Below are 58,920 nucleotides of genomic sequence, written 5' to 3' on the forward strand. Positions count from 1 at the left end.
GCCATAGTTTAGGAGACAAGAAACACTTTAATCGAATTGAGGTTATCACTAAGGAGTTGAATAATCATAAAATTCAATTAACGACATTTGGAAAAGAGAATGAACCAGCACATGACTTCATGATAGGATCAGGTTTTACTTACTTCTGTAGACTTGATTTTTTACCGTTGCTGAAAATCATTGAAGATTAATTACAGCCCGAAAAAGCAAGAGTTCTTTCAAAAGATTAATATTATACACTTAGCGTTCCTTTGACTATTTATTTACATAAAAGCGGAAGTAGATGGTCTTATTGTCCCTTTCGGAGTAATGCATGATCAAGATGAGCAAATCTGTATCCTCGCCCACCAACGTTGTGGTGCTACGAGGGGATCGTTATACTGTATTTAAAAATTTGAACGTCTGCATCACCTAAAGACAGTACAACATAGCATCCCATTTTAGTCAGAGTTGTGCTGATGAGAGCAATCATACCGGCCGTGTTTCTGTCACGAGACAAAAAGTCGTCCTTTTCTACATGAGCATTCTGTTTCTTTGCTGAAACTCACAATATGATTCACGTTTCCGGTGCGTTTTGTCTTTGTTATAATCACCGTCTTCGTAGCCATCGAACCCCACTGTCGTTTGTCCGTAATGCCTTTCACTGAATCTACATAAGACTCGGCTATTGCGTTATATGAGTCGCCCTTCTCAATGGTTAACGTTGCAGGAAAGTGCCACCATGATGCATCTGTTTCATGAATACAGTTCATCAAAGCCTCACATGATGGGTCTACAGCATACAATCAAAATTCCTGAGCGATCTGAGGCATATCTGCTGTACAAAGTATGTTCTTGGCTTCAAAAAAGGCAGCAGAATGGGAGCTCGGTTCATAAGACAATACGACTGCAAAGGAAGGATCTCCATGTTTTGAAACCACCAGAAAACGTTGGAACAGAAGAGCAGGTTCAAAAGCACTGTCAGAAGCGATCTTAACAGCCACGCTATTCCAAAGAGACTTGGTTCTGTATTTTCTCGTGAATTCATGAGCTAAGACCGACTCTCCTATGATATCTCTTATGATCGTGTTCCCAACCGCCTCAATTGCATTAACATTCACATGTGACCCAGCCACTATCCCATTGACCATGTTTCTGAGAGTAGAGTCAGCTGTGTATGGTTTTCAGGTTATAATATGTGTCTGCATTTTATCTAGATCACAAGAATTCCCTTTGATCCACGCTTCAATTGAGTCTTTGTGTTGTGTACTTGTAGTATAGGTCAGGTCTGTGAAATCCTGCATCGCACTGTTGTGCTCGATGGTTTGCATTTCCTCAGTCATTCCACTGCCGCGAGTTAGACCACATGTGCTCTATAAAAACAGAATCAATGTTTGCTCAATAACAAGATTAAGTCCTAGCCCAGCCTAGCACTGATGGCTCCTACAAACAACGTGAAAACCAATACCGAACTTTCGAAAAACGTCCGGGTGCGTTTTCTCTAGGTTGCTTATTTTCTGAAGATATATGTAGAAATACGCAGATTGCAGGTATTGTATCAAGCAGCAGCAAATATGGATAGCAAATTGGACACTGTCTAATGCATCAACCAACACCCAGTACGATATGCTTTAATCAACACCTTTGAATTGTTAATCATCAGCTAATAATTCAGCCATACTATGCTTGTCTTTGAGGTCTGGGCAATTTCATGTTTCTACTTCTCTGTTGCCCTCTCGAGTTTGATCAAAATCGCATAACATATCATCTGCTAGCGTCGTTTTGCCCCTCAAAAGAAAAGAGTACACAACCTTGGCATAATCCAGCATCTGAATGTCTGGATCTTCCTGGGTCATTTTGGCTGAAAGCTGGCTGTGAATGCACTTTTCAACAAGAAGATGGTCCCGTGAAGCCCTCTGGAAAGATTTTCGTGTCACAATGTGCACAAATGCATTTCTCAAAAGACAGCTTCAAGTATGTTTTTGAGAGCGGTTTCTTCCATGAGGGATCATTTGCTCCCCCCCCCCGCAAGTCCATACGTTTATGAAACATCCCAAATTATGAACAACATTTTCAACTACTTTGTGGCGCATCAATGATGATTTCGGCAGCTTTCCAATACAAGGGTTGGTCAAACGTTACAATGGTATGAAGGTTGTGGCAAGGTTGCAAACTAAGACTTATGTTGACAGATTGCACGCTTTGTCCCCATCGTACATATTAATCATAGGCAAGAATTTGACTGACAACAGTCCAGGGTTCTGGCTTTGCTGATGCAAGATACGCATCATTCCCTGCTAACTCCAGAAATTGCGGCAGGTCCAAACTATGGCGTTTCACATAACAAGCATCACGTCAAAAGTAATGGACTTGCGGTCCTTGGTATTGTGTCATTGGACGCCATGTGAGATTTCTGTGTAACATAATAAACTTAAACTATGTCTGACAATCGAAATGTGTTCTTTACCCCTCGAAACCTCGGTATAGACAACAAAATCATCTATTATGAGTGGATAGTTACATAGTTATGATCATTAATAGGTTTTGGTTGCCATCTTGGCGGCCATTTTGGACGCCATGTTGGATTTGTGTGTAATATAGTAAACTTAAACAATGTCTGATAATATTAATGTGTTCTTTTTCCCTTGAAACCCATATATAGCCATCAAAATAATCAAATTTGAGTGAATATTTACATAGTTATGATAATTATAGGTTTTGGCGGCCATTTTGGACGCCATGTTGGATTTGTGAGTATTATTGCTTAAACAATGTCTGATGATCTTTATTTGTTCTTTGCCCTTGAAACTTTGGAATAGACACCAAATTCATCAAATGTGATTGCATAGTTACATAGTTGTGATCACTAATAGGTATTGGCGGCCATCTTGGCGGCCATCTTGAAAAAAAACTTTCCGGAGGTCCGATTGTGGTAAACTTTTGATATGTTTTAAAGAAGCTACTACCCTACCAGGTTCAGTTTAAATACCTTTTGTAGCAATTTTTGGTGGTTGAAGGTTTTTTTTCATATATTGACCCTACTATTTTGGAGGCTCGCTAGTTTTTAGGACCTGTTCTTGCAATCTCATTAATATTCATAGATATGCAAATGTACCAATATGCATATTTAACTGCAGATATACTAGGTAATAATCATAATCTTCATTTTAACACCAAACTTTTTTTCTAGAACCAATTTTGAAGAAATATTTGAGAATTATACTAGCTAAACTAGCTATTTAGTCAAAGCCTGACGGCTGCCATAGAAACAGCTCAATAATAACTTATAGCTGCCGAACTGAGATTGTTATCACACATTTTGTTTCTTTATATTGAGTATACAATCAAGAAAGATAGGCGTTGTTTTGCCCACCTGAGTGGTACACATCTGGCTGATAGACTATAAACATAATTGGAGCTCGTGTGAATCCTGTATAAAAATTATTAGAGATTGTCAATCAATGTCATTCACCTGCTTGATGTTTTTGCAAAAAAATCACCAATGTAGACAATTAAAAGCAAATTACGTTGTTGTTGTTTTTTTTTGCATTTTTTGTGGCCGTTCGATTGACCAACTTAAAAAAGTCGAACTTCATGTAAGAACTACTAAATTCATTCGAAGAGCGAACAACTGTAACACCTTTAGCGCTTTGATTTACAGGGTAGCAGGCTCTTTCGGCCCCAAGCTTTTTCGGCCCATTCCGAAATTTCAGGCTTTTTCGGCCCCAAGCTTATTCGGCCCCAAATCGACCAGGCTCATTCGGCCCCATATTTTATTACACCTATTAACTAGGGTGTATGATTGAATAAAGGTGTTCAAAATGATATATATTGAGTTGTCGGTTTGTTCCTTTGTATTGCTTTTGATTATTGATGATAAATTGAAAACCATTATTGTTTTACAAACTGTTACCAATGTCTGTAATTGTTTTAATTGTTAAATTGTGCCGGCTTTTAATTGCATCGATTGTCGGTTTGTTTGTTAAATATTGCGTTTGATTAAAGGTGTAAATGATGAGTATTTGTTTGGTATGTTCCATTGTTGTTGTTTTTTTGTCGGTTATTTAGCAATTCTTAACAAAATTATTGCAAAAACATATAAAAGTGCTATTATTGTGTTAATTGGTATCATAAGTCATTCTGCTGTCTATGTTATACTTTGGTTACTAGTTCTATAATTGTGCTGTGAAATTTGGTATGATATTGGATGTTACTTGTGTTAATCGTAAATAAATTAGTAAGTGTTAGTGTTTGTGATTGTGAATTTGTGATGGAGGAGGACAAGTGTTTAGTGTGTAAGAATGCCGTTCGCTCGCTGCAGCATGGCATCACATGTGACGTTTGCGACAAATGGCAGCATCGCACCTGCAATACAGGTAAGTGTTTATTCAAATACTAACAATAAAAGTTAAAATTCTCTCGCGAAACATTGTAAAAATGCTTTCAAATGAGAACTGAGACATTTAATGCAAACGTGAATTAATCTAATCGTCTTATTACAATTTGTTAATCTGGTTAGACACGTGTATTTTACAACCTGATAAAGGTCATAAAACCGGGCATAGGTGCGGGTGCTATTCAATGGCTTCACTCGATAATGAAAGACGGGGTCGCATTAATTAATGAATTATGATATGGATTTATTATTATAGTCTCATCCATATTTATATTTTTCATAATTTTGATTATATCAAACATTAAGATGATGATGCAATACAGGTAAGTGTCAATGCCAACTGACGAGCTAAGATTATCGACAAATAAATTATTTTCCTAAGTAAGACTGAACATGGGTCTAATTTGCAAAATGTTAAATCTATTTTATTGTCATGGTTATAATTTGCAATTTGTTTTAATTTATTTAATTGTCAGTTCAAAGTTTACTGATTTATCAACTTAAATCTACATTTTTTGTTACCTATTAACCCGAATACACACCACACATGTATTTAACAACCTGATAAAGATAATAAAACCGGGCATAGGTGCGAGTGTGCTAGACAATGGCTTCATTCGATAATGATTGACGGGGTCGGAGTAATTAAAGTAAACAACATCTGTTTAATGCATTAACGATGTGTGAACATCGTCAAGTTAGTTATTAATCAATTAGGTTATGTTGTAAATTTATGACGAATTTTGCAAACACTTTGTAGGCATGTTTCTTATGCTGATTATTATGATGATGCTAATTTTGATGATCATTATTATTATGCTGATGATTGTGACTCTTATAATAAATGATAATGATGATTAGTATTTATATGATGATAATTATGATGATGTAATTGCATTATTAATAAAATAAACAACTTGTGTGCAGTAAATTATGTAGTATGTAATTAGGTTAAATTTATGTATTGTGTTGTTAAAACGTATGTATTCCTTATTGTTATAACTTTAAAATTATGCAAATAAATGTAATATAAATTATTTTATAGTTTTTTTATTTTCAAAGCCGTCTCATATTCTTGTATCTATTCTTCTCATTTCGACGACGATATACCGGAAGCACGGAGTGTATATTGATCAATCAAGAATCCGTGCCGGAAGCAAAAGACAAAGAGAATCTTTTTTCAAATGCATTAATCCTCAATAAAGATAATATATTACTGTAATAAACAATATCCCATAGTTTTAAAGAGTTTCGACCAACATATTTGCAACGATTAATTCAAATAAAAACTGGGGCCGAAAAAGCCTGGTACCTGGGCCGAAAGAGCCTGAAATTGGGACCGAAAGAGCCTGAAAAACACGGGGCCGAAAGCATTCTATACATAGATGGTGACGTCACTACGTTAGTAAAGTAAAGTAACTTAAAGTAAAGTAAAGTCAGTAAAGACCGGTGTGACACAATGGGCCGAAAGAGCTTGGGGCCGAAAGAGCCGACAACCGATTTACAGTCGATTCAGTGCGGTGTAGGTTTGCTATATCGGAACTGTCACGGACGCTTGAATTATTCTTACACGTTTTTCGTGGTAATATTTTATGCCATGACAACATTGTTTCCATGATGTTATGCCATAGACTTGCTGAAGAATAATTCGTATGTAAAAAGTACTTCTATTCGTTGGCTTTAAATTGTAGTATTCTTACTTATGTAAGTTGGGTCCACCCATGCATATCATCAATGAATGAATAAATATTATCAATGATTGTAGCCTCTAAACCTAAAGTTAAAGCACCTTAAACTTCAAAGTCATATATTTCATGAAAAATCATTTGACAATAACTAAACTTGATATATACTTTATTATTTATCTTTTGTTTAACAAATAACGAGTGAAATATGTTGGTTGACAGACAATAATAATGGAGTTACGTACCTCTAAACATTCATCTATATCGTAGTCTGCGTCACACAGAATTACCCTATAAGATCGTGCACCGATTTTGATGACGTCACAGCGAGGCCCTGGGATGTGTTTATAATAACCGATATATGTTTTTGTGAATATGTGTTTATTTGTATTAAATATGTGTTGTTTTAGATGAATTTCGTGAATAAACTGTATTGAAAATAATGGTTGAAACAATACTGGTCTTCATAAAAACGAAATATGAACTGTGATAACTGTATTCAGAGGTCTAGATAAAGTGTATTTACTAACGGAAAATAGCTTAATGAAATTCTATTCACAATGGGGGCATAAAAGGCTGTCACTCCTTCTAATGGTAGTTCTGGCTTCCATAACTTTAAATGTCGCTTTTTATGATTTTTGACTGGCGCGACTTTATAGTTATGGACCAACCCCATTAGGAAAGTCAACCAGAAATTCCCAAAAAGTTGACAGTTAACAAAGACCGGTCCAAAACAGCTTTTAAATGCAGTTGTTGGCCCAAATCAACCACTTGATTGGAAAGATTGACATTTTTCACATTTAACTGATATATTCTTTCACAAAAAACTATCTTAAACATTTAAAATGTATCTATTCTGCTCATACATATCGAGAAAAACAGCGATGTGACAGACTTTCTTCAAATGCGAATCTCCCGAGATTTCACGGTCATATGACATTATTTCTATTTTTAGTAACAAACCATGTGCTCTAGTGTTTTCAAATTCAGAATGACATTTCCCGGTATTTTAATTATACTGGCTTATTTTGTAAACAAATTGTAGTGTCGATACAAAGTCAAAGTAAATATTATATAAAACTACCTTATTCACAATGAAATCAGTCTTATTATCCACCAGACGTAAGTTGTTAATCACAAATAAAAGATTTCAGAAAACGAAAGTAATGTTTACAATTTCAGCATAAAATGTCAAGGTTTATCCGAAAGTATCCAAATGAAAACTCGTCACGTGACAAAGCGACAATGGCGTCAAAATTGTGAATTTCAGACTGATGAGAGTTATTTTCATCTAATGTAAGATGCATTTGAAACATCTGAACCTTAAAACATTCCTCGATGCAGTAATTTATATTCATTCACTAATATATGTAGAAATGTATCCAAGAAAATGAGCTTTCTTTGATTTATAGCGTGACATAAATATGTTACGACTCTGGTTGACTTTCGATACGGGGTTAGCTTCAGCGTACAGGTCTGTCAATACTATATAAACTGTACGCTGAAGTTTCTTTAGCTATCTAATGGCAGTTGTTTTGTGACAAAATCTCAAACTGACTCAGCGAGAATCTTTATCGCAATAGGCCGGTCACGATCTTAACGTATGTCTCGTGTCATCATTTGGGGGTAAAATTGTCCTCATACACAGCATACTTTAACCGTATTGTAATGCAAAGTTCAGAGTGCACAACACAAATTCGAGACGGGCCTCCAAGGGAAACTACTCTTACAACATTTTACGATCAAAACATTGACAAACATAGCCGTCTGGTGAAGGAAATGTGCAGATTTTAAACATCTTTTTAGGCTATTTCTTTGGAACGAGGTCAGAAAAAACGAACATTATATCATATTTATTGTTTTTTCCTCATGATTGTTGTCTTATCGGCTGTGGAAATTCTCGCGTTAAAAACTGAACAGTTTACGGGCACGTGCGTTCGAATGTTGCTTAGAAGTTTACGTCATAAAAGAGTACACGATCTTATAGGGCTGCACGAAGTTATAGGAATAGAGGATAACCAAATTATCGATTCTTGAATAACCAGTTTGACATCGCTTGATCTTACGGACATGTTTAAGATCTGAGTGTATACCAATATTTACTCATGGTGTTTGTTGTTAAAATATCTATAAAAAAGGCATTTCTAGGAATGGGACATATGATGTGCTCTAAATGGATATCCTTCGTTCCTATAGGTTCGTGAATGTGTGTTAATTCGTGAATTTTTTTATGACGTAATTTTTAAGCCGCCCGTGTACTGCACGCGTCCCAATTCGATACAATTACAACCGTATATTTTTCACTGTCAACAAAATCCAAAAAAATGAGGACAAAGAAGGTAATAGTTGTGTTTTCACCATAATAATTAAACACACAATGTACACAAACACCAAATAAATAAATAAAAATACCTTTTAAGTAAAATATTTCCAATATGTAGGTTTTCGAATAATCCGGGTTCCTGTGCTCACATTTGTCAAGGTCATTTTACTGTACATTATCGACTCAGATCGGCGTTGTCATATTATAGAGGCCCATAAAGGGGTTTATGGTATCCACACAAAAATCAATTAAAATCTTATTAACGCCTTGCGGATTTTTTAACGTTGTAGGCCAAACCTCAGAGATACCATGGCGGGTATAGAGCATACGCAGCGATTTTCCTTGTCCAATTGGCAAAAGTACCCGAACCGGTCCGATTGGGAAAAAAAATTGAGTCGTGAAAACCTCAAAATTGGGAAAAATCGAGTCGTGAAATCCTGAAATTGGGAAAATCGCGTCGTGAAGTTTGGGTCTTATTGAATACATCATACAGTTCATACTTAATTGAACATACCCATTTAAATAATCATTTGCAGGCATGCCTTAATGACCATTAAGTTATAAAGTTTATATAAATAACAAAATATTATAAAGAACACACCAAATCAATTACTAGTTGTTTTAATCTCTTTTAAAGCAATGTCTCTCTCTTTCATTTTTGTGAAAATTTCAACAATCTTTGATGTTTGATCATCACTCAGTTGCTTGCATCCCTCCCTGCACAGCATCATTAGTGCTGTCAATGTGTCCTGTGATAGATGGTTCCGATTGGTTTTTTGGCATAATATTTGCTATTATGACTCATTTCAAACTACGATAAGGTTACAAACCGACATAAAACAGTACGCCGACTGCCTGGCAAAAGAACCGGAAACAGTAACAACTCTATTGATTGAATGCGCTGAATAATAAAACCCGAAATTAATCGAGCGCGTGGTTACACACAACTATACGATTTTCTTTGTTCGCTCGCCGAAAGTTGGTTTTTTTACGAAACTTTCGATCGTTTTGAGAAAAAATTCGGACGCTAATTGGGATTTTTCCAGATGCCGATTGGGAATTTGGGAATTTTCGCTCGATTGGGAAAGTACCGTTTTGGGAATTTGGGAATTTTCGTTCGATTGGGAAAGTACCGTTTACCGGTACTTTATAAAGAAGGAGGAAAATCGCTGATACGACCCCGATATTCTGCTTAAAGCAGTAGATGATGTAAAGATGTGTAAAAGCCCGATGCCGTCAACAAGTGGCATACAAAAGTTGCACGCCAACATTGTTAGAGAAGACTCTGATACCGAATCAGACACAGACACGGACGATTCCGAAAACTGTTGCGTATGTGGACAATTTAGTCCAACAAATATGGACACGAGGCCGCACATAAAAATCGTTAATTGGGGGCAGTGTGACGAGTGTGGGCATTGGGTCCACTTTTCATTCTGCCATACAAAATCGGTGCTGCGAAGAGGAGACAGATTCCTTTGCCCACACTGTTGTTAAAATTAAAATTTGTTTTGCACCGTTTTTGTTATGCATTCGTTAATAATTGTTAAATCGTTCAATGCTGATCATTAATGATTCATTACATTCACTTAAATGTATCATTTGAATGCGTTTAATGTTCATACTTAATACGTTATTTGTTAAATAAGTTCATTTTGTATAGAGGATAAAGTAATTGCAAGATAGAGAAATGAAAGACTCTGCGTTTGACTCAGCAATTTCCCCACACAGAGCCTCACAGAAGAGCCCGTGCGTTCGACCAATCGAATTCACGAACCTATAGCATAACGTCTAGCAGATGTTGACTTCCAGCTGTCAACTTCAACATGTAAGTTTTTTGATGTTACGCATGTTTGTTGACGATTTTTTTCATTGTTTTATGAAACATGGATATTTTCCTTTTTAAATCTCACATTTTTCTTAATAATGCAGACATTCATTGTACGCATGCGCGAGTTTGAATGCCTAGGTGGTCGAACCAACAGGAAAAGTGGCTAGCTACTTGAAAACTTTTCATGTTTTTTCAGCCATATGCACATTTTAACCAGCGCAAGTGTACCATGAATTGTAAATAATTAAGAATTTTTAGAGATAAAACACACAAATATTTGTGTTTCATAAAACAAAAACAAAATTTGTAAATAAAATTGTGTAACAGCCATGCACTTTTTGAAATAACAACAACTATCGTTGAGTGACCCCAATCGACACTGCCCTCATTTGACGTGATTTTTGTTTTGCCTCTGTTTGATACATAAGCGACATCCGTTGACGCCATACAATAGCACATGGTACACTACGCACAATTTACTATAGTTGTTTGTTATGTGGAAAATAGGGGGTTAAATGGTAAGATATGTTTGATTGGTTTGCAATTGGTGGATTTTTATGTATTTTACTTAATGCAAAACTTTTGAACACTTTACACCAAATTGTCTTTGTAAATAAGACGGTGGGATAATGCATCGGTTTCGTCCGCAAAAGTTCATTATTTCATTCATAAGTCACGTGACTGCCATTCGACAAAACATTGTATAAATAGATTAATTTTCACTATGAAAAAGGTGTGAGGGTAAACTGGGATTTGAAGTCCGGATATGTTTTTGGTTATGCTGTAATACAATTTTAACTACATGTAGCAAGTGTAATTGGTAATTGCATATAATGTTTATTTCTTATTTTCATTTACTTAATTATAATTGTAGGTTCCACAAAAGAAGTACGGGTTATATTCACCTACTTTTATAAACATAGCTAATGACAAGGGATTGCTGACAGGGTCCCCTATTAAAACCACTGCCAGAAAGTATGGCATCCCAAAATTTAAAAACCTTAATTGATTTAATTATTTTCAGTTCCATATTGATTTTACAGTGGTACAAATTTAAGTACAACAATCATGAGTTAATATTTTATGCATTCAGTCTACAGGAGTGATATTTACATTGAAATCAGGTAACCAATCAGATGCGTCGTTTTAAGGCACTCTCAACAAATATGGCCGCCGTTACATAGACTTGGGTAATTTTTTTTCAACGAATTTTTGTGGATAACACAATCAATTGAATTTTAAATGTTTAAATAAAAGGTAAATGTGTAATGAATAACACAATTAATTACATAAATCCCTATTATTGAGCAACAAAACTTCAACAAACTGCTTGTATGCATTGAAATTGGGCACTCAAGGATATCCCCATACTGTTAAATGGCAGAAATTGTCAGGTCCAAATCAGGACATTCCATTAAAAATGTCAGGACTTCTCCGACATTTTACCAAAAAGCCGGACACCGAAAACGATCAATCATGCCACCTTAACTGTAGTCATTAATCCATTTATTACTTATACCTCAGTCGCAAATAGACACCGATCACCGTCCGATGGGCGGCCGACGTATTTTTTTGCTCATCGGGCTGGCGACCGGCTGATGATTGCACAGAAACCGGGTCTTTTTATAGCATCGGGTAGCGTCCGGATTAATATAAGTCTCACTTAAAATTTTACCCGATGTCGGGCCCGGGAAGGAATCGAGTTGAGATCGAAACAAGATCGGACGATCAACGCATGGGTATTGCCGGGCGATTGCCCGACATCGGATTCTTTAAACATGTATCGGCAAAAGTAAAGGTATTTCCCAGTGGCATATACATCGCCCGGCGACCGTCTGATTGCCTGAGGGCTTCCGCATGATGCACGCCGGACGATGCTTGTCATAATACATGTACAATGAATCCGATGTCGGGCGCACGCCGGGCGATAACTGTTCGTTGATATTCTGATCTTTTTTCGATCTCAACTCGATTCCTTCCCGGGCCCGATGTCGGGTAAAACAAACTGTGATATAAAAAATTAATCTTTAATGCTTGAAAATGACCCGATGTGCGTGCGATCATCTGCCGGCGCCAGCCCGATGAGTGGAAAAAAACGTCGGCCACTGATTGGACGTTGATCTGTGTCTATTTGTGACTGAGGTTTTAAACTTTGTTATTCGTCGGACGGCGGACGGCTCCAACGTGTCCAGTCTTCCCGATGCCTGGAGATCGGACACATCGGCCAGCGACCAGATTATTTGTGACCGAGGCATTACAAAACCTCATTATTTCTGGCAAATATTGACAATAAATGTGTGTAAGAGTTTCATCAACACAGACGTTCTCCATTTTCCAGGCCCCATTCCCAATGCAAATCTGGTTGTTTTTTTCCCAATTGAAAAAAAATTCCCAATTTAAAAAAAAAACTTTTAATATAAAAGAAAAAAATTGCATTGTAAAATTATCTGTTGCCTTGAATTTGTTTTAAAAAACAGTAAAATATGTTAAATTGATTATTCAAGACTTTCCTTATTTTCCCCAAAAGCCGGTGGTTCGCGCGATTTTTTTCAATTAAAAAAAGTCCATGCCCTGTCCCCTAAAAAACACTGCACTTGTCACATATGTACATATTATTTTGTAAAATTTTAATAATATGTTATCTTAATAGTCATTATTTGCTAGTTAGCGGCTTCTTTGAAATGTAAGAAACACTATTTTCATGCGATTATTTTTCCCAATTGAGTCAGTTTTGCGATTCTTTTTTTTCCCCAAATCGGGATTTTCATGACGCGAAATTCCAGTGTGGCGTTTTCCCAAAATGGAGTGGAAAAGGCCCGTTTTCCTGAAGTAAACAGACATGTGCACTATGCAGATGAATCCAATACGTGAAATTGGGGCATGCCTCTATTTCAGTTAAAGTTGGGACAGAGGCATGTGTAATCCTTTAACGCGATGTGCGCCCATCGAGCACTGTTTTTATTGAAGCAATCATCAATTATAACTCTTAATTTGATTGATGCAATATGTACAAATTATATTCTGAAAATTGGTCAAAAACGAAAGTTAATTTATGTGAAACATCTTTCTGTATCGGTTAGCACTCAATTTTATATATATATATATAAAACTGGTGTTTTGACAGGTCTTCAAGCCTCAGGTGGTATATTACACAGAATATCGCGTAATATTATCTTTGGACTTGATTTTGGCCATGAAATACAAAAGCAGACTGCTTTTAAGTCACTACGATGCATCTCGCTAGCAAAAGGCTTCCCCTTTCTTAAAAAACACCATGGTGTGAATGCCTGATAAAATCAGTAATCTGCCGATAAATAACTGATAAGGTGTCAAACACAACACTGAATCACTCGACTTGTAGATATGGTTTGTTAATAGGGTGCAATAAAGGGATTAGTGATGATAATTTGAGCCAGACGGAGCTTGAATAGCAAATTTTAGTTTGATCAGTGCTCCAGATAACTTGCGTAAAGGTGTAAAAATGAATTAAATTTCTTAAATAACGATTTAGATTTCAAATCTTTGCATAAAGTTACGCATTGAAAAAATAAAACACGAAATCGAAATTTTTGAATGTGCGTTAAACTTCCAGTAGCAAATTATGTATGGTAAACATTTTATCCCGGTTCTGGCTCGTCTAGGCGCTCAATTAAAACTACAACTTTAAATCAACCTCACTCAAGCGTTTGCTGTGAGGAAGAGCCACACCTAAGAATGGTGGAAAGGCCAAACGGTCTCGATTCTGTTCTCCTGGATTTGCAGGCGAGTCATTACTGTTTATTGTACCTTTTTAATTACACTTATCGTAAATTTTATACACAAGTAATATACTGTATACCTATTCAAAATGCCATGAAAATCAAATGTTAAATATAGTTTTTGATATGACTTTAACGGCGACCAAAAGGCCATTATGACCTATAAGGCTATATAAAGCTGAAGTGTGAGTGACCGTTTTACAGAACAAATCTAAATGGCCAACTGAAGCAGTGTATTGAAGCATGGAAGGCAAAAAAGCCATTTCAGTGTCAAAAGTCCTCGCTGCATGCATTTTTTCAATTAGATTCAAATACCAAAAGCATGGTTTCGTCAATAATTGATGAACTTATAAGCTCTTGCGTAAATGACTGCGAATCTAAAGCACTCAAAATTATTTGGTAATATATTGTTAAGAATTAATTTTATAAATAGGGGGTAAAATAAGAATTAATTTGTAAAATAGGGAGTAAATAAGAATTTGGCCAAATTTTTATCTGGAGCTCTGAGTTTGATCTTATAAAAAGTATGTTGTTTTACGAATGTGGGGACAAATTGTGTCACATCGGGACACCAGGACAAACACCCCAAAAGCAAGACTGTCTCTCCAAGATTGGGACGTCTGGCATGTATGACTATCCCTTACTCTCATACCTTGTGATGATTGGGAAAATCATAAGTCCCTAAATGGACTATCATTCCCTTGATCTGTCCTCCTCATAGTATCATGCCTTTAACAAAAAACCAAGAAGTGCTGGAAAGTTAATGTTTTTTCTATTTTTATGCCCCTGGATAGAAATATCAGGGGTATATTGTTTTTGGCCTGTCTGTCTGGCAGTCATTCATTCATTGATTGTGTGTGTCCCAAAACTTGAACCTTCGTTAAAGTTTGATAACTTTTGCAATAGTAAAGATTGCAACTTGATATTTGGCATGCATGTTTATCTCATGAAGTTGCACAGTTTTAGTGGTGAAAAGTCAAGATTAAGCTCATCCTTCAAGGTCAAAGGTCAAATATTATTGTATTTTTATTAGCTCATCTATTTATTTATTTTTTATTATGAGCTATTGTCATCACCTTAGCGTCTGCGTCGGCGCCCGGTTAAGTTTTGTGTTTAGGTCCACTTTTCTCATAAAGTATCAAAGCTATTGCATTCAAACTTGATACACTTACTAACTATCATGAGGGGACTGGGCAGGCAAAGTAAGATAACTCTGGCGTGCATTTTGACAGATTATGTGCCCTTTTTGTACTTAGAAAATTGAAAAATTTGGTAAAGTTTTGTGTTTAGGTCCACTTTATTCCCAAAGTATCAAAGCTATTGCTTTCATACTTGCGACACTTACTAACTATCATAAGCGGACTGTGCAGGCAAAGTTATGTAACTCTGACTGGCATTTTGACAGAATTATGTCCCCTTTATACTTAGAAAATTGAAAATTTCATTAAGTTTTGTGTTTTGGTCCACTTAACTCCTAAAGTATCAAAGCTATTGCTTTCAGACTCGGAACACTTGCAAACTATCAAAAGAGGACTGTACATGATAAGCTGCATAACTCTGGTTGCCATTTTGACGGCATTATGGCCCTTTTTTGACTTAGTAACTTTAAATATATGGTTAAATATTGTGTTTACATCCACTTTACTTCTAAAGAATCAAGGCTATTGCTTTCAAACTTCAAATACTTTCATTCTATCATGAGGGTACAGTATTTTTTTATGGCAATTTCGGGGGCCGATATTCGGCCCCATTCCCCTAAAAAAAGAGTATATATTTTTTCCCCATTTTGTAAAAAAAATCCCCTCCAGAAGTAAAAAAAAAAAAAAACATTTTTTTTTAGAAAGAACTGTCTCATAATCATGATAAATATATCTTAAATTTATTTCATAAACAACTAACAAAGTATATAACTATAATTTATATTATTTTGAATTATTATAAAGAGTTATATTCAGTAGTTTTTCCCAAATCAGTGCACTTTCCACATTAATTGCATTTTTCTCCCAAAATGGCCAGGAAAAGGCCTGATGTATCTATAGTGTCAATATTTGTTGATAAAATCATTCCAATTTGGTCCATTTTATTGATAAAAAATGCTCAAATTTGCCATTTTATCGATTTAAAAGATCCCAATTAGACTTAAAATGGCTAATAAGAAAACTGAGACTGTGCATGAAGGCTGAACTGTCTGAAACTAATGTTGAAAAAATCATTGATATATATTTTAATTTTAAGAAAAAGGACAAAGACATTCAGCTGTGAATATTACATTCATACAAAAATGTGTATCAATATAATAAATATCATTATACATAAACAAGTGAATTTTTTATTTTCCCCTTTTCCTAAAAAACGACGCATTTTTTCCCCTTTGGACGGGCCCCGCCACCATTCCCCTATAAGTGAAAAAAAAACACACTGGGGTACTGTACCTGATAAGTTGAATTTTACCTTGACCCTTGAATGACCTTGACTCTCAAGGTCAAATAATTAAATTTTGCTAAAATTGCCATGACTTTGTTATTTATGATCAGATTTGATTGATACTTTGACAAACAACTCTTACCTGACATACTACAATAGACAATAACCAAATCATCCACTATCCCCACAACCCCAAAAAAGTGTTGTTGTTTTTTTTTGTTTTTTTTTAAAGATCATCTTCTAAATGACCACACCCTCACACTATACCCCTGCGACCCCCCCCCCCTCCCCAATTTATTTTTTTGAAACATGGTTAAAAACAAAAATATTTATTTTTATTATTTTATTTTTTGAAAGACCGTCCAACTATCCCACCCAAGAACCTCCCCCCCCAATATTTTTTTTATTTCTTATTTTTGGAAGATAATGTAAAAATGACCACACCCCCACACAATACACCCCTCTCCACCCCTCCATATTTTTTTTTATTGAAGTATTGAGATAGGTCCCTTCACCTAAAAAGAAAAATAGATGAGCGGTCCGCACCCGCAAGGCGGTGCTCTTGTTTCCTAAAACTTTAACCTCCGTTTAAGTTTGGTCATAAATTTTTGAATATTGAAAATAGCAACTTGATATTTGGCATGCCTGTGTATCTCATGGAGCCTCATGTTTTGAGTGGTGAAAGGTCAAATTCATCCTTCAAGGTCAAAGGTCAAAAATTAAAGAATGAATCATTTATCCATGCAATCTCTTACTTAGATCTACTAATTAACATTTTCTTACTAACATTGTCTTTTTATGCCCCTGGATTGAATTATCGGAGGTATATTGTTTTTGGCCAGTCTGTCTGTTTGTCTGTCTGTCCTTCTGTGGAAAACTTTAACCTTGGTTAAAGTTTTTCAATATTGAATAACTTTTGCAATATTAAAGATAGCAACTTGATATTTGGTATGCATGTGTATCTCATGGAGCTGCACATTTTGAGTGGTGAAAGGTCAAGGTTATCCTTCAAGGTCAAAGGTCAAATGTATGGCTTTAAAGCCGTGTCAATACTTAAACCATGGTCATAACTTTTGCAATATTAAAGAAAGCAACTTTACATTTGGCATGCATGTGAATCTCAGGGAGCTGCACATTTTGAGTGGTGAAAGGTCAAGGTCATCATTCAACGTCAAAGGGGGGAATAGTGTTTCTGACAAACACAACTCTTGTTAGAAGTTGTCATTTATTGTATGGTCATCCATGACTATTACAACGATCATTCTCATGACTTCCTGTGTTAGTTGGAAAATCGGTTTATTCCAGGGCGAATAAACTCATCGATTCATTTTACAGTGAATACTTCAGTGTTCAAATTAAAATATTATTTTAAAATTGAAAAGCTAAAAATATAACTATGAAATTAAATTAAATATAATTTAAAATTATAAATAAGTAAAATTGAAAATAAAAAATAAAAATAAATAAAAATGAAGGAAGATAATTAAAAAACAACGGCTGAAAGAGTTATGGTTCATGTTTTCTGCACTTCTCCTTGTTGCTAACTGTTTATATTTTCATGTAAATCCCTTCAGAAGATTAAGAGTTATGCTCCGGACAAAAATTTACTTGAAATTAAATAAAGGGAGATAATTCAAAAGCTAAGGTAGATAGAGTTATGGTTCTGGGTCACTGCACTTCTCCCAGTTGCCATCTGTTTATATTCTAAGTTTAAAGTAAATCCATGGAATAGCATGGCTCGACACTAACGGTGGTCCTTTGAACCGGGGTCAGTAAAAAATAGGGAGGACCAGTGAAACTAGAAATTTGGTTGATCCGTAAATAGACCAGTGAAAAATCCTGGCCAGCTTATTGTGAAATAGTGGTGGAACGCCTTTTTCTTCAATAAAACAACTTTATATGTTCATAATAAAACAATAATTTCATCATTATTTTTTGGGCTGACTTGAGACAGGGATAAAAATAGCAACATATTGGAAATTACAATTGTTCTATATGCCCTGATGACAAAAACTTGTTGTCGGATCAAAAAAACGATTTGCGATCTGCAAATGTCTCCCGCAAAAGTCTCTGGACTTTGCCGTGATCGATACACAAATTAACATAAAATTCGAAGCGTTCGGATTGTGAAAAGAACAAAATGGTAGTTATTATTTTGAAAAAGCAGCAATAATCAGCATTTTATCGATCTTACCCTTCCCGAAAAAGTGTGTTAATTGCGCATTTAATGTACCATGAGAATATACTTTGTTTACCGTACGAATGTACACTGGAGGGCGCCGAATAATGTTTTGATATTGCCGGAGAGTAAACGTGCGTATTTTCAAGATCACAAGTTTTCGCGATGGTGGTTGAACCTCCGCCTAAAAAACCTTAAAGAACCTCTGCCTAAAAAACTTAAAACTAATGAAGAGAAGCTTAAGTACAGCAAAAAAATGCAAAGGATAAGAGATAGTTTAGTAGATGGTATAATTTTCTTTTTATAAATGCACAATACATTGTGGATAGTCCAGAAAGTAAGTTGAAATTTAGGTAAAATAACATAGAAATTGTCTGACCACTTGAAATCTCGGAGAACCAGTAATTTCTGAAAGCTGGTTGTCCTTTGGATCAGTAGGTAAAAAAAGTTAGTGTCAAGCCCTAAATAGATTTGGAGTTATGCTCTGGACAAAGTTTCGGACGGAAGGACGGACGCACAGACGGACAGAACCAATTACTATATCCCTTCCGAAATTAATTTCAGCAAGGATAAAAACACCATATCCTATTTCATACTACTAATATTTAGTAATAATAAAAATATTATCTGTGAGGCATTTAGAGCTAAACAGGGTACTGATTATCTAGGGGTTGATAAAACCAATAACTGAGTTGCATAGATATAATGCTGTAGTGTGGAATGAATTGATACAAATTCACAAACATTGAGGAATGAAGGATACAAAGTTTTATTTGTTTTTTAATTGATAAAGAAATGTCATCTTTTCAGTATCAATAAATTTATTTTAAGTATGAACAACATTTCATAGTGGTATTTACATGTCAGGGCATATGAAAAATGAATATTGAAGCTATATATTTTATCATCAACACGTTACTGGCTCAACTTTTAGGCCAATAAATTGTTTTGTTTTTTAAATAATTTCATTTATTGTCTTGACCAGCGTCTATTCTAGAAATTAAAAAGTAGGGGGAAAATTTCCCCCTACTTCTAAAAATATGGGTGGGGGATTTTTGAGAAACATGCAGGGGGCAATTGTTAACAAATTAAACATTAAAGGGATGGTCAACCACAGTACAGTATATTCCGTAATAAAATTTTACTGCGTATGTATACCTGGTAACTACTAGTTAAAGGGACTGTCAACCACGAATGACAAAAAAAAGAAAAGTTCTAAAATACGTTTTTTTTACTTTTTTATTACCGAATATACTGAAAATATGAAAACTTAACAACTTTTTTCAAGTAATGTAATATACCAGTCGTTATATTTTAATCAATATAAACTAATAATTGTAAATAAATACAGTATTTTACAACTTTTCTTTTTTCGTCGTCGTGGTTGGCAGTCCCTTTAACTTTAAATTACGCACATAGATTGAACCCAGGAATGAAAATTGCAATTTATCTATACATGTATAAAGAAAATACCTTTTTCAAGTCTTGCAAGCAAGGCAAAGGAAAAAAAGCCTTTTACACATATTTATAACATTGCATAATTTACTTTCCATGAGCAAGCATATTTTTAAATCTTTCATTTTATCAAAACACAATTGTACCCCTAACTGTACCGGTACCAGCCCAATTGGGAAAATGTTCTACAAAACCCCTTAAAATTGAACAAAAAATGTTGTGAAGTCTTCATATTGGGAAATTTCTGCATTTGATTGTTTGCTCCTAAATACTTTAAAATTGATAACTAAATGTTGTCAAGTTTTCAGTATTACATGTATATTTACTTATGTTCAAGCCATAGAGCTGCATAGGGAAACATATAACTTCATGCTGAATTTGTTTTATTTTTTAAATAATAAAAAAATTAAACCTTCAATTCAGGAGTTTTTTGGACAGCAAGTGGACAATTTGTAGTTTTTAGCTCACCTGAGCACAACGCGCTCATGGTGAGGTACTGTGATCGCCTTTTGTCCGTCGTGCGCCCGTCGTCAACATTTGCCTTGTGAACACACTAGAGGCCACATTTATTGTCCGATCTTCATGAAACTTGGTCATGCTGGGTCAAAAACTAGGTCACTAGGTCAAAAAAAAGAAAAACCTTGTGAACACTGTAGAAGTCACATTTGATGCCCAATCTTCATGTTACTTTGTCAAAATGTTTGTCTTAATGATATGTTGGTTGAGTTCAAAAATAATTTCGGTCCATTGAAAAACATGGCGACAAGGGGGCGGGGCAGTATTCCTTATATGGCTATAGAGAAACTCTGTGAACACTCTAGAAGTCACAATTTTTGCCCAAACATCATGAAACTTGGTCAAAACATTGGTTTGATTGATATCTCGGACGAGTTCGAAAATGGTCCAGATCGGTGAAAAAACATGGTCGTCAGAAGGTGGGCAGTTTTCTCTATATGTATATAGTGAAAACATGTGAACGCTCTAGAAGTCACATTTTTGGTCCAATCTTCATTAAATTTGGTCAGGACAGTTTCCTGGATACTAGGGTTGAGTTTGAAAATGGTTTGGATCAGTAAAAAAACATGGACGCCAAGAGGCAGGGCAGTTTTGCTTATATGGCTGTAGTTAAACCTTATTAACACTCTAGGAGTCACATTTATAGTCCAATCCTCATGAAACTTGGTCTGAACATTTGTTTTTATGATAGCTAGGCTGAGTTTGAAAGTGGTTTCAGTCTGTTGAAAAATATGGCCGCCAGGGGGCGGGGCAGCTTTGCTTATATGGCTATAATGAAACCTTGATAACACTCTAGAAGTAACATTTATAGCCCAATCTTGATGGAACATGGTCCGAAGATTTGTTGTATTGATAGCTTGGCTGAGTTCGAAAATGGTAAGGGTTTGTTCAAAAACATGGCCGCCAGGGTAGCGGCAGTTTTCATAATATGACTATATTAAACCCAAACTCTAGTTGTGATGCGGGTGTTGGTGCACAATGATGATGATGATGATGGTGATATGATGATATGATGATGATGATGATGATGATGATGATGATGATGATGATGATGATGCAGGTTTTATTGTTGTTTCAATTGGAAATATCAATCCAAGGTGAGTCCTAAAATTGTTCCAATTGTTTAAAAACACTTTGTAAAAAATTTGAACAATTTGGTTGTAAAAAAACAAACACTTATCACATCTTTTAAGAAGCACAAACAACTGTTTGAAGAAAAGTTGATTTGCATTTGTTTTTGCAAGAATAATGTATTTATGCTACAGATTTGTTGTGCATTTATTAAATTACAAATAGTTTGGAAGTTGTTTTGATATGATACATTTTCAAATGTCTTGTGTGTGTTTACTTCTATATTTGCACACATTTATAACTATAAGAAAGATCAAGTGATGTTTTGTACTATAAAAGATCAATATTGAATTTCTAGTAGCTGTACATATTCTTGTACTCATTTACAGGCTGTCAAGCGGTCATACTTTTTCCTACTGTTTCCAACTATTTCCTACTTTTTCATCAGGATCCTACTTTTTCCTACTTTTTTACCAAATCTTCCTACTATTCCTACTTTTTCATTTTCAATTAAGAATATTTTTTTTAAGAGTTTATTTAGTAAACTTGCAGGATGAATGAATCAATGGCATGACTGTATCCCTGGTAATGTGCATTCATCTAGATGAGACCTGACAATTAACCCATGCTGACTGTCTTCTAGCACCTCTTCAGGAAGCATAAATATTTATTTCTTATGTAACTTTTGAAAATATTGACAATTTTTTTTTAAGTAACAATAGTGCCTTGTTTACTTCCTTAGCATTTGTACACTGCAGACTTCACATACCTTACACAGTTCCAAGTGATGCAAGAGCTGAGGGCACCCATTGTTTATTCCAGTTTTATTTTGTCTCTATTGACAACAATTTGACCAAACCTTATGCATATTTACATGATATTGCTGTTTGGAATGTAGAGATATAGAGATACCATGTATTGTATGAGTGGTTATGAAATATGGAATTTATTACACAAGTTATTGGAAAAAGATAAAACTGATGCTTTGCTGAGTTTTCATCATTTAAAAATATAATGTAATAAATTCTGTATTACATGACAACAGATATGATGTTCTATTGATATCATACGCACATCATGTTTAGTAATTAAAAATAAATGCACAGAGCCTAAATGTCCCGATACATTTTTATGCTCCCGGTAGGGTGGCATATAGCAGTTGTACTGTCAGTCCGTTTGTCTGTCTGTCTGTCTGTCTGTCTGTGTGTCTGTCAGCAAACTTTAATATGGGCCATAACTTTTGCAATATTGAAGATAGCAACTTGATATTTGGCATGCATGTGTATATCATGGAGCTGAACATTTTGAGTGGTGAAAGGTGAAGGTCATCCTTCAAGGTCAAAAGTAAAAAAGTACAATCCAAGGGAGGTAATAAGCTTTAAAAGGGAGATATTTTCTAAACCTGCCAAATGATATATTGAAATTTTATTTCAAAGCGGCGCAATAGTGGGCATTGTGTTTCTGACAAACACAGTTCTTGTCTAATGATGCCATAGTTAGTGAGGTAACTTCAAGGTGTTAAAGCGTAGTATTAAAATTATTTAACGGCATTATTACACTCCGGCGAAGTAATCAATACCGTAATGAAAAAACCATTATTTGAAACTGGAATAAACAATGTAGTGCAACTGTTTCATTGCCCAATCAATGATGTCATAAAAGATGTCAGGTGATAAGGTCCTATCTCCAGTTGCATAATCTGCTCTGCAATGACCAGTGAGTTTGAATGTAACTTAAAGTTATTATAACTGCACCCTATTGTCAATTTAAAGGTTTCACAATGTAGCTGTAGCAGAGCATTGACACTGCTTTATATACTAGTATTAATCTTGTACAACAAGTTGGTGTATCACTAAATAAATTTGGTCTTCTGCTTAAGGATATAACATGCACACTATAATACCATTTTTATTGCACAATATATTACCATTTTTATATCCATACACAGAAGACCTCTAACCACTTATTGGATGATACACCAAAATGAACAGCATCTACTTATACTTCTTTAACAGGGTAGCTTTGCTTGAAACTTAATAATCATAGATGCACTATAAGTGCTAAAATGCCTAGTGGGAAAACAAAGTTTAACCCTTCATGGATGGAGAAGTTGGACAACAGTGGAAAAACACTTGGATCATGGTGCAAGAGAGATACCGGCAATGAGTTTGCAAGATATTGTACTGTCTAAATGAAGTCCATCTTGTTGTAATTCTGGTGCTAATCAACTGATAAGTCATGCAGATGGATAAAAACACAAGGAAAACATGAAATACATGCATGATAATTCACAAAAGCGTGGAAGTGCCCCAAAGCCAAGCAGCTCTCAGGGTGGTGGGGATAAATATATCTGTATGCAAGTACAACCATCACACAAGGAACAGATACAAAAGGCTGAAATCCTCTCGGCCCTTAAGGTAGCTTCAAGTGGGTATCCATAAAGAACATGTGATGGCACTCCTGCTCTGTTTCAAGCTATGTTTCATGGACCTGTGTCTAAAAAATTAGTATTATGTATTCCTACTTTTGAGGGAAAAGTTCCTACTTTTTCCTACTTTTTTCCTACTTTTCTTGCAAAAGTAGTTCCTATTTTTTCCTACTTTTTGAAAAAAGGTCACTTGACAGCCTGCATTTACTTTTTATGCTCCCCGAAATAAAATTTCGGCCGAGCATATAGTTGCCAGTTTGTCCTTCCTTCCTTACATCCGTCACACTTTTGTTACAGTTTCTCATAGCACCTTCAATACATAACCGATCTCTTTCATATTTGGCATGTAGGTACCTTGCATGGACCTCTACCTTTTGATGAGGTTTGAGGTCATTGGGGTCAAGGTCACTGAGGCTAATAATAGATTCTTCTGTCACACTTTTGTTACAGTTTCTCATAGCACCTTCAATACTAAGCCGATCATTTTCATATTTGGCATGTAGGTACCTTGCATGGACCTCTACCTTTTGATGAGGTTTGAGGTCACTGGGGTTAAGGTCAAGGTCACTGAGGCTAATAATAGATTTTTCCGTCACTCTTGTTACAGTTTCTCATAGCACCTTCAATACTTAACCGATCTCTTTCATATTTGGCATGTAGGTACCTTGCATGGACCTGTACCTTTGATGAGGTTTGATGTCACTGGGGTCAAGGTCACTGAGGCTAATAATATATTTTTCCGTCACTCTTTTGTTTAAGGTGGTTATTGACACATAGATTGCAAAGCGCATCATCGGGGAGCATCCATCAGTTTCACTGATATTCTTGTTTATAACTGACTTTTATATATGATAACAATTCAACATATTTTATTTAATTATGCAAAAACTATTTTATAAAAACACAATCTCTTGAACAAAAGTATCCAAAAGTGTTCTTCTAAACAGATTGTAAACAGTCATCCCCTATAAGATGCTGAGATGCTTATCTAATGATCTCAAATTTGGACAACAATTTGTTGAAAAATGTACTTCCATTTTCTTTTGCTGATGCTCATTATTAAATTACTGTCCTCATATTACTTTTATCCAAAATAATAGCTTTGTCGCAGTGGGTAACAAATGTCTATTTAAAAAAAAATTAAACACACACACACAAAACTACTGATAACGCATAATGTATATATCTGCCGAAACAGCAAACCTTTTCTTTTCACAAAACAACATTAACAACCCTTGATTCCTGGATATGACGGTTGAGTTAAAAAATGGTTTTGATCCATCTAGTAACATGACCGCCTGGGGAAGGGGGGGGGGTCATTTTCCTTATCTTTATAATATTATACTAAAAAAGCCTGTGAACACAGTCTCTAAAAGTCACTTTTTTTGGTCAATCATCATGAAACTTGGTAAAAACATTGGTTTTATTGAAATGTCGGATGAATTTAAAAATGGTCGTGATCAGCAGAAAAACATCGCTACCAGGGGATGGGGCAGTTTTCTCTATATGTTTGTAAGAAGCATTTTCCTTATATATATATATATATATTTAAAAAAAATCTGGGTATTAAAAACATGGCCGCCAGGGTGGGTGTGGCAATTTTCTATATAGGCCTATTGTGACTACTTTGGAACACCTTATTTTTAAAGTCAGTTTTGTCATGCTAATAATTTGAAATATTTGCTGAACAGGGGTTCTGAAATATTTTAAGAGTCTACTTGTCCACGGACAAGTTGGACCCACAAATTCTCTTGTCCGTACCAAAGAAGTACTTGTCCGTACTTTTAAGATAGATAAAGGAAAAGGTCATTACTAAATAAGCAAATAATACAAGCATACACTTTTGTTTACTTCTATTTTAAATTATAAACATAGTTAACTAGAAAATTCTCATGAACAAAAAATACAAGCAAGATGTGCCTATAATAAGATCACGTTTAAGTCACACATGATACCATCTCGGATATTTAATAATCTCAACATGACTAGACAATTCACTTGAAATAAAATAAATCTCCGTTAATTGTAAGTATATAATTATCTGCTAATAAAGGAAACTCCTTACAAAGTTTACATTCACACACATCGGCAACGTTTTCAAGCCAAGGAAATTCAATTTGCCAAAACTCAACAAATTCTTGTTTCCGCTTGGCGTCGTATGTTTATCATATTCATACTTGGCTTTTCTCTTCTTTTCCGACGCCGAACTGATCATTGGTCTGATAAGCGTCATGGCTTGACGTTGAAGTGGTTTTATTATATAAAAATTGAATGCAGGTCGTTAGAACATGTACATGTATGCGGCCATTTGCAATGTACGAAAAGTGTTATCTAATGCGTAATTGGCTGTTGCTATGCACATGTGTGCTGGTTTCTCTATTAAAATTGTTTTCTTATGCGTGATTGGCTGTTGCTATATATACTCGTGGACTGGTTTACTACATTAAATAATTATTATCGGAAAATAACCTACCTCCAGTTGAAAAAGTGTGCCAGTCCGCAGATTAATCATAAGCTATTTATATAAACTTTCGTTTTTGATTTTCGGAAAATAGAGTAGTTTTGTTTTCGAAAAAAAAAATACCACGGAAATTTTACTTGTCCCCGGACAAGTCAGCTTTCAAAAACTGCTTGTCCGGAAGGGGAAATTGACGACTCGGACAACTCGGACAGCATATTTCAGAACCCCTGCTGAAGAGTTTTAATCTTTGTTTCTTTCCATCTTAGTCTTTCAGGTGAGCGATACAGGGCCCTTTGGGGCCTCTTGTTTCCTTATTGGCAAAGTGCCATTTTCCTGTACTTTATATATAAAAAAAATCGCTGTATAAGGTCTCATAAAGATTGAGCCTGCATTGAGGCATGTTTGAAGCTTTTCAATTATTTTATATAAAAATAACATTTTGCAGTAAGTGAAATAATTTTTTATGTCCCCCACCTCTATAGTGGGTGACATACTGTTTTTGCCCTGTCTGTTGGTTTGTTGCTTTGTTTGTGTGTTTGTTTCTATGCGTCAAATTTTAACATTTGCCATAACTTTTGCAATATTGAAGATAGCAACTTCATATTTGGCAAGCATGTGTATCTCATGGAGCTGCACATTTTGAGTGGTGAAAGGTCAAGGTCATCATTCAATGTCAAAGGTCAAATATATGGGTCAAAATCGCTTATTTAATGTACACTTTTGCAATATCGAAGAGAAAAACTTGATATTTGGCATGCATGTGTATCTCATGGAGCTGCACATTTTGAGTGGTGAAAGGTCAAGGTCATCCTTCAAGGTCAAAGGTCAAATATATGGGGACATAGTGTTTCACAAACACATCTTGTTTATGTTATGCTTTCGGATGGTTTATAGAGAAATATCAGTGAAATAAAACTTATATTTCACTGTTTTAAACAGTGAAAAATAACTGTGAATATTATCAATAATTTTTATTGTTTCACCAGCACTATTTTTAGATATATCTTTGGTTTCCACATTGTAAACCCCAATTATACCAAGGGTTACTACTCTGCATTGAAGGTTTATAAAAACATGCGGATAAGGTTCCTTTGAACATACATGTAATAATATTTCATGGCGCACAATGGGGAATTACATTGCCGAAATGGCAAAAATACAAAAACCATCATTTGTAAGCATAAAATAAGAAAATTTGTTGGCTTTGGTGGAATATTGATTTTAAATTCACTCATGATCATAGAAAAAAAATTCTACGATCACTTAATTGTGAATTAAAATCGATAATCCACCAAATCCAACAAATATCATCTATATCTCTCCTGAGCACAATGTGCTCATCATGACTCTATGAGCTTTAGTTTTCTCTTTGGTCCATGATGAGTTGTTCATTGTTCAAAGCTTGAATAATAAATTAAATAAAAGCAAAAGCTTGTTAATTTTCTGGAAGTCACTTTTTCTTTTAAATTGGTTCCTTTCCGTTAAAATGAATGGCTCCAGTGTGGAGGTGGGGGGTTGGGCAAAATTAATTTTTTAATATTCATGAAACTTTGGATATAATTATTTTTATCAAATAATTTCTCCACCAAGAAAAATGGCTGCCATGAGTTAAGGCAGTTTTGTTATCCGGCCATAGACAAACCATTTTGACAAATACTCTACAAATCAAATGTTTAACCCACTCATCTTAAAACTTGCCAACAATGTTTAAAACAATTAATGGCGTTATGATATATGAAGTGAGTTTTAAATGATTGTGATTTGTTAAAAAAATATGGCTGTTAGTTGTTTGGGCAGTTTTTTTTAGAACTTTGGTGAACAATGCCTTATCAAGACAGTGCATGTAAGTTGGGGTATTAGGTGAGCGCCCTTATAGGGCCTTGGACCTTTTGGTCTTATTCTTCTCTTCTGTTTTAGGACTAACTGAAACCACAATACAAGGCGAACTGTGCATCCCTCAAAAACTGTCTGCTGGACCATCAGCATTGTATGCGTGTTTTTCCTAAAGTGATTTCGCTTGTGCGAACAATTTCAGGTAAAAAACTTTAATATTATTTGAAAAATAATTGGTGATCATTGAAAGATGCATTTACCAAGTTTTTTTAAGAGAAGGAATTTTTCTATCATATAACTGATTATTTTATTATGCACTTAAATTTTAAAGAAAATTGAGAGGTATGAACTTTTTATGCCCCCAGTAGGTTGGCATATAGCAGTTGAACTGTCCGTCAGTATGTCAGTACTTTTTCACTATTGAAGATAGCAACTTGATATTTGGCATGCATGTGTATCTCATGGAGCTGCACATTTTGAGTGGAGAAAGGTCAAGGTCATTCTCCAAGGTCAAATGTCAAATTTATGGCGTCTGTCCGTCCGAAAACTTTAACATTGGCCATAACCTTTTCGATATTGAAGATAGCAACTTGATATTTGGCATGCATGTGTATCTCATGGAGCTGAACATTTTGAGTGGTGAAAGGTGAAGGTCAAGGTCATCCTTCAAGGTCAAATGTCAAATATGGCGTCTGTCTGTCCGAAAACTTTAACATTGGCCATAACTTTTTCAATATTGAAGATAGCAACTTGATATTTGGCATGCATGTGTATCTCATGAAGCTGCACATTTTGAGTGGTGGAAGTTCAAGGTCAAGGTCATCCTTCAAGGTCAAAATTAAAAAATGAAATAAATTCAAAGCGGCGTTCTCATGAAGCTGCATATTTTGAGTGGTGGAAGTTCAAGGTCAAGGTCATCCTTATACGTCATATTTCAAGGTCAAAGGTAAAAAAAAAAAATTCAAAGCGGCATTCTCATGAAGCTGCACATTTTGAGTGGTGGAAGGTCAAGGTCATCCTTCAAGGTCATCCTGCAAGGTCAAAGGTAAAAAAATTAATAAATCAAAGCGGCGTTCTCATGAAGCTGCATATTTTGAGTGGTGGAAGGTCAAGGTCATCCTTCAAGGTCAAGGTCATCCTTCAAGGTCAAAGGTAAAAAAAAAATCAAAGCGGCGTTATCATGAAGCTGCACATTTTGAGTGGTGGAAGGTCAATGTCATCCTTCAAGGTAAAGGTTATCCTTCAAGGTCAAAGGTCAAAATTAAAAAAAGCGTTCTGATAAAGCTGCACATTTTGAGTGGTGGAAGTTCAAGGTTAAGGTCATCCTTCGAGGTCAATGGTCAAAAAAAAAAATTCAAAGTGGCGCAATAGGGGGCATTGTGTTTCTGACAAACACATCTCTTGTTATAAAAAGTCATCATAATGATTGCATTTGTCTGAAATAAATATTAATTATTATGAACTATATTGTATAATTAATAATCATAATGTTAAATTATGTATAAATTTGTATGTATTGATCAATATTGTAAGAAGTAATTTCTTACAGCACAAAAACAGCACCTAAACAAAATTAGTCATTTGTGATCTTTGATCATTAATTGCAGTATATTGGTCTCTGATTCAGGATCAGCCATGTCTAAACTGCGGCCCATAGTGTTTAGTGCAGTATATTGGTCTCTGATTCAGGATCAGCCATGTCTAAACTGCGGCCCATAGTGTTTAGTGCAGTATATATGTCTCTGATTCAGGATCAGCCATGTCTAAACTGCGGCCCATAGTGTTTAGTGGTCCCTCTGGAAGTGGTAAGAGCACCCTGCTTCAGAGACTCTTCAAAGAATATCCAGACAGCTTTGCATTCAGCGTCTCACGTACGTTGCTCACTTTTAACTGGGTTCCCAGCTAACCTGGAAATCTGGGAAAACCTGGAAAAAGACTTTCACTTTTTCCAGTCAGGGAAGAGTCATGGAATTTGGGAAAAGTTCCTGAAATCAGGGAAAAATCAGGGAATTTTGTTGGGTCAGACTTTCCTGACTTGTGTCGAGAAGTCCATACGATTAAAGCAGCAAATTGATTCCTCTGCATGCCTATGGTGGCTTTGTAGTATACATGTAGCTTAGTTTTGTCTGCAATGCCTATTTATTTAGGGTGTCTGAGACCAGAAATAGGTCAAAATTATGATCCTGGAATTTTTAATTTCCATCAGGAGGCAGGGTATCTTAATTGGGTTATATAGAAATCTTATGAAGACTCTATAAGTTACATTTTTGCCCTTTCACAATGAAACTTAAAAAGACCAGACATTACGAAAAGTACAAAACAAAAGTACCTGACATTCGGACCGGCAACATAACATTTTCAATCGAACCAGTCTTATAAATGTTGATCAGGTCGAAGGTCCTGCACTTTTGGGAATGTCTGAAAGTTATCACAACATCTTTACTGCTTTTGTATGCAATGTCTCTTGTAAGTTGCTCTCCATATTTTGAACACGTTTATTACTAACATCTTTGGAAATTACTAAACAGTGGGCAAGAAGTTCAATGTTTTTAGGGAAAATAAGGAATTATAAAATAAATCTCTTTACTATTTTTTTTACAGACACAACCAGAAAACCAAGACCTGGTGAACAGGAAGGTAAAGGTAGGTACATGTAACACCAGTTTCATCAAATAGATGTCAATAACAAAGACCCTATGATTGCTGTTTTAAAATTGAGGGATTATAGCGACTGATCAATAATACCAATAACCCTAAAAATGGCTGACTTGTAAGTTTTGCAGAGCTTTGTACAGGCAAATAATTATAATGTCAACTTTTATCTAGCCAATATTGTCAGCCTTGATGTTTCTTGATAATCGCTAAGTATAATGATGCTCTGATACATGTAGGTTATTGATTTCCACGTTTCCATAGCAGCAATCTAGGTACATGTATATTAAAGGAGATTGAATTTCCATAGCTTTTTCTGTTTCTTTCCCATTATTGTACTGGTCTCTGGATATTTTTATTAATTAAGGTAAACATCCCAGCAAATGCTTGTAAAACTGTACACTTGTTGCTATATTGTATATACTTGTATTTTAACACACAATTTAGTCAAGTTATAAATGTAAGACATCAAAGAAAGAATAATCTTTTGTATTACCCCAATGCTTTATATGTGTTGTAGTAATGTTACCCCCAGTCTATACTTAACATTTTAAGCTCGTCTGTTTTCGGAGAAAACCTGAGGTATTTTTATAGCCAGCTCGTCATGCCGTCCGCGTCTAGCTAAAACCTTGACATTTTGCTATAAAATCAAAGTGCTTCCACCTACAAGTTTGAAACTAAATATGTAGATGCACCTTGATGAGTTATACATGCCACACCCATTCTTGGGTCACTAGTCAAAGGTCACTTTGACAGATAAAAAAAATTCTCAGAAGCTTTCATTTATTCAAAACTGCACCCGCAGCAGAGCGTTGGCACCCGTTATGAGGTGCTCTTGTTCCAATTACTTGACAGTTTAGGCAAGCTTGTAAGAAAAGGCACTTGCTCCCTATCTATTTAACTTGTCCGGACTCTATACAACATAACTATGAATAGATTATCCCTTTCTTAGAAGTTAAATGAAATATAAGTAAAACTGGTTTGATTGAGGGTTTTCCCTGAAATTCTAAACACAGTTTTATTTCAGTTTAAAAATTAAACAATCAATATTGACGCAGGATCTTGATGTCCACCATGTTGTTTTCTTCTGGTTTGCAAAAACCTGAATAAGTGCAAGTGTGAAAAACTTGATTTGTTTAATACCTCAAAAAATTGTAGATAATTATTTTCTCACCAATGAATCAATAAACTGAATATGATAAAAAAATATTAGCAATAAAATTATGTTTGTAAAACTTCAGTGACTGAATTGACCAGGGTAGGAGTAGACTGTTACGGTATGAGTTGATTCATTAAAAAAAGCTTTAACCCTTTACCAATTAGATACGTATTTTTACGCAATTGTATTCCCTTAGAAAGTTATATTTTATTTAAGACCTTTCTTACTAGATTCAAGTGTTTAAGGCTTCATCTCCAAACCTAAGCTACTGATTAGCAGCTAACAGAATAAAACCAGACTGCAAGTAACTTGCAAGCTGTTCTGGTTTTATGCTGTTTAATTGCTCAAAGCCATTTTCACTTTGCTTCTGAGTGGAAAAGCTTCAACTCAACTATGATTATCCTTACAATATTAATGCCTCCCTTCAAAGAAGAGGGGTTATATTGTTTTGCACATGTCGGTCTGTCCACCAGATGATTTCCGGATGATAACTGAAGAACGCTTAGGCCTAGGATCATGAAACTTCATAGGTACATTGATCATATTTATTTATTTATTTTCAGGTCACTAGGTCAAAGGTCAATGTCACAGTGACTCAAAATAGTAAAATGGAGAAAGGTCAAGGGCTTACGCCTAGGATCATGAAACTTTATAGGTAAATTGATCATGACTGGCAAATGACCCCTATTGATTTTCAGGTCACTAGGTCAAATGTCAAGGTCACAGTGACTCAAAACAGTAAAATGGTTTCTGGATGATAACTCAAGAAAGAATGCTTACGCCCAGGATCATAAAACTTCATAGGTACATTGATCATGACTGGCAGATGACCCCTATATATTTTCAGGTCACTAGGTCAAAGGTCAAGGTCACAGTGACAAAAATCGTATTCATTCAATGGCTGCCACTACAACTGACAGCCCATATGGGGGGCATGCATGTTTTACAAACAGGCCTTGTTTTTTAAGAGTCTACACAATATTAATTTATTTAAGATTAGAATTTTTAGTGATGTCATTATTGTATGTGTAATTGCAAAAGTGTGGATTAAAGATTTGCCATGCTTTTACTCTGGCTTAAATAACCTGATAATTTTCATTTGCACAGTTAAATAAACATGTGCACTGTTGGGCAAGCTCTTGGCTTTTTTTTACCCGAAAATTAAATCAAGCTGTTCCAGGCATTGGGTTATAATGAAGATTGCATACGCAACCTTCTGAAATTTGCCTTTTTTCAATCAAGCTTCTTTAATTCAATTATAACTTTAAGTTTTAGATATAGAGAAGCAAACAAATATTGTTTCTGAAGAGTGTAACTTTTGTACACTCTTTCAGTGCGGGAACCGAATTTTGAAGGCCTTTGCAAACAGTTTGGATCCAGATGAGACGCCACAGAACGTGGCGTCTCATCTGGATCCAAACTGTTTGCTATTCTGATAGTATTCTTTGAAAAAAATCGAAGAAAATGCTAATTTTAGAAATTTAGCAGACAACATTTTAGCAGACGACAAATTTCCCAGCATGCAAAGGGTTAAACACAGTACAGCAACATATTATTTGGTTCAAACTTTCCGCTTGTATTGTATTGTATTTTATTGTATTGTATTTTTCATTTAAAGAATGTTCTTGGTGAAAATTTAGTTTAGGCAGAAAGTGTTGTCCTTGATTCGCCTGTACAACATAACAAACTAATCTTAGACAATACTTAAACGCACATTTGTGAAACTCAGTTTTCCTAGAACAAGGTAGCGCAGGGCCTGATGGCTTGTGCCAAATTTGATCACTGGAACCAGTTCCTATTGCTGTGTTTGATTACAGGAACCAGTTCCTATTGCTGTGTTTGATTACAGGAACCAGTTCCTATTGCTGTGTTTGATCACTGGAACCAGTTCCTATTGCTGTGTTTGATTACAGGAACCAGTTCCTATTGCTGTGTTTGATCACTGGAACCAGTTCCTATTGCTGTGTTTGATCACTGGAACCAGTTCCTATTGCTGTGTTTGATCACTGGAACCAGTTCCTATTGCTGTGTTTGATCACTGGAACCAGTTCCTATTGCTGTGTTTGATCACTGGAACCAGTTCCTATTGCTGTGTTTTTCAGACTACTACTATGTGGAGGTGCCAGTGTTTGAGAAGATGGTACAGGAAGGTGGTTTCCTGGAGCATGCACAGTTCTCGGGCAATTGCTATGGTACCAGGTAAATAAGCCATGTCAGGGAACTGCATGAATCAAAACGCAATGTACTGTAAAGCCAATAAATTTTGTGTGGTACGAATTTTCGTGGATTTGGTTGGTCTGCTGAACCATGAATTCAAGTACCAACGATAATTTATACATTTTTAATCCAAAATCGGTCATTTCCGACATTTTTCTTTTGTTGTCTGAACTGTTCCCATTTTCAACCATTTTGAAAGAGACATTGTTTGATTGAGTTATGCTAGTTAATGCAATATGTTGTTTAAAATCAAACAGGGTATTTAAACTGTACATCAACGCTTGTTCTCTTTCACGTGACGTCGTCAAATTAACAGTTTGCAGATTTATCACATAATGTCAATTAGTGCCAATTAAAGTTAAAAGAGACATAACGGTTTTCACACGTGTATTTTTGGGACCTTATTACTCAATTCTTACTACGAGGGGACCGATTGCGCTGAGAATTGCAAATATTTTCAAATCAACATTGATGGCAATTAGCGAGCGGGGACCCACAAGTGCACCGCTTTATCTCTCTTATTGACAATTATCGGCAACACTTTCATGCTTCAGTGCCTTGCTGTCAACACAGATTAGCAGATTATGCTTCGTTATTACTCTGGTTGTTTTAATACAAGTTAAATTATTTTGACGGTCGGTCTTCCCCAAAAATTTGAAATCCACGAAATTACGTGTCAACAAATTAGTTGTTTTTCATTAAACCACGAAATTTCATACCGTCGAATTTTCTTAACGTTTACAGTAAGTGACATTTATATTATTGGGTTTTAAGAAGAAATGTAATGTCAAGAGCCAATCTCTGCTTACTCGCTTCATTCAAGCAATTTTCTGTGGTGGATAAATATTTAGGATGATCAACATTCACATAATGGACAATAAAGCAGACATATATAAAACAGTGTATATTCCCGACTTACTTAAATATTTATCTGATAATATCTAGTTAATTATTGATCCAATTGTTAAGAAAATAAATCTTAACTAGATAGAAACTTGCAAATTTGTCATTACTGTAAATGTGCAAGAAACATGTCATCCCTAGTGATTCACAAATTGTGTGAGTTATTTGCCCTTGCATGAACACAAATATCAAAGCAGTGCATGGGTATTAACCCTTTCCCACTCAGAAGCAAAGTGAAAATGGTTATGTGCAAACAGCATAAAACCAGAACAGCCTGCGAGTAACTCGCAGTCTGTTCAGGTTTTATGCTGCTTGCTACCCATCAGTATCCTAGGGTTGGAAATGAAGTCTTTAAAACTTGAATATATTAAGACAGGACTTAGATTAATGTGACTTTCTAAAGGACTTCAAATGCTTCAAAGTGCATTTCTGAGTGATAAAGGGTTAATGATGTTTTCAACAAAGATGTAATTCAATTTATTTGCAGCAAAATGGCTGTAGAGAAAGTTCAAGCCTCTGGGAGGATCTGCACCCTTGATGTTGAGATCAATGGGGTGAAGAATATAAAGAAAACTGACTTAAACGCACGCTACATATTTGTACAACCACCTAGCCTAGAGTCTCTTGTGAGTTTATAATGTTTTGTCATTTAACCCTTTACCATTTAGATACTTATTTTAACAAATTTGTATTCCCTTAGAAAGTTTAAGTTAAGTTAAGACCTTTCTTACTAGATTCAAGTTTTAAAAGCTTCATTTCCAACTCAAAGATACTGATGAGCAGCAAACAGCATTAAACCTGAACAGACTGTGAGGTGTTACACTCAGGCTGTTCTGGTTTTATGCTGTTTTCACATAGCAATTTTCATTTTCCTTCTGAGTGAGAAAGGGTTAATCTTCTAAACAAAAACAAAGTTTTGTTATTGCAACTTGACTCTTATAAAAATTAGCATTTGTATTTTGGAGCCCATATTGAAGTCGGAAGTCACTTAACAAGAAAGAAGTCCAAAGGACAGCTATATCGCTAGCTGAGATGCTTTTGACCTTGAAGTGTGGACTTTGATTCACTCATTAACTTTAACTAAAAATAGAAATACCCGGTTTCTAATCCAAAACTTCAGTGTAAATGGACAAATAGTGAGGAATTGCTCAGAAATTGTTGTGTAGGTACACATGCAGACCTAACTTGGCTTTGCACATTTAATAAAATAAAATAAATGAGTTGATTAAACATTGAAAACATGGTTTAGTGGCATCACCATGTCTCATAGTCCATTTTTTGAAAGAGTATTGAAAAAAAAAAGAGAATAAAGGTAGTTTAAATTAATATTTTTAGATAATTACTTATAGCATTGTGAACATCTGTCTTCATTTCAGGAGAAAAGGTTGCGATGTCGAGGCACAGAGACAGAAGAGAGCCTAAAAAAACGTCTAGACACGGCAAACGAAGCACTGGAATATGGTAGGGAATTTGTTATAAAGTCATAATTCATCACAGGCTCAATTTTGTGATAGAAATAAGCTTCGCCCTGGAAAAACAAGGTTTATTGCATGTGCATATAGTTTTGTAACAGATTATCCTGTGCAGTCCGCAAAGGCTTTTCAGGGACGACACTTTATGCTTTTTTGGTATATTTGTGTTTAAAGGAAGTTTTGACAAAGCAAAAAATCCAGTTTAGGTTTAAAGTGTATACCTTATTAGCCTGTGCAGACTATAGAGGCTTAAATCAGTGTCAACACTATATGCACATGCATTAAACCCCATTGCAGATTGTAGAGGCTTAAATCAGTGTCAACACTATATGCACATGCATTAAACCACATTGCAGACTGTAGAGGCTTAAATCAGTGTCAACACTATATGCACATGCATTAAACCCCATTGCAGACTGTTGAGGCTTAAATCAGTGTCAACACTATATGCACATGCATTAAACCCCATTGCAGACTGTAGAGGCTTAAATCAGTGTCAACACTATATGCACATGCATTAAACCCCATTGCAGACTGTAGAGGCTTAAATCAGTGTCAACACTATATGCACATGCATTAAACCCCATTGCAGACTGTAGAGGCTTAAATCAGTGTCAACACTATATGCACATGCATTAAACCCCATTGCAGACTGTAGAGGCTTAAATCAGTGTCAACACTATATGCACATGCATTAAACCCCATTGCAGACTGTAGAGGCTTAAATCAGTGTCAACACTATATGCACATGCATTAAACCCCTTTGCAGACTGTTGAGGCTTAAATCAGTGTCAACACTATATGCACATGCATTAAACCCCATTGCAGACTGTAGAGGCTTAAATCAGTGTCAACACTATATGCACATGCATTAAACCCCATTGCAGACTGTAGAGGCTTAAATCAGTGTCAACACTATATGCACATGCATTAAACCCCATTGCAGACTGTAGAGGCTTAAATCAGTGTCAACACTATATGCACATGCATTAAACCCCATTTTCCAAGGGCAAGGCTAATATGAAGACTTATAGAAACCCAGTACTACTAGTTGGGCTCCAGTTTACAATATTGAGATAATTTTTATACAGGCAGTATTGTATCAACAGGTGAATAGTCAAATCATTTATGGTATGTTTTTTCATTCATTACAAGTATTGCAGGGATCAAGATTTGAAGATTACTTTCAAGCGCCAAAGAAGAATGTTTAATATAAACATTTTTTGATAAATTACACATGTGTACAGATACTCTATTTCTTGTTAAATTTCCATGAAGATTTAAACACCTAACACTTTCACTCTCGATGTGTTCCAGCAACTTCAATAACATGTACATAGTATCACTTAATTTGCATCGAACATCCTTTTTATGCCCCCCTTCGAAGAAGAGGGGGTATATCGTTTTGCATGTCGGTCCGTCGGTCGGTCCATCCACCAGATGGTTTTACGGATGATAACTCAAGAACATTTAGGCCTACAATCATGAAACTTCATAGGTACATTGATCATGACTGGCAGATGACCCCTATTGATTTTCAGGTCACTAGGTCAAAGGTCAAGGTCACAGTGACTTGACACAGTAAAATGGTTTCGGATAATAACCCAAGAACGCTTAGGCCTAGGATGGTGAAACTTCATAGGTACATTGATCATGACTTGCAGATGACCCCTATTGATTTTCAGGTCACTAGGTGAAAGGTCCAGGTCACGGTGACTCGAACCAGTAAAATGGATTCCGGATGATAACTCAAGAACGCTTACGCGTTCATGAAACTTCATTGATCATAACTCGCAGATGACCCCTATTGATCTCAGGTCAAAGGTCAAGGTCACTGTGACTCGAACTAGTTAAACGGTTTCCTGATGATAACTTAAGAACGCTAACGCCTAGGATCATGAAACTTCATAGGTACATTGATCATGACTCGCAGATGACCAGGGCTAGTGCTGGCCCAAAATTTCTTTGAGCCAACCAATTTTCGTTTTTTCGGCGCGCGAAAACTGGTTTTGAAATAATAATTTATAAAATCAACTTGCTTATATTTCTTTTAATGACAACAAGGGCATATCACATATCATAATATAACATACAGTTTTCAATACAGAAATAATGATTATGGTACTTGTCAAAGTACAAACATAAGTTATTTTATACATCCCAATTTTGAAATCCTGAAAATTAGGCCGGGAGTCTTGGAACCGCAGCCGTAGGAACCATTGAACCCTAAAGGAATAAAGGGCAGAACCTCCACCTTACCCAGAGCCCTTACTAATTGTTTTTTTATAGTCTTTCCAATTGCAATTTCAGGTGAATACAATTCGATATATTATAAACTTCACCGTTTGTATAACCACATGTGTATTCGTCATTCTATTTCTTCTATAAAGAACTTCGAAAATAAATTATTATCGACAAAAAATAATGTATCCGAAAACGACCGTCCAAAAAAGTGTGTGCGTTTTGCACATGAAATAAATGTGAATATCGTTTGACTGCAGACAATGAACACCAGTAACCTAGCAAATACGTAATTAATATACAATTTGATTGACATATTGCTGAACAATAGCACTGTTTGTGGGTAAAAAACAACTAAATTATCACCTTTTTATTTCAAACGATAATCGAAAAAAAACTGAGAAGTGTTACAGCATCGACATAGAACTAATTATTTAATTAGGCCTATCATCCTTTAATTCAGATCAATAGTCAGTAGAAAGCGGTAAAGTGATAATCATAGAAATTATTTATTTATTATTACGCTTCTTTTTCATTAGTTTATCTTTAAATAGGACGTTTGCCATCGGCCGCTATATTGTTAGCAGACGACAATACAAACTGTGTATTTCAAGTATCCAGCGTCTGAGCATGAATGACCCAATATTATGTGTGAGCGAACTCAATGTTGATTGGCCAGCTACCACGTGCGCTTCAATAATAATAAGGTCAAGCGATGGCTCATATTCTGATGCAGACCTGTTTTCGTTTATTGTTCAATTGTGAACACTTTTATTGAAACAAAGAGAACACTATAGAAAACCAGTCTGGATTTAAATGGCGGATGTTTTCAATGAAATTTTACGAGATTTTAGCATTTTCGCAAATCAGATTTTTCTTGAGCCAAATTCTCAATATTTTCGCAAATGGCTCAAATGGCAAACGACAGCGCGAGCCCTGGATGACCCAATGATTTTCAGGTCACTAGGTCAAAGATCAAGGTCACGGTGACTCGAACCACTAATTTTGGTTTCCAGATAATAACTCAAGAATGCCTAGGCCTAGGATCATAAAACTCCATAGGTACATTGATCATGACTCGCAGATGACCCCTATTGATTTTCAGGTCACAAGGTCAAGGTCACATTGACAAAAAACGTATTCACACAATGGCTGCCACTACAACTGACAGCCCATATGGGGGGCATGCATGTTTTACAAACAGCCCTTGTAATTAGAAAAGGTATTAACAAGGACTCTGTTACTGATGTATGGAACTGGTTTACCAAGGACTCTGTTACTTATTTATGGTACTGGTTTACCAAGGACTCTGTTACTTATTTATGGTACTGGTTTACCAAGGACTCTGTTACTTATTTATGGTACTGGTTTAACAAGGACTCTGCTACTGTTTAATGGTACTGGTTCACCAAGGACTCTGTTACTGATTTATGGTACTTGTTTACCAAGGACTCTGTTACTGACGTATGGTACTTGTTTACTAAGGACTCTGTTACTGATTTATGGTACTGGTTTACCAAGGACTATATTACTGATTTATGGTACTGGTTTACCAAGGACTATGTTACTGATGTATGGTACTGGTTTACCAAGGACTATGTTACTGATGTATGGTACTGGTTTACCAAGGACTCTGTTACTGATTTATGGTATTGGTTTACCAAGGACTATATTGCTGATTTCTGGTACTGGTTTACCAAGGACTATATTACTGATTTATGGTACTGGTTTACTGAGGACTATGTTACTGATTTATGGTACTGGTTTACCAAGGACTATATTACTGATTTATGGTACTGGTTTACCAAGGACTCTGTTACTGATGTATGGTACTGTTTTACCAAGGACTCTGTAACTGATTAATGGTACTGGTTTACCAAGGACTCTGTTACTGATGTATGGTACTGTTTTACCAAGGACTCTGTTACTGATTTATGGTACTGGTTTACCAAGGACTCTGTTACTGATTTATGGTACTGGTTTACTGAGGACTCGGTTACTGATTTATGGTAATAGTTGACCAAGGACTCTGTTACTGATGTTTGGTACTTGTTTACCAAGGACTTTGTTAATGATTTATGGACTGGTTTACCAAGGACTCTGTTACTGATTTATGGTAATAGTTGACCAAGGACTCTGTTACTGATGGTTGGTACTGGTTTACTAAGGACTCTGTTACTGATTTGTGGTACTGGTTTACCAAGGACTCGGTTACTGATTTATGGTAATAGTTGACCAAGGACTCTGTTACTGATTTATGGACTGGTTTACCAAGGACTCTGTTACTGATTTATGGTACGGGTTTACCAAGGATTCTGTTAATGATTTATGGTACTGGTTTACCAAGGACTCTGTTACTGATTTATGGTACTTGTTTACCAAGGACTCTGTTAATGATTTATGGTACTGGTTTACCAAGGACTCTGTTACTGATTTATAGTACTGGTTTACCAAGGACTCTATTAATGATTTATGGTTATAGTTGACCAAGGACTCTGTTACTGATTAATGGTACTGGTTTACCAAGGACTTTGTTAATGATTTATGGTACTGCTTTACCAAGGACTATGTTAATGATTTATGGTACTGGTTTACCAAGGACTCTGTTAATGATTTATGGAACTGGTGTACCAAGGGCTCTGTTACTGATTTATGGTAATAGTTGACCAAGGACTCTGTTACTGATTTATGGAACTGGTTTACCAAGGACTGTGTTACTGATTTATGGACTGGTTTACCAAGGACTCTGTTACTGATTTATGGTACTGGTTTACCAAGGACTCTGTTAATGATTTATGGTAATAGTTGACCAAGGACTCTGTTACTGATTTATGGACTGGTTTACCAAGGACTCTGTTACTGATTTATGGTAATAGTTGACCAAGGACTCTGTTACTGATTTATGGTACTGGTTTACCAAGGACTCTGTTAATGATTTATGGTACTGGTTTACCAAGGACTCTGTTAATGATTTATGGTACTGGTTTACCAAGGACTCTGTTAATGATTTATGGTTCTGGTTTACCAAGGACTCTGTTACTGATTTATGGTAATAGTTCACCAAGGACTCTGTTACTGATTTATGGAACTGGTTTACCAAGGACTGTGTTACTGATTTATGGTACTGGCTTACCAAGGACTCTGTTAATGATTTATGGTACTGGTTTACCAAGGACTCTGTTAATGATTTATGGTACTGGTTTACCAAGGACTCTGTTAATGATTTATGGTACTGGTTTACCAAGGACTCTTTTACTGATTTATGGTACTGGTTTACCAAGGACTCTGTTAATGATTTATGGACTGGTTTACCAAGGACTCTGTTACTGATTTATGGTACTGGTTTACCAAGGACTCTGTTAATGATTTATGGTAATAGTTGACCAAGGACTCTGTTACTGATTTATGGACTGGTTTACCAACGACTCTGTTACTGATTTATGGTACTGGTTTACCAAGGACTCTGTTACTGATTTATGGTAATAGTTGACCAAGGACTATGTTACTGATTTATGGACTGGTCTACCAAGGACTATGTTACTTATTTATGGTACTGGTTTACCAAGGACTCTGTTAATGATTTATGGTACTGGTTTACCAAGGACTCTGTTACTGATTTATGGTACTGGTTTACCAAGGACTCTGTTAATGATTTATGGTAATAGTTGACCAAGGACTCTGTTACTGATTTATGGACTGGTTTACCAAGGACTCTGTTACTGATTTATGGTAATAGTTGACCAAGGACTCTGTTACTGATTTATGGTACTGGTTTACCAAGGACTCTGTTAATGATTTATGGTACTGGTTTACCAAGGACTCTGTTAATGATTTATGGTACTGGTTTACCAAGGACTCTGTTAATGATTTATGGTTCTGGTTTACCAAGGACTCTGTTACTGATTTATGGTAATAGTTCACCAAGGACTCTGTTACTGATTTATGGAACTGGTTTACCAAGGACTGTGTTACTGATTTATGGTACTGGCTTACCAAGGACTCTGTTAATGATTTATGGTACTGGTTTACCAAGGACTCTGTTAATGATTTATGGTACTGGTTTACCAAGGACTCTGTTAATGATTTATGGTACTGGTTTACCAAGGACTCTTTTACTGATTTATGGTACTGGTTTACCAAGGACTCTGTTAATGATTTATGGACTGGTTTACCAAGGACTCTGTTACTGATTTATGGTACTGGTTTACCAAGGACTCTGTTAATGATTTATGGTAATAGTTGACCAATGACTCTGTTACTGATTTATGGACTGGTTTACCAACGACTCTGTTACTTATTTATGGTACTGGTTTACCAAGGACTCTGTTACTGATTTATGGTAATAGTTGACCAAGGACTCTGTTACTGATTTATGGACTGGTCTTCCAAGGACTATGTTACTTATTTATGGTACTGGTTTACAAGGACTATGTTACTGATCTATGGTACTGGTTTACCAAGGACTCTGTTACTGATTTATGGTACTGGTTTACCAAGGACTCTGTTACTGATTTATGGTACTGGCTTTGCAGTGAATGGTAATCTCAATAAGACTAATGTTTTAAAGAAAATTAATTAGCTTGAATATTGTAGATTATTCAAATTTAAGTATATTAACAAAACACATACTTATTATGCATTTTATTTTCTCTCATCTTCATATTGTTTTAAAGTGAAGTAATATTCACACATGGTTGTGGGTCTCATTTTCTCAATCAAACTTTTTGTGTTCACAGCCAAACTACCCGGCTCCTACGATCACATCATTATCAACGATGATCTGGACGTAGCATATGAAAAACTCAAAGGCATTTTATCAACGGTGAGTATACATAGTTTTCTGCATTCAAGCCAGCAACCACCAACACATTATTTGACTTAATAATTTAAAAAGATACCATACACATACGAAACCACAAAGAAAAGTTAGGGATATAAATTGAAGCAGAATTTCGCTTTTTCATGCATGCAGATTGCGATTTTCTCAAGTTTTACTTGAGATAGCAACCATGGTGTATTGCATTTTTATTTACATGTTTTTCATTTATAATTAAGAGTAATTTTTTTAGTTAGATATGTGACATTGCTTGAAAAAACGTTTGTTTTTAAGTATTTTACTATATTCTTAAGTTAAATAATAAGTTGGTGAATATGGTTCTTCCTCTCTTACTCTATTACAGAGTATGTTAGTAACCTTTAGTACCTTTGCCCCTTTTTAGGCCTTAAGTACAGTTCATTATCCGTTTGCAAACCTTTTATTGCCCTTGAATAGTTCTGAGAAGGATTTTGTTCGTCTGCAGTCTTTTTTGTTTGTCTGCAATCTTTTGTGTACTCTACCTTTCTCATTCCTTTGTAGTAGAAGCAATGCTGGTTATATTATTGATTGGTGTTCAGCCGCATTTGTATATTTAATTGCTTACCATAAGTACCAGGAAACAACAGAAAATAAAAGTTCCTAATGAACAAAAAGGTGCTTTATTCTGAAAACATATGCCATTAAAGCTTGTTTAAACTTATCAATAAATGAGCTCTCCTGCAATTGTAACTTGGCTGAAAATGGCCCAGGTAAGGGTATTTGAAAAAGTGCTGGCTAGATTTGGGTTACAATAAACTATTTAAAAATTATGTTAACTAAAGTTCGTAGAGAGCTTAAGCATTATGTAAAAGGGTTATCCATATGATAGCCTGCAAGTTTAGTTATGTTTTTAGATAAGTCTTAATTTTTTAAGCATAATTGATTGGGTTAAAACATGATTAATATGCAAATTTAAGAATGGAAATGAATTATTTTTGTTTTGTTTTATACAGCTCTATATAAACCTTTTGTGGGGAATTTTACTCATTAAAGTGACAGTTCATAGCTATACTTATGGGAAAAATTGGTAAGAAAACGTGTTTTTATTGAGGAAAGCACTGAAAATCCATGATGAAAACAAACAATTTAGCGATTTTTTTTTGGACGGTAAAGCACGAAAACAACCTTATTAATATTCATGATTTGACATGTTAATTCAAACCTAAACAAACACAATTGCAGATACAAGGGAATTTAGCGGAGAGAAGTTTAAAACAAATGCAAATACATCTGTTACAGACGGAAACTGAGTTGCAACTCTACATTTTTGCTAAATCTATGTATTTATCTTCCATATGCTAATAATATTTAGCGAAAGCTAAATATAGATTATGATATAATTTGCATAACTCGCGACACTGCAATTATTTTTGCCTATTTCATGTATTTATGATCATTTATATATTATTTTATTTATTATAACTGATTTTGACCAGGTTTTCGAAGTCAACCTTGATAAAAAAATATATTTAAATAAATTTATGTTAAGTTTTTTTCTCGCTATATACGATTTATTGCAAAACAACATCAATTCCGCGAACTGTCACTTTAACAATCCTTGCCTGAGGTAGCAGAATAATTAGTTACTTATTAACATCTATCAATTAAAAAACTACTACAACTGTTCTTTATTTACTTATTAAGTTCAGATGCCATGGTACTATTCTTTTGTTGGTAGATATTGTGGCATTTGTAAATTAATTTACCAAGTCTTGATTAAAGTTTGTCTGAAAAATAAATCAAGAAACAAAATGCATCAAGAAAAGGGATGTTATGATGCACAAATGATGCTGGTTTTATATATAGCTCTGCAGTTATGTTATGTGTTCATTGTACATGTATGAACTGTAATGAAGTACATGTACCGTTTTCTTGTTTTTAGCTCACCTGAGCACAACGTGCTCATGGTGAGCTATTGTGATCGCCTTTTGTCCGTCGTGCGTCGTCAACATTTACCTTGTTAACACTCTAGAGGCCACATTTATTGTCCAATCTTCATGAAATTTACTCAGAACATGTGTCCCCATAATATCTTGGACGAGTTCGAAAATGGTTCCGGTTGATTGAAAAACATGGCCGCCAGGGGGCGTAGCAGTTTTCCTTATATGGCTATAGTAAAACCTTGTTAACACTTTAGAAGTCACATTTATTGTGCGATCTTCATGAAATTTGTCAGAACATGTGTCCCAATAATATCTTGGACGAGTTAGAAAATGGTTCCGGTTGGTTGAAAAACATGGCCGCCAGGGGGCGTGGCAGTTTTCCTTATATGGCTATAGTAAAACCTTGTTAACACTCTAGAAGTCACATTTTTAGTCCAATCTTCATTAAACTTTGTCAGAACATGTGTGCCAATAATATCTTAGACGAGTTCGAAAATGGTTCCGGTTTGTTGAAAAACATGGCCGCCAGGGGACGTGGCAGTTTTCTTTATATGGCTAAAGTAAAACCTTGTTAACACTCTAGAAGTCACATTTTTAGTCCAATCTTCATGAAACTTGGTCAAAACATGTGTCTCAATAAGATCTTGGACGAGTTCGAAAATGGTTCCAGTTGAATGAAAAACATGGCCGCCATGGGGCGGGGCAGTTTTCCTTATATGGCTTTACTGTATGGTAAAACCTTGTTAACACTCTAGAAGTCACATTTGTGGTCCAATGCTCATGAAACTTCATTCAGCTTTTCATATCAAGGTATATGTACTAATAAATGCCTTCGATCTCAACTAATTTGCGCATTAAATTTTGCATTTTAGGAGTACAGCATTTTACAGCACAATGGGAAATAATGGTAAGTAAAGTGTGTAAAGGGGAGTTTCCCATTGTTTGGCTGGACCAAAATATGATTTGTACTGGAATGTTTGTAATCTTTAAAAATATTTGTAGAACATTGTTGTTATTGTAAAAAAAAAATGAATATTTGTCATGCCTTTTTGTGTAATAAAATCAAAAGCCTAATACTAGGGTGTGTAAAACTGGTTGAAATGTGTCATGAACATTGTTTAATATGTAAAAAAAATTATGAATATTACACAAGAAATGTAGTACCTTCGATTTGAGCAAAGAATATTTAATATATAAAGTGCATGTATTCTGTTCTAGAAAACAAGTTATAGCTGCCAAAAATCTGTGTAACTTTCCCTCTCAAGAAATCTGTACGGGTCTCTGTGTTCTGTAACCCTCCCCATCTCAATACACAGGTGTCATAATAATGGTGTACATGTTATGCCCAATATGGATAGAATCCTTTCTTTATATATTCTTTATTACTATTAAAGTCATAAATATTTCAGCCTGCCTAGCACATACAGCATTTTTTAATGTCAATAAAAATACAAGGGCTGTTTGTAAAACATGCATGCCCCCCATATGGGCTCTGCGTTGTAGTTAGAGCCATTGTGTGAATATGTTTTTTGTCACTGTGACCTTGACCTTTGACCTAGTGACCTGAAAATCAATAGGGGTCATCTGCCAGTCATGATCAATGTACCTATGAAGTTTCATGATCCTAGCCTTAAAGCATTCTTGAGTTATCATCCGGACACCATTTTACTATTTCGGGTCACCTTGACCTTTGACCTAGTGATCTGAAAATCAATAGGGGTCATCTGCGAGTCATGATCATTCTACCTATCAAGTTTCATGATCCTAGGAATAAGCATTCTTCAGTTATCATCCGGAAACCATTTTACTATTTCGGGTCACCGTGACCTTGACCTTTGACCTAGTGACCTGAAAATCAATAGGGGTCAATTTTCTGCGAGTCATGATCATTCTACCTATCAAGTTTCATGATCCTAGGAATAAAGGTTCTTCAGTTATCATCCGGAAACCATTTTACTATTTCGGGTCATTGTGACCTTGACCTTTGACCTAGTGACCTGAAAATCAAAAGGGGTCATCTGCGAGTCATGATCAATCAACCTATCAAGTTTCATGACCCTAGGCCTTAGCGTTCTTGAGTTATCATCCGGAAACCATTTTACTATTTCGGGTCACTGTGACCTTGACCTTTGACCTAGTGACCTCAAAATCAATAGGGGTCATCTGTGAGTCCTGATCAATATACCTATCAAGTTTCATGATCCTAGGCCTAAGCGTTGTTGAGTTATCATCCAGAAACCATTTTACTATTTCGGGTCACTGTGACCTTGACCTTTGACCTGAAAATCAATAGGGGTCATCTGCGAGTCATGATCAATCTACCTATCAAGTTTCATGATCCTAGGCCTAAGCGTTCTTGAGTTATCATCCGGAAACCATTTTACTATTTCGGGTCACCGTGACCTTGACCTTTGACCTAGTGACCTCAAAATCAATAGGGGTAATCTGCGAGTCATGATCAATGTACCTATGAAGTTTCATGATCTTAGGCCCAAGCGTTCTTGAGTTATCGTCTGACAACCACCTGGTGGACGGACCGACAGACCGACCGACCGACAGACCGACATGAGCAAAGCAATATACCCCCTCTTCTTCAAAGGGGGGCATAATAAATACTACCCAAGAAATGTAGTAAGAATTTTTAATATATATATAGTGCATGCATTCTGTTCTATATTATTTATTACTATTTAAGTCTTAAATATTTCAGCATGCCTAGCACATATGACATTGCTTTATACATGTCATCAAAGTTGAATTAAATGAATATACTAGAGCACAATATAATAATGTGAACCTGTAAAATGAAACTAAGGCTAATGGGTTTTTTAAGTTTGATTGATTAATATTTGTTTATTATGTTGTTTTTCTTATTGGGCAAAAAACACTCTTTCATTAATAAGCTGTTACATTGTTGCCATGCAAAATTTAAGCTTCTAAATGTATTGCTTTGTTAATGGTCATAAGAAATATTCTTTAGCTGAAGACATTAAACTAGTCATCATATAAAATCAAGGAATGTAGACCTTTCTATGGCAAGCCTGATCGGTCTTCTATTTACTTTTGTTATATCAGCTGTTTTGTTGAAATGATACACAGCTTACTATTATAAGCATATATCATATGATTTAAACCCACATCATTTCAATGAAGCAGCCGGTATATCAATAGTTAACAGAAGACAGTCAAGGGTTTCCATATATTTCTACTGAACAGAGTTGTTTATCTTGACATTATGTGTTGGATAATAAAATATTAAGTATTGTAAATGTAACACTTTTTTTTCACACTATCCTAATAATGTTTGTCTGTGGTTGATTGGTTCATCTTTATTTTAATTGAAATAAATGACTGTTACACTAACAATAAGCACTAATATCAAGTCACTTCTAAAACAGAACAGGTCATGAGCTTTCTTTGCACAAAATTTAAAATAGTGGTTACATGCTTAGTTTGTTTTCTGGTTGTTAAGGAAATAGTGTAGTGTAATCATAAAATCTTATTTCATTTAATTACAAATCATGCAACGGGTTACTGATTTAAGCGTTTGATACAATTAAAACTCCGCAAAATATACTATATAAATAAGGGACTTAATCATAAAAATTACTCAGTCTAAATATAATATACTAAGCATATACCATTTCACCAAGTTGTCTCAATTTAATGTACGTACAATGCAATCAGAGTTAAGTGCGAAACTGTTGTTTCTGATCTACATTTCTCTAAGAGATACAACAATTTCTCATTTGACAATCCTAGATTTGCAAGTATATGCTGATACAAATGTTTGTCTTTTTCATTTCAGGACATCCATGCTGTGAAGTGCAGTCAGTACAAGAAGGGAATATAAGCCCTCTGGCTTGGCTCTCTGGGCCCACAGTCTCCTTAGCAATTTATTATTTAACTTTCTTTAAGTCATGAAAAATATCGTGTTTAAAAGAATCTTTTGACATTCTTATGTTTGAAATCTCTCTTTTAACATATAAATGTTTAAAATAGGATTTTTACATGTTTAAAATAGTTTTGGTAATATTTACATGTTGAAATAGTGTTCAAAAAATAAATGTATAATATATATGTATGTATGTTGGGAAACTTTGATTTTATGCTGAGATGTGTACCCTTTTGTTGACATCAGGATGCAGGAATGGGTTCACAGGGGTTAACACACGGGATGGACAGAATGTAAACACACTGATAAGAACGTTATTTTTGCAAATATCTCAAGTTATTGAAATACATTTTCAAAAATCTTACAGTCATTCTTGCAGTTTGTGCCTATAACTTAAGATTTAAGAATAATCTTTGAACACATCTGAAATCTGTGCCAAAATGTCGCATTGTATGCATCATAACTGTGTATATGAATACTTTACACATCGAATTTTGGGCTAATAACACAGGCTTATTAAATTAAGTATTTCTGATGTATTTCACATTGCTATTATCAGCTCAAAAAAAAAAGATTTGTATGCACTTGTTGAAATTCTTATGAAAAATTGTTTTTAAAGTTATTTGATAAAATAATCACTTATTTTAACGGTGTGTTTACATCCATTAATGCTTAATTGTGAACTCCACAAAGTCTTGTCATGATCCTGCACCCTTTGCATTTCACACTGAATATTTGGTTAGCAATGAACAGAAGAACTTAAAGGTACCTGGTATTCTTGTAAAGCTTTTTATGCCCCCGGATCGATAGATCGGGGGTATATTGTTTTTGTCCTATCTGTCATTCTGTCCAAAACTTTAACTTTGGTTAAAGTTTGATACCTTTTGCATGTGTATCTCATGGTGCTGCTCATTTTGAGTGGTGAAAAGTCAAGGTCAAGATCATCCTTCAAGGTCAAATATCACTGTATTTTTCTTTCCTAAAACTTTAACTTTCGTTAAAGTTTTATCATAATATTGAACACAGCAACTTCATATTTGGCATGCATGTGTATCTCGTGGAGCTGCACATTTTGAGTGGTGGAAGGTCAAGGTAAAAGGTCAAAAACTATATATAAAAAAATTCATTTCTCCATTCAATCTCTTACTTACTTCTCGAGGAGCTGCACATTTTGAGTGGTGAAAGGTCAACCTTCAAGGTCAAAATATAAAAAATATTAATTTTCATAACTTTTTTAATATTGAACTCAGCAACTTCATATTTGGCATGCATGTGTATCTCATGGAGCTGCACAATTTGAGTGGTCAAAGGTCAAGGTCATCCTTCAAGGTCAAAATTAAAAAAAAAAACATTTCTCCATTCAATCTCTGACTTCTCATGGAGCTGCACATTTTGAATGGTGAAAGGTCAAGGTCAACCTTCAAGGTGAAAGATCAAAAAATAAAAAACATAAATTTTTATAACTTTTTATGCCCCCGGATCGAATGATCGGGGGCATATTGCTTTTGGCCTGTCTGTCATTCTGGCATTCTGTCCCAAAACTTTAACCTTACAGTAAAGTTTTGCAATAACTTTTGAAGTATTGAACATAGCAACTTGATGTTTGGCATGCATGTGTTTCTCATGGAGATGCACATTTTGAGTGGTTTAAGGTCAGGGTCATCCTTCAAGGTCAAAGGTAAAAAAAGAAAAGTGGCGCATTAGGGGGCATTGTGTTTCTGACAAACACATCTCTTGTTTAATTCATCCCCTGGTAGTTGTTAAGTTTCCAAGAAAACAACAACAGGATGAATATTGCAGAATATATTAAGAATAGTATCTAATAATGAGATAGGCTTGAAATTCAGATTTTAAGGTCTTAAAAATGAAGTTCATATTGGATAAAATAGTTACTTCAGAATTAAAATTTCTGTAAAAATTAAAAAAAATCAGGTCCTTTGAACGTTTCAATAAACTGATATATTTCTACTTTCCTTTAAAAATAGACTAACAGTTTACTGCCTTATTCCTGTGTAATATCAAGTGAAGCTTAGAATAAAGTAACGGTCAAGCTTGCCGAGTCTGATATTTCATAAATGAAAGTGCATAATTTTGGCCTGTTTTTCTGTTTCCCATACCTCTACATCGCTATTTTAAACACTTAATAAAATATGAATGATGTGACTGAATGTTCGCATGAATAAATATATGCCGGGCTCTGTGAAAAGGGGGTTAAATGCATGTGTGTAAAGGGTTTAACCAGTCTGCACAGGCTAATCATGGACGACACTTTACGCCAAAACTTGATTTTTGCTAAGACGAGACTTTCTTTACAAAAAAAACAACTTCAAAGCGGAAAGTGTTGTCCCTGATAAGCTTGTGCAGACCAAACATATGCAAATCTGGGACAACACTTTACACACATGCATTAAACCCTTTTTTCACAGAGCACTGCCCTTACACTGTATTCAGAGGCGTCAAAGTTCAGGATTATTCCTGAAATCAGGATTTTGGCCCTTAAGGATTAATTTTGATATTGATATAAATCAGAGGATTTTTTTCTGTATTTTAAGATTATTGTCACAAAATGTCATCTTAAACACAAATTTTTTTACTTTGACATATTGTTTACAAAGTTATATACAATAGTAAACAAAGTTACATGAATTATTAACCCTTTTTTGCTCTGGTCCCAAAACGATAGGCTTATTTTCAGGATTTTAGATTTTGGCTAATTGACACCCCTGTGTATTACATTTTACATGTCAATAATAATAACATGATCATGAGCACTCTAACTTTATAAAAAACCTTTGATGCTGTTTTTGAGCGTTTTGTTTAAAGTGTGCATGTATTAACTTGTGTTATTAAATAGTTTATTATGTTTAATCCGATTCATTTCTACAGGTAATTTTTTCACAGCATGATTACAGAAAATAAGATATTGTTTAGCTCAGGAATGTCAAGTCATCTGTAGGTACATGGTAAACATTCGCTGTTTAGCTTATGCTTTCAATGATTCACTTCTATTAGAATTTCTATTCACACAGTAAGTTGTCTTTCTGCATATTTTGTAGTTTCTTTATTGTATTAGCGCTTTATACAAACTTAATCAATATTATACACTTTATTAATATTATATATTATCTTGGGTATTATTTGTATTAGTGTTATACATGTTGGGGTTTTGCATTATTTACACTATTATTATTTCTGTTATTTTGATTATTATTTGTACATTGATATGATACAAGTTTCAGATTCTTAATTCCATGTCATGACAAAGTATGGTTTATAAATTAAAACAAGATTGGTTATTAATTCTATTGGTGAAAGCTGTATGACCGAACTTTGTTAATGGAATTTTGACTGCTACCAGTTTGTCTCAATTATGACCATTAGTTATTTTGTCCACTGTATGTCACCTTTACTTCATCGATTTTTGTACGTTGTTTTATATTGTTTTTTGATGCAGATCATTCCGATATATGAGACGCGTTCTGAGAAAACTGGGCATAATGCATGTACATGTACGTAAAGTGTCGTCCCAGATTAGCCTCACATGCATTAAGCCCAGTTTTCTCAGAACAAGGCTCATATAATTATATAAGCATCATTTTACATAGTTGATAATGTCGATACATTTTGTTGATAGGTTGTTTTATTAATTTAAGATTATGTAACAGATCATTAACATACAATGAAAAAACGTTTCTAGTTGGCTCAGTTTAATGCTTTCAAGTGTCAATTTTTTAACATTGACAATCACGATTAAATGCGATTAAATGTTCATGTTTTTATTTTAAAATCTTCAGAAAATCAATGTAATTTAGTCTCTTTGTTGCTTCATACAAATGTATCTGGAAAAAAAAAGCAAAATACTTGTATTCATTTTGCACAATTACATGCAATTTAAATGTTTTGCACAAATTTAGTTAGCATTTTAAAATTAAATAATATATATTGCAAATCTGTAGTACATGTAGTTTTATGGCTGAATAAATTTTACTGGAAAAGACCTTGTTTTCATGTATGCTTTGTTATAGGGAAATACCACTGATGGTTTCAGGGTTATTGATTTTTGAGCTCAGCTGTTTTCGGAATAAACCCAGGGTATTGTCATAGCCAGCTCGTCCGCGTGGTGCTAAAACCTTCACATTGGCTCTCAAATCAAAGTGCTTCCACCTACAACTTTGAAACTTCATATGCAGCTGCACCTTGACAAGTTCTACACGCCACACCCATTTTTGGGTCACTAGGTCAAAGGTCACTGTCAGCGCTTCCACTAGCTTTCAAAAGTTGGAAGTCCTGACTTTCAAGCCTTAAATTTTTGACGTCCCGGCCCTGATAATAAAGTAGGAAGTCCCAATTTTATTTCAATTAATATTTTAGTAAACCCTACTGTATGACTGTGTTGGTCGCTGGATAAATACATGTTCCAACACTATCCAATACATTTTTATCCAGTATTATTGCGATTTCATTATTCAAAACCAAAATATGACCAGTATTGACGTTAATGTGTTTAAGAATTTTATAAACCCAAACGTCCGCCATTGTACGCAAGCGCATATGAAGTGATTTTGTGGATGGGATAATTCCCATTGAACATGCGTAAATCAAGTAACGCGATGTGCGAGCATCTGGCACTGTTCATAATTGGTTGTAATTACAACCAATCAATGTGCGACTTCAATTTATTTCGTAAATTTACGTATTTTGTCTATAATTTCAATGTGTCAATACTATCTCATTGTGTGCATTGTTGCAGATGTATTTTTAGCTCACCTGAGCACAACGTGCTCATGGTGAGCTATTGTGATCGCCTTTTGTCCGTCGTGCGTCGTCAACACTTACCTTGTTAACACTCTAGAGGCCACATTTATTGTCCAATCTTCATGAAACTTGCTCAGAACATGTGTCCCAATAATAACTTGGACGAGTTCGAAAATGGTTCCGGTCAATTGAAAAACATGGCTGCCAGGGGGCGTGGCAGTTTTATATATAGCAAACCTTGTTAACACTCTAGAAGGCACATTTATTGTCTGATCTTCATGAAACTTTGTTAGAACATGTGTCCCAATAATATCTTGGACGAGTTCGAAAATGGTTCTCATTGGTTGAAAAACATGGCTGCCAGGAGGCGTGGCAGTTTTCCTTATATGGCTACAGTAAAACCTTGTTAACACTAGAAGTCACATTTTTAGTCCAATCTCCATGAAACTTTGTCAGAACATGTGTGCCAATAATATCTTGGACGAGTTCGAAAATGGTTCCGGTTGGTTGAAAAACATGGCCGCCAGGGGGCGTGGCAGTTTTCCTTATATGGCTATAGTAAAACCTTGTTAACACTCTAGAAGTCACATTTTTAGTCCAATCTTCATGAAACGTGGTCAAAACATGTGTCCCAATAATATCTTGGACGAGTTCGAAAATGGTTCCAGTTGAATGAAAAAGATGGCCGCCATGAGGCGGGGCAGTTTTCCTTATATGGCTTTACTGTATGGTAAAACCTTGTTAACACTCTAGAAGTCACATTTGTGGTCCAATGCTCATGAAACTTGGTCAGAATATTTGAACTTATAATATCTGGGCTTCAAAAATGGTTGAGATCAGTAAAAAAACATGGCCGCAAGGGGGCGTGGCATTTTTCCTTAAATGGCTATTTACTACAAAACCTTGTTAACACTCAAGAAGTCACATTTATTATCCAATCTTTATGAAACTTGATCTGAACATTTTTTCTAACAATAGATTGAGTGAGTTTGAAAATGGTTATGGTTTGTTGAAAAACATGGCCGCCAGGGGGGGGGGGGCAGTTGTCCTTATATGATTTAGTGAAAACTTGTTAACACTATATTAGCCACATTTATTGGCCAATCTTCATGAACCTTTGTCAGAACATTTGTCCCAATGAAATTTTGCCATGATTGAAGCTGGGTCATTTGAGCTCAAAAACTAGGTAACAAGGTCAAATATAAAAAAAACATGTTAAAAGTCACTTTTTTTGGTCCAAAATAATCTTCATGAATCAGCTTGCATTTTTTATGCCCCCCTTTGAAGAAGAGGGGGTATATTGCTTTGCTCATGTCGGTCGGTCCACCAGGTGGTTTCCGGATGATAACTCAAGAACGCTTGGGCCTAGGATCATGAAACTTCATAGGAACATTGATCATGACTCGCAGATGACCCCTATTGTTTTGAGGTCACTAGGTCAAGGTCACCCGAAATAGTAAAATGGTTTCCAGATGATAACTCAAGAACGCTTATGCCTACAATCATGAAACTTGATAGGTACATTGATCATGACTCACAGATGACCCCTATTGATTTTCAGGTCACTAGGTCAAAGGTCACGGTGACCCGAAATAGTAAAATGGTTTCCGGATGATAACTCAAGAACGCTTATGCCTAGAATCATGAAACTTCACAGGTAGATTGATAATGACTGGCAGATGACCCCTATTGATTTTCAGGTCACTAGGTCAAAGGTCAAGGTCACGGTGATTCGAAATAGTAAAATGGTTTCCGGATGATAACTCAAGAACACTTATGCCTCGGATCATAAAACTTGATAGGTAGAATCATGAAACTCCATAGGTAGATTGGTAATGACTGGCAGATGACCCATATTGATTTTCAGGTCACTAGGTCAAAGGTCACGGTGACCCAAAATAGTAAAATGGTTTCCGGATGATAACTCAAGAACGCTTATGCCTCGGATCATAAAACTTGATAGGTAGATTGATAATGACTCACAGATGACCCCTATTGATTTTCAGGTCACTAGGTCAAAGGTCAAGGTCACGGTGACCCAAAATAGTAAAATGGTTTCCTTATGATAACTCAATAACGCTTATGCCTAGGATCATGAAACTTCATAGGTACATTTATCATTACTCGCAGATGACCCCTATTGATTTTGAGGTCACTAGGTCAAAGGTCAAGGTCATGGTGACCCGAAATAGTAAAATGGTTTCTGGATGATAACTCAAGAACACTTATGCCTAGGAGCATGAAACTTCATAGGTACATTGATCATGACTTGCAGATGACCCCTATTGATTTTCAGGACACTAGGTCAAAGGTCATGGTGACCCGAAATAGTAACATGGTTTCCGGATGATAACTGAAGAACGCTTTTCAGGTCACTAGGTCACTAGGTCAAAGGTCAAGGTCACAGTGACAAAAAACATTCACACAATGGCTGTCACTACAACGTAGAGCCCATATGGGGGGCATGCATGTTTACAAACAGCCCTTGTTTCAGAAAAGTCTAGTTCCTTTGGCTTTCAGGTGAGCGCCTTAGGGCCTGATGGCCATCTTGTTTTTCATTTTAAAATACTACATGTACCGATTTTTACATCTATATTTAGTTACGGCACATGGTCTGTTTTGACACGCAAGCTTTCCATGCGTGGAACTTAACTCTGTCAGTAACAATTTTCGCGCTCTTATTAAAACACGAGTTTTACATGGCATCATGTATAGTGAATGGTGAACTTGCGTACAAAGGGACTTATTAATAAATAATATCATCACGTAGCTGTAGAAAAATTTTGTAATTTATTTCTATAAATGGACATGACGAAATATACTTGTACTGAAATTAAATCGTTACCGCATAAAATTTGTAATGGGTATGGATTTCACAACTTACTCACCATTACAGTTACCTTCACATAAGGAACAATTGTTTACGGTAAAAGGTGTGATGATGATACCCAACGCGTCTTTCATGTACTGTTTAATTACCATGGGATCTAACGTAAATTTCAAAACTGTGATTCCTGGTAAACCAATTGGGTCGTCGAACCAATCTGTGATAAACGCTAACTTCATGACTGATGTCAATCAAAAATAATGATTGCCAGTTAACCCCGCCCTTATACGCATTCTTGTTACTGATTGGGGGCTTAACAGGACAGTTTGGCGACTGGAAAGTTACACCGATAATTTCTCGTGGTGCATCTGTGTCAGCATACATGGCTGTGTAATATGACTTTATTATACAATACTCTAATATGTCTTATCAGTGGGTGATCTATTACCCCATGTCGCTTTTATTGCGATTAAGCGTGGAGCGCGGTTATCAGAGTGAATGACCAGATAACTGTTAAGATCTGTACGTCCCGTTTGTTAAAAAACAGTATAAATGCGGATTATCGGACGTCCAAGTGACTTCCACCACTTGTAAAACGGTCGTACGCCTGCCAATTTTGGGCGTTATTTACGCCCGGATCTATTAACGGAAGCGCTGGCAGCGCCCTCACACTACTTTGGGGGAAGGGGTCCGCAGCCCTTAGGAGGGGGAATTTTCGCGTCGTTTCCCTTTTTGGGGGATTTTTTAACTTACTCTCTCATTATTACATTTGTACATGTTTGTACTATATTCATTGCATTTTTCATAATTTAGTATGTTTGCAATGATTGAATTGAAATAGAATTGAGATATAATAATCATGAGACACATCTTTCTATTAAAAAAAAAAAAAAAATTTGGGGGGGGGGGGATTTTTCCACCCAAAAGGGGAAAAAAGTATACTTTTCAGGTGGGGGACATTCAGCGGCAGATTTAATAGATTGAAGGCCTTGGCTGGTCACTGTGACCTCTAATATAAAAATTTATCATAGGCTCTAAAATCAAGAGCTTCCACCTACAACTTTGAAACTTCTTATGTAGATGCACCTTTATCAGTTCTACACGCCACACCCATTTTTGGGTCACTAGGTCAAAGGTCAAGGTCATTGTGACCTCTAATATAAAACTTTAACATAGGCTCTAAAATCAAAGTTCTTTTCTTCTCAAAAGCTTTCATTTATTTAAAGGGATCTTTTCACGCTTTGGTAAATTGACAAAATTGAAAAAAAGTTGTTTCAGATTCGAATATTTTCATTTTGGTTATGACATTTGTGAGGAAACAGTAATACTGAACATTTACCATGCTCTAATATAGCCATTATATGCATCTTTTGACGATTTTAAAACCTAAAAGTTATAAAGCGTTGCAACGCGAAACGATTGAATAATTTGGAGAGTTCTGTTTTTGTCGTTAAATTTTGTGAAACTACGAAGATTGCTTATATAACGTATAAAATACGTTTAGCATGTGCTCTCGGCGGAATAGCTCAGTAGGTTAAAGCGTTTTTACTTCAGGATTCTGGCAGGACTCCAGGGGTCACTGGTTCGAAACCTGCTCCGGGCAATGTTCTTTCCTTTTTTTAATTTTATTCTTGATTTTTTACTGGAGCTTTTACGATTCAATGTTTACATTTATCAATATAAAGCATTTAATGAATACGTTAAAAAAATGCCAAAATCTGT

General features: G+C 35.4%; 1 protein-coding gene across 5 annotated transcripts; it reads left to right on the plus strand.

The window, feature by feature from the left end:
- The first annotated feature begins 5,875 nt into the window (after positions 1–5,875).
- On the plus strand, positions 5,876–53,613 carry LOC127847589 (guanylate kinase-like). 5 transcript variants are annotated; one of them, XM_052379607.1, is made up of 10 exons: positions 5,888–6,036; positions 28,424–28,541; positions 30,091–30,210; positions 30,941–30,982; positions 34,253–34,349; positions 35,758–35,896; positions 36,647–36,731; positions 43,720–43,805; positions 46,594–46,628; positions 49,530–53,613. In XM_052379607.1, the coding sequence occupies exons 2-9, from the start codon at positions 28,496–28,498 to the stop codon at positions 46,624–46,626; spliced, it is 648 nt and encodes a 215-aa protein (XP_052235567.1). In that variant the 5' UTR covers positions 5,888–6,036; positions 28,424–28,495; the 3' UTR covers positions 46,627–46,628; positions 49,530–53,613. The 5 variants fall into 5 exon arrangements, with proteins under 5 accessions (XP_052235565.1, XP_052235567.1, XP_052235563.1 ...); XM_052379606.1 differs by lacking the exon at positions 46,594–46,628 and adding an exon at positions 10,115–10,211 and having other exon boundaries at positions 5,907–6,025; XM_052379605.1 differs by lacking the exon at positions 46,594–46,628 and having other exon boundaries at positions 5,876–5,957.
- The last annotated feature ends 5,307 nt before the right edge of the window (positions 53,614–58,920 follow it).

The sequence above is a fragment of the Dreissena polymorpha genome, chromosome 10 (genome assembly GCF_020536995.1).
Source record: "Dreissena polymorpha isolate Duluth1 chromosome 10, UMN_Dpol_1.0, whole genome shotgun sequence".
NCBI classification, from domain to species: domain Eukaryota; kingdom Metazoa; phylum Mollusca; class Bivalvia; order Myida; family Dreissenidae; genus Dreissena; species Dreissena polymorpha.

Bases quoted from the DNA above. Each gene is read 5' to 3' on its own strand.
- LOC127847589 (XM_052379605.1), top strand. From the start codon at position 28,496: ATGCGTGTTTTTCCTAAAGTGATTTCGCTTGTGCGAACAATTTCAG. The intron at 30,211-30,940 runs GTACGTTGCTCA...TTTTTTTTACAG, and splicing joins CTTTGCATTCAGCGTCTCAC to ACACAACCAGAAAACCAAGA. The intron at 35,897-36,646 runs GTGAGTTTATAA...TCTTCATTTCAG, and splicing joins CACCTAGCCTAGAGTCTCTT to GAGAAAAGGTTGCGATGTCG.